The following is a 72,089-nucleotide window of genomic DNA, read 5'->3' as shown; positions in this document are numbered from 1 at the left end:
GCTGAGGGAGGAGGTGTACAGGCCGCTTGCCGGAATAAGTGCCTGGAGGGAAAGTAATGGGGAGGGACGAATGGACAAGGGAATCACGGAGCAAGTGGAGTAATCCCTGCAGAATGCGGGAGAGGATGGTGGAGGTATAAACATGTTTGGTGATGGTTGATGGGGTGGTAGGTAAGGACAAGAGGGATACTAACTATTGCAGTGGCGGGATGATATGATTGCGTAATGTACAGAAAAAGAAATAGATGCGGATTGAATTGAATTGAATTTCGGTTTATTGTCATTTAGAAACCACAACTACAATGCAGTTAAAAAATGAAACAACGTTCCTGCAGAATGATATCACAAAAGCACACGACAAAACAGACTACACCAGAAAATCCACATAATGTTTGGCAATCCCCAAATCCAGAGTCCGGAGAGGCTGCTGCGTATTAATATCGCGCTACCATCTCAGCGCGTTCCCCGGAAAGGAGCTCCAAATCCACCAGACAAAACAAGACTACCCAGACACACCAAGTCAGGAGACCAACTCTACCACCCAACAAACCAAAAACTAAAGCTATAAAACCTACACAAAACCACATAGTTACAACAGTGCAAACAATAGCATAATTGATTTTTAAAAAAAACAGACCATGGGCACAGTAAAAATAGTCCAAAGATGTTAAAGGACTATAAGTTCAAAAGAAATCACACAGTTTCCACAAGTCCCCAGGTCCCGACAGACTCGCCATCCCACGCCGGCGGTAGAAGGGAATACCCCCGCTATGGACTTCCACGGCGCCGCCCGACTCAGCCTCGCAGACGCAGCACACAGTGAAAACGCCCCGACTGGAGCGGACTCCGAGTCCGTCGAACCTCCGACCATCCCCTCCGGCACAGCCTCTCTGGGCACCATCCTCTGCCGAGCGCGCTGTGATGCCCCCGCCACCGGCAACGCGACCCCGAGGACTGGGGGCCTGTTCTTCCCAGCAGAGACCCGGACCTCACAGCAGCAGCAGCAACGAAGAAGGCTTGCTGGAGATTTCCAGATGTTCCTCGGTGCTCCCACGTCCGTTTTTCATCAGATTAGGATTGTGCGCGGCACCCCGCTTGACAAATAGCAGATATCAACTCCGGAGAGGCTGCTGCAAACTACGTCGCGCCGCCATCTTGAAGAGACAGGATGGGGCATCATCACTAGCCGAGGGAGGAAAGCTCCGTTCTTAAAAGAAGGAGGGCCTCTCCGATGTCCTGGAGTAGAAAGTCACATCCTGAGAACAGATGCGGTGGAAGAGACGAAACTGAGAAAATTTAATAGCATTTTTACAGGAGAAAGGGTGGGAAGAGGTGTCGTCAAGGTAACTATAGGATTTCGTAGGTTTTTGAAAGATGTCCGTTGACAGTTTGCCTCCAGAGATGGATAAAGGGGAGGGAGGTGTCAGAGAAGGATGAAATGAATTGGATTTAAGTGAAAGTTAAAGACAAAATTGACTAAATAGGCGAGCTCAGCATGTAGAAACATAGAAACATAGAAAATAGGTGCAGGAGTAGGCCATTCGGCCCTTCGAGCCTGCATCACCATTCAATATGATCATGGCTGATCATCCAACTCAGAACCCTGTACCTGCTTTATTTCCATATCCCCTGATCCCTTTAGCCACAAGGGCCATATCTAACTTCCTCTTAAATATAGCCAATGAACCGGCCTCAACTGTTTCCTGTGGCAGAGAATTCCACAGATTCACCACTCTCTGTGTGAAGACGTTTCTCCTCATCTCGGTCCTAAAAGGCTTCCCCTTTACCCTTAAACTGTGACCCCTCATTCTGGACTTCCCCAACATCGGAAACAATCTTACTGCATCTAGCCTGTCAAATCCCTTTAGAATTTTATACGTTTCAATAAGATCCCCCCTCAATCTTCTAAATTTCAGTGAGTATAAGCCTAGTCGATCCAGTCTTTCTTGATATGAAAGTCCTGCCATCCCAGGAATCAATCTGATGAACCTTCTCTGTACTCCTTCTATGGCAAGAATGTCTTTCCTCAGATTAGGGGACCAAAACTACACACAATACTCTAGGTGCGGTCTCACCAAGGACTTGTACAACTGCAGTAGAACCTCCCTGCTCCTGTACTCAAATCCTTTTGCAATGAATGCCAACATACCATTTGCCTTTTTCACCGCCTCCTGTACCTGCAAGCCCACCTTCAATGACTGGTGTATAATGACACCCAGGTCTCGTTGCACCTCCCCTTTTCCTAATTGGCCACCATTCAGATAATAATGTTTTCCTGTTCTTGCAACCAAAGTGGATAACCTCACATTTATCCACATTAGCTTGCATCTGCCGTGAATTTGCCCACTCACCTAACCTATCCAAGTCACCCTGCATCCTCTTAGCATCCTCCTCATAGCTAACACCGCCGCCCAGCTTCGCGTCATCCGCAAACTTGGAGATGCTGCATTTAATTCCCTCATCTAAATCATTAAAATATATTGTAAACAACTGGGGTCCCAGCACTGAGCCTTGTGGAACCCCACTAGTCACTGCCTGCCATTCTGAAAAGGTCCCGTTTACTCAAACTCTTTGCTTCCTGTCTGCCAACCAATTCTCTATCCACGTCAATACCATACCCCCAATACCGTGTGCTTTAAGTTTGCACACTAATCTCCTGTGTGTGGGAAGCTATACCAATGCGGTCATCAATGTCGTGCAAGAAGAGTTGGCGAGCGCTACGTGGGAAGGATTGGAACATAAACTGTTCTACATATCCGACAAAGAAGCAGAAGCAGACATAGCTTGCGCCCGTGCGAGTGCCCATGGCTACCTCTAGGATTTGGAAAAAGTGGGAAGGGACGAAGGAAATGTGTTCAGGGAGGACCAGTTTTGCCAAACGGAGGCGGTTAATGGAGAGGCTGGTTTCTGTCAAGGAAGAAACGGAGGGTTTTAAGGCCTTCCTGCTGGGGGATAGAAATGTATGGGGACTCAACACCCATTGTGAAGATGAGGCGGTCAGGGCCAGGGAATTGAAAGTTACTGAGACGATTGAGGGCATGAATAGGGTCGTGGATGTGAAGGAACTGAACCAAGGGAATGTAATGGGATAGATAGCCGGAGGTTCTAAGTAAGATTCTAGTAAGTTTTGTTTCCCACTCTTTGTCTAACAGTACATAGGGAGTGCAGTGAGGATGGGTCTAGGGTTCCTTGTGCGAGATGTGGTGATTCTGGGCCTCCTTCAATCTTCCTGATAACTACAAATGCACGAAGTGCACTGAGCTGCTGCTCCTTGGAGACCATGTTAAGGAAAAGGAGATGCTGCTCGAATACCTTTGCCTAATCCGGCAGAATGAGGAGGTCATAGATAAGAGCTACATAGAGGTAATCTTGCCTAAGCTGCAGGAGGTAAGCATCTGAATGACTTTGTTGGGGGGGGGGGGAGGAGGAATAAGCAGCCAGTTCAGAGTAACTTCTGGTCTCTCCCCTGAATAATAAGTATACCACTTTGGATACTGCTGGGGGGGGGGGCGACCCACCAGGGGAAACCGCAGCGACTGGGTTTCTGGCATTAAGTCTGGCTCTGTGGCTCAGAAGTGAAAGCGGAGCAGCAGAGTGAAGTAGTCATAGGGGATCCCATAGTTAGAGGAGCCCACCGAATGATCTGTGAACGTGGAAGAGACACTGGTATGGTATGTTATCGCAGGTGCCAGGGTCGGGGAAGTCTCAGATCGGATCCATGGCATTGTAAAGGGGGAGGGTGAGCGGCCGGAATTCGTGGTCCAAAGACGTGGATAGAAAAAGGAAGGAGGGCCTGAAGAAATTGTTAGGGAGAATGCTTAAAAGCAGGAAGTTCAGTGAACATACAGTATCTCTCGATTGTTGCCTGTGCCACATGCCAGAGAGGGTAAGAGGACCACGATCTGGCAGATGAATATGTTGCTGAGGAATTGGTGCAGTAATGATATTTCGAGAATCGCTAGGTTCTAGAATGGTTCCGGGAGACTTTTTTTTTGGAATATTACAATGTCATTCCCCTCGGAGAAGCGAGCCAGGCATAGGAAAAGAAAATATGAGCCAGTTAGCCTGAATTCAGTGGTTGGGATGATGCTGCAGTCAATTGCTAAGGATTAGACTTCAAGGTACTTGGAGGCACATCATAAAATAAGTCAAAGTCAGCATGGTCTCCTAAAGGGGAAATCTTACAGGACAAATCTTTTACAATTCTTTGAGGAAATAACAAGCAGGATAAAGAAGAGTCAGTGGATATTTTAGTTGGATTATCAGAATGTCTTTGACAAGATGCCGTACATGAGGCTACCGTACAAAGCAAGATCCCAAGGTAATGCAGGGGAGATAATAGCATGGATAGATGGAAGCAAAGAATGAGAATAAAGAGAAGCTTTTCTGCTTGGCTGTCGGCGATTGCTGGTGCTCTGTAGGGTTCTGTGATGGAATTGATGGCTTTGTGGCAGGGTGGGTAGTGTTGAGGAAGCAGCAAGTCTACAGATGGGCAGACGAATTGGGAGAATGAGCAAAATGGCATTTCCATATACAATGGTGGGGAAGGCCTTGCTGGTGATGGTCTGGGCTGTGGCGATCACCTTCTCTGGACTTTACATTCTAGGACAAAGGTGCGTCCATTGAAGGACATGATGCAACAGTTATAATATTCTCCTCTGTGCAGGTATGCATGTTTATCAATCTTTTTGGGGTGATGAGCCGAATCTGCACAATCTTCTGGGAAACTAGAGATGCCTTTGTACATTCTTTGAGATGACACTTATGCTCCGCTCCAGGACAGATTATCTGATGAGTTAACACCAAGGAATTTAAAGCTACTTGCCCTCTCTACCTCTGTTCCCCTAACGAGGACAGGCTTCTTCCTGTTATGAAAAGGCATATCGAAAAGAATATTAAATGGCAATAAATTAATTAAAAACCTGTCTGTTATTGAATATTACATATCTATTTTACCCATAACATGGGACGCTGAATATTGCCCTTCATACATCACATACGAGAGGGTCTACTTCGCACAGATCAGCAAATTTTAAGCCCAGAGATCACATAAACTTTTTGTCTTGTTTATCGTCTTCTTCTTAAAACTTTGTAAAGCTATTTGGTTAGGCCCAATCTGGAGTACTGTGTACAACTATAGGAAGGTCACCTCACTATAGAAAGAATGCTCAGGATTTAAAGAGGGTGCAGTGGACGTTCACTAGGATGCTGCCTGGTTTAGAGAGCACGTCTATCACGAGAGTCTGGATAAACTTGGGTTGTTTTCTCCGGAGCGTCGGGAGTTGAGGGAACATCTGATAGACGTTTACAAGATTATGAGAGGCATAGATAGAGTGGACAGTGTCTGCTTTCCATGGTTGAAATGTCTAATACCAGAGGGCGTGCATTGAAGGTGAAACGGGGTAGATTCAAGGGGGATGTGACGGTGAGTTTTTTACTCAGGGAATCGTGGGTGCCTGGAATGCACTGCCTGGTATGGTGGTAGAGGCAAATACGTTAGAAGGTTTAGGAAACGTTTAGATAAGCACATTGATGTAAGAAGACGGAGGGTTATAGACATAGTATAGGTAGGAGGGATAAGTATTTGGAAGTTTTTGATTTGCTTTTTAGCTGGTTCGGCACAACTGTGTGGGCTGAATGGCCTGTTCCTGAGGTTGTCTTCTTCCTTCTTCTTTCTCCTCCTCCTCCTCCTCCTTCTCCTTCTTCTCCTCCTCCTTCTCCTCCTCCTCCTCCTCCTCCTCCTCCTCCTCCTCCTCTTCCTCCTTCTTCTTCTTCTTGCTCCTCCTCCTCCTCATTTATATCCGCATCCAGGAACCTAAAAAGAATATTGTGGTACCGTGTCTCAGGGGCTTAAAATCTAATGTTTATTTCTAAAATGTCATTATATTGCAACATCACATTCCATAATTCTGCAACACTAAAATAGCATGTGAATCACGTTGTTTTCTTTCAATCTCCGTTATTATTCCTTGCGCTTCTATCATACACACACTCAAGATCTCAACTATACTTGGATTTCTGAAAAAAGTACGTTTATAAAGGTTAAGAAGTTTAGTAATCCACATAGGTTTGATCTGCTGTGATTTGCAGCTCACCGGAAAGTTGAAAGCCCAAGGTCTGCAAATCTGCATGTCCGCTGAAGCCTGAAGGACGAGGATGACCTCTCCTGGGATTAGAGGACTGTGCGTAAGGCAGGGAGGAATGGGACATATTTTGCTGTTGTTATTTTGTCCTTTGCCTTGTTCTGTTTTCGATGGGCATGCTATGTTAGCGCCTGAATCCGTAGCCACCAGCACGTCCTTGGGTGTGTTGGTTGTTGTCACAAACAACGTATTTCTCTGCACGTTTGGATGTACATGCAACCGGTAAATCTGATTCTGAGTCCTTTTTGTTATAAATTGGAATTGGAAGGGCTGAATTTGTTTCCTTTCGAGCTGTGGAAGATGAGGGATGCTGTAATAGAGATAAACAAATTATGAGTTGGTTTGGGCAGGGTATATAGTCAGAACCTTTTCCCTCTCGTTGATGTGTCTAAAACAAGAAGTGATAGATATAAGGAGAGAAGTTGGAGATTCAGGCGGATTTAAGGGGATTGTTTCTCAGATGAAATCTGAAGAATGCTGTCTGAGGTGATGGAGGAGGAAGGTGCACTGCAGCACTGAACACCCAGGCTAGAGAGTAGCCAATGTACCACCACGATGTAAAAATCGAGGGAGAAAGAAAGGTAACTATCGAACTTTGATCTGAATGTCAGAGATTGGCCTAACAGAATGTCCTGGGCTGCCTCTTGAATGTATGCCATGTAAATGGATGACTACGTGCTGAAGATGTTTTAACAATCCGTAAGACACTGTTCCATTACAATATGAACATTGAATCACACAGAAGTAGGCGAAGGCCTTTGACAAGTTTCCACATGGAAGGTTAGTTAGGAAGGTTCAATCGTTAGGTATTAATATTGAAGTAGTAAAATGGATTCAACAGTGGCTGGATGGGAGATGCCAGAGAGTAGTGGTGGATAACTGTTTGTCAGGTTGGAGGCTGGTGACTAGTGGTGTGCCTCAGGGATCGGTATTGGGTCCAAAGTTGTTTGTCATATACATTAAGGATCTGGATGATGGGGTGGTAAATTAGATTAGTAAGTATGCAGATGATACTAAGGTAGGTGGCGTTGTGGATAATGAAGTAGGTTTTCAAAGCTTCCAGAGAGATTTAGGCCAGTTAGAAGAGTGGGCTGAAAGATGGCAGATGGAGTTTAATGCTGATAAGTGTGAGGTGCTACATTTAGGTAGGAATAATCAAAATAGGACATACATGGTAAATGGTAGGGCATTGAGGAATGCAGTAGAACAGAGTGATCTGGGAATAATGGTGCATAGTTCCTGGAAGGTGGAATTTCATGTGGATAGGGTGGTGAAGAAAGCTTTTGGTATGCTGGCCTTTATAAATCAGAGCACTGAGTATAGGAATTGGGATGTAATGTTAAAATTGTGCAAGGCATTGGTAAGGGCAAATTTGGAGCATTGTGTACAGTTCTGGTCACCGAATTATAGGAAAGATATCAACAAAATAGAGAGAGTACAGAGAAGATTTACTAGGATGTTACCTGGGTTTCAGCACCTAAGTTACAGAGAAAGGTTGAACAAGTTAGGTCTTTATTCTTTGGAGCGTAGAAAGTTGAGGGGGGACTTGATAGAGATATTTAAAATTATGAGGGGGATAGATCAAGTTGACGTGGATAGGCATTTTCCATTGAGAGTAGGGGAGATTGAAACAAGAGGATATGAGTTGAGAGTTAAGGGGCAAAAGTTTAGGGGTAACACGAGGGGGATCTTCTGTACTCACGAGGTAGCTGTGTGGAACGAGCTTCCGGTAGAAATGGTAGAGGCAGGTTCGATGTTGTCATTTTAAAAGATTGGATAGGTATATGGACAGGAAAGGAATGGAGGGTTATGGGCTGAGTGCAGGTCGGTGGGACTAGGTGAGAGTAAGCGTTCGGCACGGACTAGAAGAGCCGAGATGGCCTGTTTCCGTGCTGTAATTGTTATATGGTTGTATGGTTATAAACATCTTTAAATGTTGCACGCATTGCAGCATTTGTTTAAGCCAGATCTTAAAGGACCGCAGATAGGTATAGACATGGAAACAAGTCAAATTGCATGGTTAGAATACTCAGGATATATTTAAGCAGAGATGTTAAGTGGGGTAAATGTAGTGGGTGGAAAGACCCAAGGATGAATTTTAGTGGGAAAGAAAGAATAAAGCTGTGTATAATCGGCGCCTGAGGAGGAGGACGCTGTGTAGGAGAGTTTAAAAGAAGGTGAGGCAGTACACCCATATAGGGGCTTATGAGGGGGGGGGGGTGTTGATGCGGGTAATATGTGTAGCCGAGATCGTTTACTTCTGTATGCATTTGTGCACCCGTGAAAATAGTCCTGATGAAAGGTCTTGGCCGGAAAGGTCGATTCTTTATTATTTTCCGGCGATGTTGCTTGGCCTGTTGAGTTGTTTCAGCATTTTGTATGTGTGTTTCTCTGGATTACCAGCACCTGCATTGTGATAACCGAACTGCATCAGAACACAGTCTGAAGGAGAGGTTACAGGCAAGCAATAGCGCTTCAAGAGGAAAATTGTTGCCGCCTAAACTATCGATGATTTGTGAGCGGGAAATGATAGTTGTCGATTTCAATTACATATTAGAATCAAATTACATATTCCGAGCTCACGGAGAAAACTGATTCGTACTCTTTGCCGGTTAATTTAATAACAGCATATGCAATGGGAAATGTGCAAATATGGATCTGAATGATGTTTGTTTAACGAGCGTAAATAACGTATGAACTCGTCTCCTTTTGAAGCAGCCTAATTGTCAGTCTGGGATTTCATACACTATAAAAAAGATCGCATGACTCTCAGAAGCGTTAGACATTTACGTGTGCCTGGAAAACACGCACTTGATTCTAACAGCAAAATGCACGGACATACAACGGGACCTTTCTTCTCCATTTACTATCCTGTACTAGCAGCGGTTGGAGTTCCAGGTAAAGTTCACAGATGTTTTGTGCATCTAAATTTCAACTGGGCCTCTGCTCTCCGCAATTGTCTGGCCATAGCGTTATCTCTGCACGTTTCACTTTCTGTGGAGCTATCTGCTCAAAGCCGTTGTCTCAGTTAGCAAAGTCTCCACAATTTATATTGCGGAAGGTCCATATGTGGAGCCAAGAGAGATGGGGGAGATCCTAATATTTATTTTTACACCATGATTTACTCAGGAGGGTATAGAAGTGAGGCAAATTGGCTTCAACTTCATGAACCCTATACAGATTACTGAAGAGGAGGTGTTTGCTGTCTTGAGGCAAATTAGGGTGGATAAGTCCCCAGAGCCTGACTAGGTGTTGCCTCAGACCCTGCAGGAGGCAAGTGCGAAATTGCCGGGCCCTAGCATACATATTTAAATCATGCTTAGCGACAGTTGAGGTGCCAGAGGATTGGTGAATAGCTAATGTTGTTCAACTGTTTAAGAAAGGCTCTATAAATAAACTAGGAAATTATAGGCCGATGAGCCTGACATCAGTAGTGGGAAAGTTGTTGTAAGATATTCTAAAGGGCCGGATACATGAGTATTTGGTAAGACATGTCCTGGTTAAGGATAGTCTGCATAGCGTCGAAGTGGTAAGTCATGTCTAACCAACCTTAAAGTGTTTTTCAAGGACGTTAACAGGAAAGTTGATGAAAGCAAGACATGGGATGTTGTGTACATGGATCTTAGACAAGGTCCTGCGTGGGAGTTTGGTCAGAAAGGGTCAGTCGCTCAACATTCAAGATGAGGTAGTAATGCGGATTAGAAATTGGGTTTGTGGAAGAAGCTGGAAAGTGATAGTAGATGGTTGCCTCTCTGACTGGAGGTCCGTGACTAGTGGAGTGCTGCAGGAATCGGTGCTGATAATGTGGTTAACTGGTTCAGCTGTTTTGCGAGTGACACCAAGATTGGAGTGCCGTGGACAGTGAGGAAGGCTATCACGGCTGGCAGTGGGATATGGACCAGCAGGAAAATGGGCTAAAATAGTAGATGGAATTAATGCGGACAAGTACGAAGTGTTGCCCTTCGGTAGGAACAATGAGTGTTGGTGTTACACAGTGAACGGTAGGGCACTGAGGAGTGTGGTAGAACATGGAGATCTGGGAATACAGGTCCATAGCTCTTTGAAAGTGGCATCACAGGTAGATAGGGTCGTAAAGAAACCTTTCGGCATATCGCATTTATAAATCAATGTATTGAATAGAAGAGGTGGGATTACTATGTTGAAATCATATAAGACATTGGTGAGGCCTAATTTGGATTATTGTGTGCAGTGTTGGTCACCTACTTACAGGAAAGATGTTAATAAGATTAAAAGAGTACACAGAAAATTTACAAGGATGTTGCCGGGTCTGCTGGACGTGAGTTATAAGGAAAGATTGAATAAGTTAGGACTCTTTTCCTTGGAAGGTAGAAGATTGAGAGATTTGATAGAGGTATACAAAATTATGAGGGGTATATGTACGGTAAATGCAAGCAGGCTTTTTTCCCACTGAGATTGGGTGGGACTACAGCTAGAGATCATGGGTTCAGGATGAAAGCCGAAAAGTTTTAGGTAAACATGGGGTCTTATGGAACGAGGTGCCAGCGCAAGTGGTGCATTCCAGCTGGATTTCAGCGTTGAAGTGAAGTTTGGATAGAAACATGGATGGTACGGGTATGGAAAGCTATGGTACCCGTGCAGCCGACGGGAGTGGGCAGTTTAAATGTTTGGGTAAGGACTTTATGGACCGAAAACTCTGTTTCTGTACTGTGCTTTTCTATGACTCTACGACTCTATATCTATTATGAAAAGTTTCCTCCGAAGAAAAACGATGGGATCGTTTTCATGAACCAGCAAATTAAAATTACATGGAACTTCAGACTCCCCATGTCTTCTAATTTGTGGCCAATTTTACCCGCAAGCACATTGTTTCACGTACTTTAGATTAAGCTACCCAGAGCATGGTTTCAGGATTACTGTCATGCGTGTTTAGTTTCCGCCTCTGCCATGAGAATTGGAATTTCTAACTAGGATAGTTCAATGAGATCGATGTTCTGAGATTACATTTCATTCAGTTAAAAGCGTTTTCCGATACTGGTGTGTTATTAACCATATAACCATATAACAATTACAGCACGGAAACAGGCCATCTCGGCCCTTCTAGTCCGTGCCGAACGCTTACTCTCAACTAGTCCCACCGACCTGCACTCAGCCCATAACCCTCCATTCCTTTCCTGTCCATATACATATCCAATCTTACTTTAAATGACAATACCGAACCTGCCTCTACCACGTCTACTGGAAGCTCGTTCCACACAGCTACCACTCTCCGAGTAAAGAAATTCCCCCTCGTGTTACCCCTAAACTTTTGCCCCCTAGTTCTCAAATCGTGTCCTCTTGTTTGAATCTCCCCTAATCTCAATGGAAAAAGCCTATCCACGTCAACTCTATCTATCCCCCTCAGTATTCTAAGTATTTAATTAGTATTCAACCGTCGAGTTCCCTAAACATCCAGAATAACTGAATCGTTTCGACCTCTTGATTAATATCTGATTAATATCTGATTGTTAATATTTGTTAATATAACTGATTGAATTGAATTGCTATACTATCAACACAAGTGTCGAGGTCCAATGGAAACCTTGATTCGTATGTCATTGCTACAGACCGTTGCATTGCAACAGTGGATTGAAGCAGTACAAGGGAAAGCAATAACTAGTAAGTTATTACAGGAACAGAGAGCGTCTAGTGCAGACAGACAATAAAGGTGCAAAGCTATTACGAAATGTATTGTGTGGTCAAGAGGCAATCTTTTCCTAATATAGGAATGTCCAGTAATCTTAAAACAGTGGAAGGGTAGCTGTCTTTGAGCACGGTGGTACCTTTTGGGATTTTGTAATTTCTGCCTGATGGGTGGTGGTGGTGGTAAAGGGACGGGTGGAGAATAGATAGTACGTCCAGGGAGGGTGGGGGATTTTTGATAATGCTATCTGCTTTACCAAGGCAGAGATAAGTGTAGATTCTAATGTCTCTGTGCTGGTTGCTCAGTAATTAAAATATTTATTTCCTGCTTTTTGTTGAAACTAGGTAATTTGGCGACGATTGTGATCCTGTTCCGAGGAAGATGCGGTCTTTCCCGATGCGTCACTTGGTACCTGCTCGGTATGGCGGTGGCGGACACCCTAGTTATCATCACGGCGGTGATTTTAAACCGGATCAGTGCTCTTTACTTTCCCGTCGCCTTCCTCTCTATTACTCCAGTCTGTTGCATCAAGATCGCCCTGAACTATGCAACAAGAGACAGCTCCGTCTGGTTAACGGTCGCCTTCACCTTCAACCGGTTTATAGTCATTAGTTGTCAAAAACTGAAAGCGAAGTACTGCACCGAGAGAGTGGCGGTTTTTGGAATAGCGTCGATCTCTGCAGTGAGCTGTGTGAAAAATATACCATTTTACTTCGTATACAAACCTTTATACATAATTGATGGTGTCCCTTGGTATTGCGCTCTGAGGCCAAACTATTACACCAATGTTTTATGGAGAGTCTATGACACACTAGACAAAGTCTTAAATCCCTGCATTCCTTTCCTCCTGTTGTTAATCCTCAATGTTCTGACTATCAGAAATATTCTAGCGGCTAATAAAGCGCGTAAGAGACTCCGGGTGCAGAGTAACGGGGAGAATCAGAGTGATCCCGAGATGGAGAGCAGGAAGAAGTCAATCATTTTACTCTTCAGTATTTCCGGAAGTTTCATTGTGCTGTGGACGGCACATGTCACTAATTTCTTGTACGTCCAGTTTACGAAAGGCAGCTATGCGTCGGGGTCTATTCTGCAAGAAAGCGCGAACGCGTTGCTGCTTCTAAGTTGTTGCACCAACACGTGTATTTATGCGGGAACTCAAAGTAAATTCAGAGGGGAGTTCAAAAATGGAATCACATACCCGCTGAAACTGATCATTAAAGTTATGTCGCAAAAATGAGATGATTTTCCGTCTCGATTTGCACAGCGCTCTGCTTCATGATGCGCTTTCTGTAATTGCTGATCTCCCGGCTCAGTTTGCACTTTTATCTCATGTTGTAGCGATCTTCCGTTCTCTCACTCTTTCAAAGGTGCCGGTGTTTCCCATTGTGTTTCCATAAATGGCGACTAGGAGTAAAATCAGAGTGGGATTCCAAAATAGATCACATATCCACTGAAACTGATTATTAAAATATTGAAATCGCGAAGCTTTGATTAATTTATCGAAATATATGAAAATATTTCGGTGGGTAGACTAACTAAGACCTTTATTTGCTCTCGACGGATCCTGTGTGAATCTTTGGAGATGTCTAAATTTACTAGTGATTTACATGGAGTTAACTAGGTTGACATATTTGCACAGGAAATACCTACTGTATTCCATTTAATTTATGCGATAGAAGGATTATAGAAAGTTGGGAGCTTTGTACTGAAGTAACGAGATGGAGGTAACTGGAAATCACTACTTGGTGATGGAAGTTATCAAACGAGCATACTTAAAACATTTTTGTCTGACATACTGTTGCTAACAACGTTTTGTGCCAGGACCTGGGAGTGCGATTAACCAGAAATTTGATATAACATAAATTAGTTTTTTAAAAGTTCTGACACTTAAGGGAAGAAAAGTGAACATTGTCTTTCAGGGGTAACTTTTGACGTCGAAAGTCGAGTTCAGTCGTCCTGCCTGGGTTTGAAACACATGTTTTTTTTCAATTGTGTAATTGATCTGTAGTCCCAGTTTCTCGGTCAATCAAATTTGTTGCATTCAATGTAGAAGAATTTTAAGGTCAAACTGTCACCATTTTCAAAATATTAAACTGCGTAATTTGAGGACATTGTCTCTCTAAAAAAAACCGAATTAAACTGTAGCACCAATAAGTTCATAGGAGGCCTATTGTAGAAAAATAATCGAATATAGGGTTAAATGAGCCGTGCGTTAAAAGATGCTTGGTGGCCTTGTGTACATCCTGTGTGTTCCCTATTAAATTGCAAGTCTACTAATAAAGATCATTGTGCTGGCTGGCCACAACTACTCCTTAGAGTGATAAGACAACTGCATACACAAGACAACGGTGGACGAACGAGCCACAAATCAATTCTTTGTCTTGCAAATGGTGGTGAGAGTTTTCGCTCACGTGTCTCCTGCTAAATATAAACCCAAGATGATTTCCCTATTGCACAGAGCTCCGCACATTTGGATTGTCCATGGCATCATGCTGAAATGAAAGATTCGCCACTTGAAGTCTGGTGTCGAAATTTATTTTAAAAATTCTCTGACAAATTAGCGTAGTGAAGTAAAATCCCTACAAAACAGAATCGAACGATTGAGTAACAGAGATTCACAAAAGCAACTTCGAGTTACCCCACCCCCACCCCGTTGTGAAATCCGCTTTGAATCCACCAGCACCTCCCCGGTGATCCTGGCCATAATCGAGTAGGAAAGATGGGACCGGCAAGACCAAGTAGGACAGTCCATCAGGAGGGACGGACGATCAGACTATAAATACCACCGGACCGGTCATGCCCAAATATCATCCCTGATAAAGATGGCAGAGCTTGTCATCTAAACGTCGGTTAAAATCGATACCCAAGAAGAGTTTATTTGTGACTGTCTATTCTTTGCTGGACCAGGTAAGTAGATTAAAGGAGGACGGGAAGTAGTAAGAGTAAAATTTATGAGGAATGTGTGGAAATTGTTCCCTATGAAGATGAAGAAGAAAACTGGAAAGAAGCGGAAAATGGTTGAACGAGTGAAGAAATCCCCAGTGTTGCCAATCTGCCCTGCTGATAAGGTATGTCTGGGAACTGGAGAGATCAGGTATATGATTCCTTGTATGGATGGAGACAAGGACTGTGGTCCTATAGGTATTTTATTCAAAGAAAATTGAGTATTTTAAACAAGAAACTGTTAGCAGAGACAGAAAACCTATGTGGAATTATGGTTATATGAGAAAATGTTTAAATTTATGCACTTTCCTTTGTCGAATTGTGCATAATTCATTTGTAGATTTTATTCTTATTTTCATATGTTATGTCCCTTAAGGGTACTACGAACATAACATAAGAAATGGGAGTAGGAGTAGGCCATATGGCCGTCTGATCTGATCATGGACTCATCTCCACCTACCTGCCTTTTCCCCATAACCATTAATTCCCCAAATATGCAAAAATCTATCCAACCCTGTCTTAAATATATTTATTGAGGTAGTCTCCACTGCTTCATTGGGCATAGAATTCCACAGATTCACCAGTCTCTGCGCTTTTGATTATGTATTCTTGACATTTATTTGTCTGAACCGCCTGGTCCAGGATATTATGGCAAAAAAATACATTTATATGGGTATAGTGAAAGTGTTTATTGCTTTTGATATGTTTTTACTGTTGAGCGCTGTTTGGCAGATTTTCTTAGGCCTTGAAGTAAATTCTGTCAAAAGTTTTTCTTTTATCACGTTATGATCTACTTTAATTGCTTGTTTATATCCCAGATACTTACATATCATATCCATCCATCGGTTGTACCGTATACTGCTACTCCGTTTTTGTATTCTATTAGCTCTACTGCACCTTTCTTTATACTTAATGTTTTGCATTTATCCAGTCCAAAGTTCATGTTCATATCTTTTGATGAAGGAGTATATACATGCTTCATCAGATGTTGAAGGAACTGGATGTAGCTTATACATACTATATTAAGAACTTCTATTAACCATGAATGTGAGACAGAGCCAAATGCCTTTTGGTAGGCGATATAGCAACACGAAAGATTTCTGTTTTTCTACTGGGCTTAGTTTAGAATTATAGAATCTATATCAGTTGGTCTTTACATCCTTTCAGCTCTTCTGTAACTATATTGCGGTTATCTAAGTAAGTGGTGGTTAGATATGAGATGCATGATATTATACTTTTATTTACAGTCTGTAAACAAGTAATAAGATGATAATTTGATAGATCATTTGTGACCCTTCAGGTAAGATGTGTTTTACCTTCTGTCAAAAATTCAGGCACGTTTCCAGGATTTTTACAAAAATTGCTGATATGCATTAATGCATTAAAGACACTATAGAATATTATCAGGTTTGGGTATTTTTATAACCTCTTCTAGCATATCCATTGTAACTTCAGGTATCTGCATTTCTTCAATCATGTGTGTATGTTGTTTTTCTTCCCTAATCCAGCTTGCTTCTTGGTTGTGCATTACCCTGTTTGACCAGATATTAGACCAAAAGTTCATTATCGCTGTGCTAGGGTTGGTGACATTGGGGCATCGAATTTAGTTTCAATGTCCTGTCTCAACCTTTTTCATCGTCTCTAAATAGATAATTCTGTTTTCTTTGTCTGGAGTATTTCATGTATCTATTTAGTCTGGCTTTGTAATGCACCAAGCTTTTGTTTGTATTTATAATTCAACAATACTTTTGTCAGGTTGATCATATCTTGTATAGACCTTGTATTTCCTTGGATTTTCTCTTAACTTTCTTGCTCAGGTTATTCATTTTATACTTCATTAGGCAGGCTATTTCTGTCCTTAAGGTTTCAATTTTGTTTATAATCCCTTCTGCCTTTCGCGTTCTCAGTCCATTGCTTAGTTTTGAGTGTCTATTAATGAGTGCCTCTATTTTGGAGCCATTGCACTGCATTGCTGTTAATACTCCACAGCTGTTATTGCGTGAAGTTCTTCAAATGTTTCAAGTTTTCCAAAAAGTTGTAGTACTATAATATTGTTCAGAGTAGTAAGAACTTCTGCAAATTTGATTACATATTTTCAAAGGTTCATTTATTATCAAATTGCGCAACTCTGGAATTCTTCTCCCGATAGCCATGAAAAGAAGAAAGATAAGAACGGCATGACGCTCATCAGTCCCCATATCCCTCCTCCCTGTACAAAAAAAAAATGAAACGTCCCATATCCCTCCTCCCTGTACAAAAAAAAATGAAACGTCCCATATCCCTCCTCCCTGTACAAAAAAAAATGAAACGTCCCATATCCCTCCTCCCTGTACAAAAAATAATGAAACGTCCCAAATCCCCCCTCCCGTACACACAAAAAAATGAAACGTCCCAAATCCCCCCTCCCGTACACACAAAAAAAGAGAAAACTTGAGCAAAAAACACAGAATGTAAAAAGCTATGAGACTGAACAATGTCTATATCCAAAACACAACAAAACCCAGGCAACATTCTCCGGCACAGCAGCAGACCTTTTCCTCTCCGTAGCAGAGCGATCTCACCAGCAGGCTCCCCTCTCCGTAGCAGAGCCATCTCACCAGCAGGCTCCCCTCTCCGTAGCAGAGCCATCTCACCAGCAGGCTCCCCTCTCCGTAGCAGAGCCATCTCACCAGCAGGCTCCCCTCTGCGTAGCAGAGCCATCTCACCAGCAGGCTCCCCTCTCCGTAGCAGAGCGATCTCACCAGCAGGCTCCCCTCTCCGTAGCAGAGCGATCTCACCAGCAGGCTCCCCTCTCCGTAGCAGAGCCATCTCACCAGCAGGCTCCCCTCTCCGTAGCAGAGCGATCTCACCAGCAGGCTCCCCTCTCCGTAGCAGAGCGATCTCACCAGCAGGCTCCCCTCTCCGTAGCAGAGCGATCTCACCAGCAGGCTCCCCTCTCCGTAGCAGAGCGATCTCACCAGCAGGCTCCCCTCTCCGTAGCAGAGCGATCTCACCAGCAGGCTCCCCTCTCCGTAGCAGAGCGATCTCACCAGCAGGCTCCCCTCTCCATAGCAGAGCCATCTCACCTGGAGGCTCCCCTCTCCGTAGCAGAGCGATCTCACCAGCAGGCTCCCCTCTCCGTAGCAGAGCGATCTCACCAGCAGGCTCCCCTCTCCATAGCAGAGCCATCTCACCAGCAGGCTCCCCTCTCCGTAGCAGAGCGATCTCACCAGCAGGCTCCCCTCTCCATAGCAGAGCGATCTCACCTGGAGGCTCCCCTCTCCGTAGCAGAGCGATCTCACCAGCAGGCTCCCCTCTGCGTAGCAGAGCCATCTCACCAGCAGGCTCCCCTCTCCGTAGCAGAGCCATCTCACCAGCAGGCTCCCCTCTCCGTAGCAGAGCGATCTCACCAGCAGGCTCCCCTCTCCGTAGCAGAGCCATCTCACCAGCAGGCTCCCCTCTCCGTAGCAGAGCCATCTCACCAGCAGGCTCCCCTCTCCGTAGCAGAGCCATCTCACCAACAGGCTCCCCTCTCCGTAGCAGAGCGATCTCACCAGCTTTAAAAGGCACCTTCCGCATTCGCCTTGATGTTTCAGCCTCCCTCGTCGCTTTAATCAGCGAACTGGCACCTTCTCGCCATGAGGTTCCCGCATGCTGCCTCTGTTTCTCGGAATCCTCTTGGAAACTGCAGAGTCCCAAACAATCTCCGAACTGCAAATCCAATAGTTCCAGAATCATATTCAATATGAAAAACAAACGTAGAAGACATGAGGTTTCAAGAAGGGGTAGACCAAAAGAGCATTGTAGGCAGACACCATCTTGAACTAAAGTTTTGTTTTGATATGTACTTTTTTTTTTGTTAGGTCAATGCTCATATATTCTGCTAATGTGGTGTTAAATATTAGGATAATTTTGCCCGTGAGCTTAGCTTCGTCATCAGCATTCTGTGAACGCTCTTCATCTGTGTTGTTGCTGTTACCGTCCGATTGTGAAGCAGTTGAAATAACAGTATTTTCGTGAGTGCTTCAGTGCGTTGTATCTTCATTATTTTCTTGCATAGTATTGTCGTAGTCTTTCAGTTGGTTTCTTTCTGGTTCTTGTGTATTTGGTTTAAAATGTCTATAGGGATTAAGTTACCATTACTCTATGTCTGTCTGCTATTCATCTTGCATGAAGGGATGTTACGCTATGAACTGTTTGTCCCTGTATGTTGTCATGTCAGTTTCTTCCATTACTCGATACACATAATCAATGTGGTTACTTCTAATGGCTATTTCATCGCGTCGTTCTTCTCTTAACTGTTTGAGTGGTCTCAGTTGTAAGTGGACTGCTCCCCTGCAGCCGTCGCAGCCTGTGCGGTCGTCTCGTCCTATCAGCGCTGGTGCCGCTGCTGCATAGTTCAGACAGATGAACATAGAGCTTGGACCAGTGCGTGAAATTGCAAACCATTCTAGAGACTTCGTTGTGAAAGGGATACACATTCCTGCATTTCAGTTCTTGATATGTACAAGATACAGAGAATTTTAAAAGAGGCGGAAGAATTGCATTGCAGGGGGAGCGTCACAGGTGCAGACTGAGCAGAAAAACTGAACGGTTTATCGAGGTAGAGTTCAAAAATAAGAATGGTGTCATCATACAGATAGGGTTATGCCATCTACCTGCGAGATTGGAAAAGCTATATAGACACATTATGGAAAGATGTAACAGAAACAGATTGACATAATCAGTGACATAAACTCTTCCAATATTGACTGGAATTTCCTTAATGCAAGAGGCTCAGATGGGATAGAAGTTCTTCACTGCATTCAACTGGTTGATTGAAACAGTCAATGGATAGTCCAACTACTACCAACTGAATCCTCTATCAATATCCTGGGGGTTACCATTGATAGGATACTGAACTGGTCTAGCCATATAAAGACGTGGCTACCAGAGCAGGTCAAAGGCTAGGAATGCTGTGGCATGTAACTCACATCCTGACTCCCCAAAGCCTGTCCACCAACTATAAGGCTCAGGTCAGGAGTTTAATGGAGTACTCGCCACTCGCCTGGATGAGTGCAGCACCATCAACACTCAACAAGCTCGACACCATCCAGTACAAGGCAGCCCACTTGATGGTACCCTTTCCACGGCATCAATCCCTCCACCATCAATAAACAGTTGCAGCAGTGTGTACTATTTACAAGGTGCACTGCAACAACACACCAAAGTTCCTCAGGCAGCTCCTTCCTGATCCACGACACTGCCGTGTCCTTGCCACGACAAGGACAAGAACAGCAGATACCTGGGAACACCACCAGTTGGAAATCCCCCTCCAAATCACTCACCATCCTGACTTGGAAACATATCGTCATTCCTTCATTGTCGCTGGGTCAAAAACACTGAATTCTCCCCCTAACAGCACTGTGGGTTTACCTACATCTCAGGACTGCACCGTTTCAAGAAGGCAGCTCATCACCACCTTCTCAAGGGCAACTAGGGATGGGTAATAAATGCTGGCTTAGCTGGTGATGCCCAGATCCCATAAATGAATAATTTAAAAAAAACTCGGGGAGGAACCACACTGGATTTTGTTTTACCAAATGAGCCTGGCAAGTGCTAGGCCTTTCAGTGGGAGAGCAGTTTTGTAATAATGATCACAACCTCTGCAGGTAAGTCTGGACCTTTCAGGAAGTACAATACTGGGAAAGGGCAAATTACAGCATTATTAGACACAGTATAAGTGGGGTGGGGGGCTAGCTGGGAGCAACAGTTGTTGGGCAAATTTTTATCTGACACACGGGAGTTCCTTCAAGACCTAGTGATTAGGGTTCATGGCCAGCATGTACCAGTAAGGAGGATGCTCAAGAATGGAAATGTAATGTGAATTTGGACAACAGGAGAAGTTCATTAACTTCTTTTTTACTTAAAAAAACTTTTTTTGCAAACAAGAAAACATGTGTAAGTTTAAGAAATCTCTAAGATAAGACAAGTCCCCTGAAGAATATAGAGTTTGCAGGAAGGAGGCACCATCAGAGGATTAACAATGCCAAAGGGAGTCATAAAATACTTGGAAAATAGGTTTAAAGAGAATCCCAAAGCATCTTATACTTGTATTACAAACAAGAGAATAACTAAGGAGAACTACTTAAGGATAAAGGGGAGGAAGTAAGCTTAGTGAATGTGGGTGAGGTAATAATTGAGTATTTTGCACCAGTATTTACCTTGGAGAAAGACATGGAGATTAGTGAGGGCAGCACGGGGCAAGCTAATGTCCAGGGAAATCTGATGTAGGAGTTGCTGGGTCTTTAATAAAGCATCAAATTAGATGTCCAATGGCCTCATGGATATATTCAAGGACACAACACACAAGGGAGCAAATTACAGAAATCATAATGAAGATTCTACCCTCACTAGCAACAGTGAAGGTCTGGAGTGTAGCTGATGCTTTTCCTTTTTTCAAGAATGGAAATATGGATAATCCAGGAATTTAAAGGCTGCTGTGTCTCACCTTTGTAGTAGGAAGGCTACTGGAGAGGAATCTGATGGATACAATTCAGTTGGATTCAATGCAGTTGAGATGTACCATGATCCTGCCAGGATTAGGGCATATAAACTATAAGAAAAGGTTGGACAAACTTTTGTTGTTTTCTTTGGTGCTTCAGAGGATGTGCAATGACCTAATTGAAGCTAATGAAAGTCATAGATTGGGTAGAGTTAGAATCTTCTCCACAGGCTACTCGAAGACATCCAGTTAAAATGAGAGAGAACAAGTATAAAGGTGATTTGTGTGGTAAGTTTTTAGCATTGAGCATGGGAGGTGTCTGGTGTCCAGTTCTATGTTATAAGACTCCGTGATGTATGACTGATTCTATAGGTAACGTTTGACTCTTCAGACTACTTGCTTGTAAATATAACTGCTGCACCATTGTCATATTTTATGACTTAGTCAGAAAATGCTGATTTGTAAATTGAATCAACGTTAAAGTGTGGGTCTAGAAAGGGTAAAATTAAGCATGATGTACTTAAATGTATTCATATCTAGTCACGTGAGTTAGTGAGACAAAATAGAATTACATGGGTGAGATCTATTTGCTGTTACTTAAGTGTTGTTGTCGAGTAACCTAAATTTGAACCTGAATGTTCAAGCACATTAGATATTTGGGAAGGACAAATGTGAAGAAAAAGGAAGAAAGAAAGCACTATTAATAAGAGATGAGATTGTTTAGTAGTGAGAAAGTACTTGGCTTAGCAGATTGTATTGTAGAATTAGAATGATGTATAAAGATAAAAAATAACAAATCAAAAACTTAACGTGAGTTATTGCTGTACACAGAATAACAGTTGCAATGTTGAGCATAAAATCATAAAATTAGTTGTGTGTGTAAAGGATTGTATAATTTCCCGGGACTCATTTATGGTCAAGTTAAATTAGCAAGGGAGAAAAGCCTCCTTTATGGAATGTATATAAGATGGGGTTCAAAATGAAATAAAATGAGGAATTCATGATGGAAAAGCCCAATTTAAGTTCAGTATTCTAAAATGACATAAGGTTAATTAATAATCTTGTCATAAAAACTTAAGGGAAGAATGACTTAATCGGATTTAATGTTGATTATTAAAGTAATGTAGTTAAATCCTTATATCTAAAGAATGGGAGGCATGAAGATATGATAGGCAAGATAGTTCTAGGACTGTAGGGAAACTACAGTTAAAAGTGTAAAGATTAATGGGCGGTGGCTTGCAATTAAAAAGTAATACAATATTGGCAAAGAATATCATATTCTTTAAAGGCACTAAAGAAGCGACAAGAAAATGGTTCTCTTCATATCATTACTTCACATCATTGCATCAACTTTTCTTCAGGGTAAATTAAACCCAACAGAAAATTTAATGGAAGGTTTACACAGATGCTTCCGAATTGTTTTGCCCACTCTGTTTTCAAGTACTCAGGCTTGAAGATGCGAGAAACAGCCGGCAGTGAAAATGAAACAATTTTACTACTTCAACAAGTAAGAAACTACAAAAATTTTGATGGTATCGACAATCATCTTTATTATTTCAAAAAAAATAAAGTTTTGGAGGATATACAAACAAGAGAAAATCTGCAGATGCTGGAAATCTAAGCAACACACAAGAAATGCTGGAGGAACTCAGCAGGCCAGGCAGCATCTATGGGAAAAAAAGTACAATCGACGATTCGGGCCTAAACCCTTCAGCAGGACTGGGGATAAAAAGCTGAGGAGTAGATTAGAAAGGTGGGGGGAGGGAGAGAGAGAAACACCAGGCAATAGGTGAAACTTGGAGGGGGAGGGATGAAGCAAAAAAGCTAGGAGGTTGATTGGTGAAAGACAGAAGGCAGAAGGCCATGGGAAGAAAGAAAATAGGCAGGGGGGGTGGAGGAACACCAAAGGGAGGCAATACATGGGCAAGGAGATAACATGAGAGAGGGACAAGGGGATGGGAAATGGCGAAGGTGGAGCAGGCATTACCAGAAGTCTGAGAAATTGATGTTCATGTCATCAGGTTGGAGGCTACCCAAACGGAATATAAGGTGTTGGTCCTCCAACTTTAGTGTGACCTTATCCCGACAGTGGAGGGAGCCATGGATGGACATACCAGAATGGGAATGGTAAGTCGAATTTAAATGGGTGGCCACTGGGAGATCCCACTTGTTCTGGCGGATGGAATGTAGATACTCGGTGAAGAGGTCTCCCAATCTACGTCGGGTCTCACCAATATACAGGAGCCACACCGTGAGCACCGAACACAGTATATCACCCCAACAGAATCACAGGTGAAGTGTCACCTCACCTGGAAGGACTGTTTGGAGCCCTGAATGGTAGTGAGGGCGGAGATGTAGGAGCAAGTATAGAACTTGTGTCAGGAGGGAGATCAGTGGGGAGGAATGAATGGACAAGGGAGTTATGTAGGGAAAGCAGAAAGTGGGGGGTGGGTGGTGAGGGAAAGATGTGTTTGGTGGTGGGATCCAGTTGGAGGTGGCAGAAGATTTGGAGAATTATGTGCTGGACGTGGAGGCTGGTGAGGTGGTAGGTGAGAACAAGAGGAATCCTATCCTTGGTAGAGTGGCAGGAGGATGGGGTAAGAGCAAACATGCATGAAATGGAAGAGATGCGGTTGACGGCAGTGTTGATGGTGGAAGAAGGGAAGCCCCTTTCTTTGAAAAAGGAAGACATCTCCTTCGTTCCAGAATGAAAAGCCTCATCCTGAGAGCAGATGCAGTGGAGACGGAGGAATTGAGAGAAGGGGATGGCGTTTTTACAAGTGGCAGGGTGAGACAAGGTATAGTCCAGGTAGCTGTGAGAGTCCATTAGTTTATCATAGTGTATTATATACATTATATTATATAATGTATGCTATACATCAGTGAATAAACTGTCTCCAGAGATAGAGTTACAAGTAGCAGGGTGGGAAAATCTGCAGATGCTGGAAATCCAGAGCAATACACACAAAGTGCTGGAGAAACTCAGCAGGTCAGGCAGCATCTGTGGAAAAGAATAAACAATCAATGTTTCAGCCTGACACCACTCATCATTTGGAGGATGCAAACATTGAAAGCATTGTATGAAGGCAGCCCATTATCTGCACTAATTTTGTTCATTTTGCAGTCAATCAAAGGAACACAGTAGCACGTTGAATGCCTTTTGACAGTGAAACTTGTGTGGTAGAGTTTTGAGTGCGGGAAAGACTTTACACTAGGACATTTCCACTCTGAGGACCACAGAATTTTGAATCCAGTGGAACAAGTAATCATCACAGACTGTGGACTTCATTGTTTGCAATGGATGATGATGACTACTCAGTGCCATGCCATGACAGGAAGTGTTGTAGAACCACCTTGCTGCCTGTTGGGTCACACTGTTGATCTCATCCGCCCAGTTCGCCAGAGTTGATTTCACATATGGGATAGGCATGTCCCTATTCCACTGGCCTTGGTTTAACCCACTTGTTGAATCTGTGTACCAGGTGGGTGTGGTTGCTATAACATGCATACAGCTACTTGGAGCTGAGTGTCCAGTGAGGACCAAAGTTGAGGAGCTGCACTAGAGTAGACGTGAAAGACACTTCCTCAGAGGTGCTACCACTCCCTGGACACCCCATACAAGGCAGCGAAAACTGGATGAATTCCTCTGTCAATAACTATTAGGAACTAACAGGAGAAATTGCCAGGTCCTGATGAGGGGTCTTGGTCCAAAACGTCGACTGTTTACTCTTTTCCATGGATGCTGCCTGGCCTGCTGAGTTCCTCCAGCATTTTGTGTGTGTTGATTAGGTACTAATACACTGTTGCAGCGTTGGTAGTGTTCTAATTTGTTCTATGTTTCATTTAAGAAAACAATTTGTTAGTTAAATGGTAGTTTGTCTTTTTTATACCATTTTAACGATTTCCATTAAACTTTGGCTAATTGGGCTGTCAATGCTCCGAGTACCTGGTCATACAACCCCACAGCTGCTTATACCATAAATGTATCTCCAAATGGTAATGTGTCTGCTATGAAGGACGGTTTTGTATTTGTTTCATTCTGAATGTAAACTAGACAGGTGTGGGTAATTCTGATGCTGTTGCAAATACACAGATATCTCCATGTGTTAATACACAACGATTGTGGGACCCAAATGGAAAGCTGCAGATTTTGTTCAGATTTATTTATCACATGCACATCGGAACATACAATGAAAAATTAATATTATACAGTAAAATATAGTATAGAAAGTATTATGCCTTCAACACATTTTGTGCTCTGAAGTCCAAGTTCAAAGCAATGACACCAGGTACTGTAGTTGGGAAAAAGCTGAATGATTGGGCCAGTTGTGATCTGGAATACCAGGCACGAGAGCATGGGAGATGCAGATTCTTTCATTACCTTCAGGAGGGAAATGCCACTCTGTTTAACAGAAAGGAATTTTGCAGAACAACTGGGACTGGCATTGGAATTAGATTTCAAAAATGAGCATATTTATATGAGGCACGGGAGGAAATCTAATGTCCAACTCCCTGAGTAAAGCAAGGTCACAAATCTCTCTGAGGGAGTATTGGTAAAAGAATCAAATGGTTGGCAATTCCCTGCTTGTCTGAAATTCTATCTCCATGCACTGTGTGTGCTGATGGTATTACGGGATCAGACAGGAAACCCTGTTACTCTGACTTCGATTTTCTATGGAACAGATTCTAAGGTCCATTGAGCTTTCCCAAGTATGCTATAGGAGTAGGAGAGGAAAAGGGTTATCCAACCCCTCCAGTCTGCTGGACCATTGTATTTGGGATGGGGAAGTGTTTCAGATTTCTGCCTCCCTTCTTGTGATCTGATCAACATTCAGTTATCTTTATTGGCATAAGAATTTGATCAGGTCCTATTAACGCTGAGCCTTTATGTAAAATTACCTTTCTGTTCCGGGATTGTATATGATCTTCCTGCACTTATTCACCACGAGAGCTGCCGATTTCCCCAACCACTTTCCATCAGCATGGATGTGACTCGCCAACTTCAGTGCTCAGTGCATGAAATTGGATGAACTGCTGCAGTGATGAACCAAGGTGGGAATTAAGTTAACCCAAAGGAGACACAGACCATAGAGGGTAAGGTGCCCATCCTAGATTTTAACTCACATTCTGGCTCTGTCCATGTAGCTTAATTGCCAAATGCTTCCTTATTCTGCTTTCTCAAATAAATTTGAGTATGTTATTTTGAGGCAACCATCTAGACCTCATTTTAGTGACTCCAGCATGAAAGACTGTTACGGTTCAAGTCAAGTTCAATTTCAAAGTTATTTTCATCTGAATGTACATACAGTATATACAACCAAATGGAACAACATTCCTCTGGACCCACACAACATATAATGCACACAACACATAAACCAAAGTAAATAAGTTAACAAAATAAAATTCAAAATGCATCTAGTAAAGCACAGTAAACTGTATTGTTTACTGTTTACCTGTGCTGTGTGTGTTACTGCAAGGTGTGCAGTAGGTGAGCAATGGTCATTGTAAAAGAGTAAAGGGGTATTGTCAAAGAAGTAAACAGTGTTGGTAATTGTTACCTGATGCAAGTTCCGATGTGGCAGAAGGGTTTGGAGTGAGCTGAAGTTCACAAAGGGAGAAGACGCGAGCCCAGGCCTGAGAACAACAGCAATGGAACAAAGACATAGATGAAGTATTCAGCAACTGTTGGGCTGAGGTTGGAGCAGCGAAAACAACTGAGATTTCAGTGGTGGGGGGGATGTTAAGTGACGGGGAGGTGCTGACAATAGCGTTCAGCTCACTGTTAGACTGAAGATACAAATAAAGTAGTGAAGCCTTGCAGTGACAAAGAAAAAGAGAGAGAGTGAGGATTGGGGCAAGAGCCTCATGTTCTCGGAAAGGTGAAGAAAACCCAAGAAAACTCAAGGGGTACAAACTTCTACTGGAGGCAATTAACAAACAAACAAACAAATTGATGGAATGAAGGATAATGAGTATGGGAGATCATGTGTTAAAGTTTCAGCATGATATTTTGATAGGCACAAAGAGATTAGATGGCTTTCCAAAAAGAAGAATCAGCGCTGTTGTGTTTTGATGAGTGAGTTGATTGAGAGAGTTATACAACTGAGAGCATCCTGACTGGCTGCATCACCGCCTGGTCCAGGAACTGTACTTCTCTCAAACGCAGGACTCTGCGGAGAGTGGTGCGGGCAGCCCAGCACATGTGCGGGTGTGAACTTCCCACTATTCAGGACCTTTACAAAGACTGTCGTGGTTTCTCGTGCCCAACAAACGACAAGGAGACACAGAAGATTCTTCAAGAAGTGTTAAGCTTTAATTTGCAAATCAAAGCTGAGACAGTCATTGAGCTAGTGCCCACCGATCCTTGTACATAGCATTTTTTATAGCAATCTCCTGGTTTAGTTGCATTAGCATATCCAATCGGTCTACAGTTGTGTATCATTAGTACATCCGCCACTGTTGTTTCTACCCATTGACTTAATCATGTTCTAATCTACATCTCTTAGCTACCTCTCATTAACACACCATTATCTTCTTATTTGGCTACATTCTTAAGTCACTGATGTGTTCAATAGTACAGAGTCAATACAGAGATTTCATTCTCCTACTAAATTGGATACATGCATAGCAAATAGCAAACTCAAAGCTGACTACATAGTTTTGGTTACACAGCAAACAATGCAACTTTTATACTCCAATAAGACACATATGTAAAAAGGGCCTGAAGGATCACTGGGGACTTGAGACACCCCAACCACAAACTGTTCCAGCTGCTACTATCCAGGAAACGGTACAACAGCATAAAAGCCAAGATCAACAGGTTCCGGGACAGCTTCTTCCACCAGGCCATCAGACTGATTCATTTAAGCTGATATCGTTGTATTTCTAGGTTATATTGACTGTCCTGTTGTACATACTATTTATTACAAATTACTATAAACTGCATATTGCACATTTAGACGGAGACGTAACGTAAAAATTTTTACTCTTCATGTATATGAAGGATGTAAGTAATAAAGTCAATTCAACTCGATGGGTCAAGCAGCTAATTAACCACAAACATCAGGAGTTCCTGGACTGGAAACTGCACCTTTATTCAACGAAAGGGAGCAGGACCACAGGCATTGAAGGCAGAAGTCTAACAGAAAACCCATTACCTAAAAAATATATGGTCCTAACCAGTCATACAGTCAGAAACAGGCTATTCATCCCAGCATGTCCAAATGGACCATAAGGGATCACCTATCCAATGAGGGCCACCACTGAGGGCATGGCACATAGGTGCAATCACAAGATAAGTGCCCCAGCTCATTTACTTTCTTAGAAAGCTAAGTTGGCTTGCTTGTTACCAAACACTCCAACAAACACCTGCAGATCTACTGTGGAAAGTATGGCACTGGTTGCGTACAACAATTCAAATCTGCAAGAATGTAAGAAGCAGCAGAGAGTAAGCGGGTTCTGAGGATAATTCATAGGCACATCCTTCCCCACTATGATAATATCTATAGGAAGTGCTACATCATAAAAGCAACCTCCATCACCAAAATGCCCACCATCTGGCCATGCCATTTTCTCTCAGCTACCATTGGACAGGTGGACAGAAGTCTGACATCCACACTACCAGGTTCAAGACCAATTACCTCCCTTGAACTAACTGGCAAGTCCCTAATCTCTATAGTTTAGCAACACTGTGACCACTTTTATTATTTTGTACTAACATTGACTTTCTGAGTGTAATTCTGTTCTTTTGTGTAAAAACTGTACATATTTTATATTTTTCTTGTGAATGCTGCCTACATGATGCGATGTGATCGTGATGCTGCTGCAAGTTTTTCACTTCTCCTCTGCATACATGCGCTAAAGCATAGGACAATAAACTCGACTTGGACTTTGACTATGCTAATCTCATTACCCAGCATTTGGTCTGTAGCCTTCTAAGTCTTGGTGATTCACGTGCTTGTCTGGATACTTCTTAAATGTGGAAGTACCCACTTCCATAGCCACGAAGGTAGTGTTTTCCAGATCCCATTCACTCCCTGGGTGAAAAAGTTTTTCCTCAGAACTCCCTTGAACTTTTTAGACCTTATTCTAAATCTTAGACCCAAGGTTGAGTTTTACACAGAGTGATTAGTGCGTTGGATGTCCTGCCGGGGTGGTGATATTGGCAGGTACATTAGGGGAAAAGTAAGAAACTCTTAGATAGGCACATGGGTGATAGAAAAATGAAGGGAAGGATTAGATTGATCTTAGTGTAAGTTAAAAGGCTAGCACAATATTATGGGCTGAAGGGTCTGTACCATACTGTAATAGAAACATAGAAAACCTACAGCACAATACAGGCCCTTTGACCCGCAAAGCTGTGCCGAACATGTCCTTACCTTAGAAATTACCTAGGGTTAATATAGCTGATACTGAGCTCCATGTACCTGTCCAGGAGTCTCTTAAAAGCCCCTATCAAATCTGCATTTTTTATATGTAAAACTGTATTGAGACATCCTGAATTCATGAAAGAGAATATACAAACACAAATATTACTTGCTATTTACATACTTAAATAAAGCAATCCAAATTCCAATTGCTACAAAACAAACCTGGTTTTGTTGCACTTAAGCATTAATTCGTAAAACTTAATCCTATCCTAATTCCGGAAGGCCATAAGTTCTAGGAGCAGGATTAGGCCATTTAGCACATTGAGTCTGCTCCACCATTTCATCTTGGCTGATTCACGTCCCTCTCAGCCCCCAATCTCCTGCCTTCTCTCCATATCCTTTCACGCCCTGACTGATCAAGAATATTTTTACCTCTGCCTTAAATATACCCAGATTAATGTTCCATGTTCTCTGTTCTACTTGCTACAACCAATAACTAGACATTTGCAAACCATGCACTGGTATATCCAAATACCCCAGAATTCAGGTAACATGCTGCCGTGTTATTTTTCCTGCAGAAACAGACAATTTCACATTTTCACTTTATAGTTTACCTGCTAGGTCTTCATTCACTTAAGCTATTTATACACCTTTGTAGCCTGTCCAGGACGTATATTCCCACCAACCTCAATCATCGGCAAACTTAGCAACTATCCCTTTGGTGCCTTCGTCCAAGTCATTTCTAGGGGTAGATAGAAGTTGGTGGGGGAGTGGAGGGAGTGAAACACTGGGTAGAGAGGCTAGGGGGCTGGAGGACATAAGTGGATCTGGGGGAAGCGGCGATCAGTGGGGAATACAGAGATAAGGGTTACCTGAAACTGGAATATTCAATGCTCTTCTCACTGGACATCAGCCGACTGGTGTGGCGTTGGACTTCGGAGCGAGAGGTCCCGAGTTCGAATCCAGCTGGCTCCCATGCATGTTTTCCATCCGTGCTGGCAACTCGACCTCACAAAAAAAAAACTGCCACAGAAACGCCACATGATGAGCAATCACCAAAAAGATCGGCACAAAATGCTTGTCATGACGGCACCCCGATGACTCCACCAGGAGTTAAGGGCCATTCTCATTCTCTCACTGGACATAATATGAGGTCCTTCTCCTTAACAGAGACATAGTACCTCTGGTCCTCTCCTATTACCACATGAGCGTCTGCATCCAACACATCATTCTCCACAACTTCCACCATCTTCAACGGGATCCTGTGTAAACTCATCTTCACCTCTACACCACACACACACACACACACACACACACACACACACACACACACACACACACACACACACACACACACACACACACACACACACACACACACACACACACACACACACACACACACACACACACCCCCCCCCCCCCCCCCCTTTCTGCTCCCTCCACGATTCCCTTGTCGATTTGACCCTCTCCACTAATCTCTCCCCTGGCACCTATCCCTATGATGCACCATCAATAACTCACTCTGAGACGTAAGAAGCGAGATATCGGCTTTTATTGACTGGAAGAATGAACAACACTACATCCTGGAGAATGAGGCCGGGCTCAGGCCTCAATCGCCTTTATACAGGGGTCTGTGGGAGGAGCCACAGGAGCAGTCAGCAGGGGTCTGTGGGAGGAGCCACAGGAGCTGTCAGCAGGGGTCTGTGGGAGGAGCCACAGGAGCAGTCCAGACAGGTATATGTAGTTCACCACACCCTACAAGCGAGAAAAATGCTACTCCTACCCATTCACGCCCTCCCTCACCTCCATTCAAGGCCTCAAACAGTCCTTGATGAAATGACAAGCAACTGCGATCTCAAGTTCAAGATATTGTCTGTCACGGAAAGATATGACTCGGACCGGAGGGGGGTTGCTTCAGAAAGCCTTTATTGTAGCATGATATCATGGAGAGCTCAGACACCTAAAAAGCGCAGTTCTGAGACTCTGTCCAACAAAAGATTACACTCATATTTTACAGTCAAAATCTACATGACAAGACGCACTTAATCACACATAAAGAATAGAGAAATTTCACGGTATGTTCTAGGTGATAACCCACAGCAAAAATCAGCTTAAAAGTTACTCTGCCTGCAGTGTCAGGGCAGATTACAGAAAAATGATTCCAAAGAAAAATAGGATACCCCATCCTCCTTAATGTACAAGCAAGCATGCAAGTCAGTTACTTATAGCTAGGTACGGTTAGTTAGTTGGCTGTTTACCAAGAACAGACAGTACTGCTGTCGTGGCAGAAATGGCTTAACCCTGTGGTCCCTAATCCGTAATAACGCTTTAAATTTTCTTCCACAGTTCTCTCCTTGTTGATCTTTTAGGTCAAAATTCCTCATATGGTATTTCCTCCTCTTCCTCGTAAGGGGGTTCATATCCATAGGGGAAGGGCCTTTCTTTCTTTGGGCACGCCTCTTCACCCCACTAGTGTTCCTTGCTAGATTTATCTCTTACCTTTTGGGATACCATAGGGACTTCAGGGCCAGACAAAACTTTCTTCATTAACTGACTACAGCATAACCTCAATGCTCCACATGCGCAACACCCTAAAACACGTATCATGACCACTATTATAATTCCATGTGTGATCCAGCTTCCCCATCCGGAAAACCATCCCCATATTCCTTCCCACCAAGATCCTCCACTGTTAAAGTTTTCCAGCTGTTCTCCCACCTTCCTCATCTCCTTAACCTTCTCCATAATGCACTGGCCTAAGTCAGTTATATTCTCTGAGGCATCAGGAATACAGGTACAACATTCCTTCCCTATCGTAGCACAGGTTCCCCCTTTTCCAGCTGATATAAAATCAAGGGCCATCCGATTTTGCAAAACTGTCTGCCGTATGGCAATCATTTCAGTAGTTATGCTGTATACTTGAGACTGAGTTTCTTCAAGAACTTCAGCAGTGCTATTGACTAATTCTTCAAATGCCGCGGCCAATCTAGTTCTTTCTGTGGCAGCTCGACCCACTCCATATATAGGAAACATTATCATCCCAAATCGTCCCGCCTCTGATATGCCCCTTCTTGTCCTAGTCTAATGGGGGTGTTCCTTGGGATGATCCATAACCCTGAAGTGGGGCACTAATTATGTTAATTAACAGCACCCACTCCATCCCTTATCCCCTTGGATTACCTGTCCCATCAGGATCTGGCCGCTCTCCCGGTAACCACGGGTAGGCTCAATTTCTACATACCCAGTAGGCCCCACTCACGGGCCTGAGTCCTCCACTGGGGAAATTCAGTGTCTGCCTGCCGGCTACAGGTACTATTCCCCAGCTGATGAGGGGCTCTAGAGTAGTGATTACAATAACAAGTGGCATCCACAGGTTCGGGGGAAGGATCTACTTCAATTCCAAGTATCAATTTTGAGGGATCCGTCCGGGTGGCTGGAGATACCATCCCTGAAAGCAACAGGGGTATAGTATTGGTCTCTACCCTGGCTCCTGGTACAATTATCATCTTTCCTAGTTCCATTCCTCCCACTCGAGTACCACCTAATAGACCTGGTTTCATTCTGAGTAAGGGGAACCATAGACATTGGTATCATGGTTTTACCAGGCTGTGGGACTTCAGCACATAATCCAACAGGCTCCCTGCCTTATCCACTTAGCATAAGTATGGCATAAGGATAAAAAGGTATTAGAGTGGCTACCACCCACAACCTGAATTAACCCTCCTATGAACACCAACACCCCCACCCCCCAACCAATGCATCTTCGGTCCCTTCCGACTCTGTCTGTGGTTAGCTGCTCATCGACTCAATTGCCCCTTCATATTCTACTTTCGAGGGGTAATGTATAACAGCATGAGGCACTCGCACTTCACAGGGGTGGTCGAGGACCGGCGGCAAAGACTTCTCGACCACGGCGGAGACATGCAGGCACCCCCAGGACCACTGCGGGGAGGGCCGTAGGGTAGTAGGCAACTGGCCTCTTCCCGCCCCCGTGATTCTGGGGGAGAACTCAGGTGGCGAACCCTCCTTCTTCGCGGATGGAAAGAGCTTTCATAGCTGGGGAGCCCCGAAGCTGGGGATGTAGTTACAGCCGCTTTCAAAACTTGGAATGCGTTTTCTCTCTCAGGGGTCCGTTCGAAATGCGCAGGAGCATCTTTAGCAGTTGCGGCGGCACGGAGGATTGCATTGTGCAGGCAGTAGTTGTGTACCCTTCGCCGACAACAATAGCACCAGATGGAAGGGATGGAAGAATCAGAATTAACGTCAGGTTCCATCCCCAGGAAGGAAAGGACCTCTTTCTTCGTTTCAGGTGGCGGTATCCTTAGGGTGGCCTGTACTCGGTCCGGTACTATTTCTCGAGCTCCAGCTTTTAGGGCAGATTCAAGATACTGTACGAAACTGAGGCTTAGTTCTAGCCGCTCTATGACCCCAGGTGGCTAGGGACTGGAGTAGGGGTCACTGAGTCTCTCACACAGTCTGCTAGGGTAGATGACGCCACCAAAAGGTGATCGGCGTGTTGTACCAATATGGAATTTCCTCCCGGGTGGCACTCGTCTAAGTTTAACAGCAACGACAGACACGCCCAGACTTTCAGTATACCCCTGGGAGGTAGACCCCAGTCGAGTCCAGGTATACTGTTGCCCCTTGTACGTGAAGGCAAACAGATACTGGCTATCCGAGTGGAGGGGAATAGAAAAGAAGGCAGAACACAAGTTGACAACGGTGTAGACAATAGCATCAGATGGAAGGGATGAAAGAACCATATTAACGTCAGGTTCCACCGGGGCTATAGGAATTACAATGTTGTTTACAGCTCTTAGATCTTGCACAAAGCACCACTCATTAGGCCATCCAGCTTCGGGTATAGGCAGTATTGGTGTGTTACAGGGGCTGACAGTAGGTTTGAGAACCCCTTGTTGGAGCAGAGAGTCTATGACCGGGGCTATGCCTTCTTCTGCCTCGGGGGCCAGTCCATACGGTCTGACACACGGTAATACAGCTTTCTTTTTTAGCTTGACACAGTGGTCTGCTGCAGTGAGCACTTAGCCTACGCGAGTCTTGTGGTGGGCCCACAAGTCTGCATTTACTATTTCCAATGCTGAAGGGTCCGCAAGGCCTGGCAGCCCAGGCGGTCCTGTCGTCGGAACTTGGTTAGGGGGTCCTCCAGCTGGCGGGAGATTCCCGGAAGACCTACGCTTCCTTCTTCAGGCCCGTACCACTCGAAATCCCTAATGTGGTTGATAATGGGGGCAGATTGTAAACTCTTAATCATAGGGCGCATCTGTTTCACCTGAAGGGGGGGCCACATGGCAAGGGTCAAGTGAGGTATTGACTCAGGCGGGACAGGGGTTGCTGCTCCGTGGTCAGACGTACCAGGGTACCCAGTCCTTCCTTCCCAAAGTAGAGATAAGGTTCCGGGTGTGTCCTAGTTTTCTGCCCTTCATGAGTGCACGCCTCCTCTCGGTACTCGGGGCCACCTCCCGTTGTACACCAGGCGGTGCAGTGTAAACGGGAGTGGTGTTGACCCACTTGCAGAAAGCCCCAGCGGGAGCCGACGGCGTCAGCTTCTCAAGTTCTTGCCCTAATCAGCAAATCTTAACTGTATGGGGGTTGCTCCCGAGTTGGCAGCAGTAAAATATTGGTTCGAGTTTAGCTTCGGGGGTAAGGAGCAGGGACGTTAACTGATACGTCCGGGGTGAGGGTACTACATGCCCTGAGGGGTGCAGTAAATAGTGGCTCCTAGTTTGTACGGAGCCTGGCGTCCCAACAGGGGCTAGGGAGCAGTTTCGGATATGATCAAAATTTCTTCTATACGACTTGTCTTCCAGAGACAAAGTGATCTTCTTTGATAGGGGTCAGACAGGGGGATGCCAGCTACTCCCACGGTTACTACCCTGTTGTGGCTTAGAGGTAATCCCAGGGAGGGGGGTACAGAGGACAGGGTAGCGCCAGTGTCCACCAAGGCTCGCAAATGAGGGTCTCCTACTGTAATGGTTACCATGGGTTGCATTTTGGAGTCTTGGGAAAGTGATACAACTATTCCTGGCACCACCACCTCCCCTGCCCCCCCCCCCCATTCTTGCGGAAAAGGGTTGCTATAAGTGAAGGAGGTTACTCCTCTCTCATTTTGTTTAGTAGGTTTTGCGGGCTCTCTGCAGGGGGCACTTCGACACTCCCTGGCCCAATGCCCCTTCTGCCCGCACCTCCGGCATATATCCTGGGATTTGTCCCTTCTTTGTCCCCGAGTCTGTCCCCCTTTTCCATTCCCCCTTCCTTGCTCTAGCCAGTAAAATTGTAGGACCATCCTGAGGGCCGACAGAGAGTCCCTCCCGGTCCACGTTTACCGGGGTAGTCACTGTCTTGAGCCCAAGGCATAGCCTGCCAAATTAGGTTTCTCATCTTAAAAGTCTGTGCTTGTTGGGGCAGCAGGCAATTGAGCAGTGTCTGAATGGCCAGTGGCCCATTTCCTTCCAATGCATATTCCTCCCATGTATCTCTAAACCGAGCTCGGCATCTAGTCACTTCTCCACGTCGTTGTGCTGCCCTCTTAATGGCCTCCTTCCCTCTAAAGGCTAGCCAATGACCCAGGGATTCGTTATCTTGCTGAAGTCTGTGCGCCAGGTCCCATTCTCCCCGGGCAGAGGCTGCATTGTGTCCTTCAGTACTGCCCGGGAACTTCCATAGGCACACTTCAGCAGGGTTCGCAACTCACCCGGGAGACGTCCATAGATTTCGCACATTTGAAATATATCCAGTACATACACAATCCTGAATTGTCTTTCTTTTGTTTGTGCAACCCATCATTTGGAATTCATAAGAGGGAATGGAATCCCAGCAATATTTTGCATTAATATTTTATACAAGTTTATTCCTGATTATCAGTATAGTGTTTGACCAGTCTTGGTAATTTAAAGAATGCTGACATGAAATTAATCTTCTCCCATACTTTAAAACTTTGTTTACTCGTGTTCTGTATAATGTTTGGATATTTTACATACAAGTCTAGTTTTATGCATTCTTAATTTCTTGGGAATGTGTCTGTGACTCAATCATTATAAGTTTGCTGCATTAATGATACTTTTCTAGTTCTCTCGGTTTTGCTCAGTTCAATTGTATGAGTAAGTGCTGCCCAATAAAGCACCTGGAGCTGATGCCATCTCGACTCCCGTGTTGAACTGAAGTGGAGTTTGGCTTTCTGCTGAGTTGTGTACTTCCTATTCCCACACAATACACCTACACTTTTCCCATTATGCCTCCTATACCCCCCCCCCAATGTGGTTCCAGCTGCCCATCAGCCCTCTCTTATATGTTTCACTTATGACTTACCTTAATTATCAAAGCCCAGCACATGCATATCTTCTGTCTCCACATATCATCTTCCAGCCTCACCTCATCTGGTCCCATCTGCCTATCTCCCATTTGGTACTCCTATGCCCTTGCTAATGCCCTTCCCCTGGACAACATCGGTGGCATGGAGAGGGGAGACCTGCAGCTTGGGCAACTGCCGGTCTTCCATAAAAAAATAACCTTGCCCAGGCTTGCGCCCTGGAAACTTTCCAAGGCCCAAATCCATGGTGTATTGCGACTAACAGGGGCCTACACTACACACCTATCAATCTCACATGTTTTTTCCCCATCTACAATTCCAATCCTGATGTTTTGATCCAAAATGTTGATGATTCCTGTCTTTCCACACATACAGCCTGACCTGCTCTTGGCCCAGCATTGTAGATTTTAGCTCCAGATTCCAGCTTTCAAGTTTATTATCATGGGCATACATGCCCAAGGTACAGATAGCTTGAAGACCGGTTTTTGCAATAGTTACTAGCCTGATGAATATTAATTATGTACATGTCCACACACTGTATAGATGCTTATACATGTATACCTACACACTGCTGACCAGAAATCTGATCAAGGACAGGGGAAGCAGACAAGCCAGTTGTCTTTGTTTCCCCCATTTTGTGGACTCTGAACAGTTTCTTGCTTTTGGATAATCTAATCAGAGCAACTGAATGTGGACATGGGAAGCTTCAGGTAATGATCTGCTAAACCTCAAACAAATAGCCATTTGTTGTGTAAAGGGTGTGGACTCTGAACTGATCCTTGCTCTGTGACAATCTAGTCACAGCAATATACCTGAAACCATTCTCAGAGGAGTAGCTACTTGTTTTGTAAAATGCCAGACCTGCAATCGGTAAACTCGTTAGACAATGTCTGGGTTGCCTTATTTAACTGGTTTGGACCAGTCAGAGTGTAAAGACACAAATACACAAGGCTGGGGTGGGCAGAGTCATGAAATGATGTTGGCTGTAGCCCAGTACAATGACCAGTAAGAAGGTGACCCAGGTGGATCAAGTGACCTTGAGTCATTGGGGCGGAGATCCAATGGTTCAATTGATGAGGAAGAGTATAAGACTCAGGAGCTTCAAATACGCAGGGGCGATAACTCTCCAGCAGCCAGAGACCAACCATTGCGGATAAGGAGAACCCCATTGACATGTGGAGATCGGGACCATGAGGAACGGCTGGCCAGAGTAGATTCCTTTCCCGGGTAATATCCTTTTCTCTTTATTGACTGTTCATGGACTGTCAGGGAATTCTAGTAGGGTGCACAGGAGACCGTTCGTCAACCCACGGGCTTTTAGTTGGAACAATAAAAGTTACTTGTCGGTAACTACAGTTTCTCTGTGCCTCACTGATCATTATTACAAGGGGTAATTCTTGTAACAACACATACACAAATACATCATGGACGTTCAAGAATTCAAATGCTGGAATTAGTCACTCATCACTAGTCACTAGCAGTGACTAGTGGGGTACCGTAAAGCTCAGTGCTGGGACCCCAGTTGTTTACAATATATATTAATGATTTAGACGAGGGAATTAAATGCAGCATCTCCAAGTTTGCGGATGACACGAAGCTGGGCAGCGGTGTTAGCTGTGAGGAGGATACTAAGAGGATACAGGGTGACTTAGATAGGTTAGGTGAGTGGGCAAATTCATGGCAGATGCAATTTAATGTGGATAAATGTGAGGTTATCCATTTTGGTTGCAAGAACAGGAAAACAGATTATTATCTGAACGGTGGCCGATTAGGAAAAGGGGAGATGCAACGAGACCTGGGTGTCATTGTACACCAGTCATTGAAGGTGGGCATGCAGGTACAGCAGGCGATGAAAAAGGCAAATGGTATGTTGGCATTCATAGCAAAAGGATTTGCGTACAGGAGCAGGGAGGTTCTACTGCAGTTGTACAAGACCTTGGTGAGACCGCACCTAGAATATTATGTGCAGTTTTGGTCCCCTAATCTGAGGAAAGACATTCTTGCCATAGAGGGAGTACAAACAAGGTTCACCAGATTGATTCCTGGGATGGCAGGACTTTGATATGAAGAAAGACTGGATGGACTAGGCTTATACTCACTGGAATTTAGAAGATTGAGGGGGGATCTTATTGAAACGTATAAAATTCTAAAGGGATTGGACAGGCTAGATGCAGGAAGATTGTTTCCGATGTTGGGGAAGTCCAGAATGAGGGGTCACAGTTTAAGAATAAAGGGGAAGCCTTTTAGGACCGAAATGAGGAAAAACTTCTTCACACAGAGAGTGATGAATCTGTGGAATACTCTGCCACAGGAAACAGTTGAGGCCAGTTCATTGGCTATATTTAAAAGGAAGTTAGATATGGCCCTTGTGGCTAAAGAGATCAGGGGGTATGAAGAGAAAGCAGGTGCAGGGTTCTGAGTTGGATGATCAGTCATGATCATACTGAATGGCGGTGCAGGCTCGAAGGGCCGAATGGCCTGCTCCTGCACCTATTTTCTATGTTTCTATGAATCTGCGGCATAAAAGAGCACTGTAGAAACAGAGCGTTACAGAATTATACATTACATAATTGGTTTATTTTACTAAACCTATTCCGTTTTCTTATGGAATTTATTAATCTAATTTATTATCTTCCCATCCGAAACTGAATTGCACAGTTCACAACGCAATGGCCCCGGAAATGCCCAGAGGTCTCTGCGGCTGGAAATATGCCCGATTAGCCAAAGCGCTGAAAAGCGGCCAGAGCGCTTGAAAGCCGTGTCTGAGCATGCGCGGTAAAAGAGACTGAGGCGGCCTGCGGGTGATGCAGCGATTCTGGAACTGGTAGGAAAATCCGCCGGTGTCGTAGATTAAAGTAATACACACAAAATGCCGGAGGAACTCAGAGAGCCAGGCAACATTTGTGGGGAAAAAAGTAAACAGTGGATGTTTTCCCTTTCCCAGAGATGCTGCCTAACCCGGTAGTAGGGGAATGTTGGGGGCGGGAAGGAGTGCAGCTTGTGAATGGAGTGGGGTGGGTGTTATTGAAACATCTGAATTAAACGTAAGGACTGGGATTAGAGTTGAAAGACCTGCTGTTCACGGGGTGCGTTTAGCTACAGCTCCGCGGTGAACGGGGGTGGGGGAGGTGTGAACCGGCTCACAGTACTGCGTATGTACGGCTATCTTGGCGGTGACGCAGAGAGCAGAGTAGAAGCCAATTGGTTCGTTTATTTGATTGACAGGCAATTGCAGAATGGTCTGAGAGCATTATAAAAGGTCGGCACAACATCATGGGCCAAAGGGCTATAATATTCTATACTCTGCTGCTTGTGCACAATTCTTTGATGCTATTTGCTTACGTGGACTGAGATTTTTGGCCAGCTTTCTCTTTAACAATCTTGCCCTTCTGCCAGTACCTCAACCACTACTAAACCCCAGTGTTTCCTAGTAGAACTGCAACAGTTCTGGAAGGTTGCTTCTCACTGGTGGTTTCTGTGAGGACAGACCACGTCCAGATCCTAAAAGATTAATAAATAACGAAATAATGATCCCATCCAGTTTGTAAGAAGTCTGTAAGTCAGGTTATTAAAGCAACAAAATATCAAGAAGTGGTCAAGACTGGCCCTTATGATAACAGAGCAACACACACAAAATACTGGAGGAACTCAGCAAGTTAGGCAGCATCTGTGGAGAGGAATTAACAGTCAACATCTGGGCCGAGGTCTTGCATCAGGACTGGATAAGAAGGAAGAAGAAGCCAGAACAAGAAGCAAGCTGGCAGGTTATAATAGCAGTGTACACTTTCACTTGGGGGGAAATGTAGCATCCACGTTGAACTTAAAAATCGTGGCGGACAAATTCTCATGTATATGGCAAGCTGTTTTTTATGGTCTCAGCTGGCATATTTTTAGTTACTAGTCATGTTAAAATTGTTTTCACAGGTGTTGGAAGAGGAGAATTAACAAATGGTGAGACTTCAAATCACTTCCAAAATCACACCTCTGAGTTTCATTGGGATCTGAGTATCATCGTGTTAAACGTGGAAGGAAAAAATGTATGTCTATGTTGCCACTGAGAAAACATATTAAATATCAACGTGACTGGAAAAGTGTCAGGACCACAGAAGAGTGTTCCAATGCAGGCGCGGGGGAAGGAGTTTTAACACTTACACACCTGAGGAAACACTACCCCCTTTCATAGTGGAGAAAAGCCACTGTGTGTGAAAAGTTGTGTGTCGCTGGGATGTGAACTGATCATTCATCATGGACAAGCACACCGATACTTGCAGCAGGAAGAAGCCCTGGAAATGTGGGGACTGTGGAAAGGGTTACAATTCGCCTTCTCAGCTGGAAATTCATCGACGCAGTCACACTGGGGAGAGGCCCTTCATCTGCCCAGAGTGTGGGAAGGGGTTCGCTCAGTCCGACAGCCTCGTGGTGCACCGGCGACTTCACACCGACGAGAAACCATTCAGTTGCTCTCACTGTGGAAAGAAGTTCCGGTCTTCATCCAACCTCATCGAGCACCAACGAGTTCATACTGGGGAGAAACCATTCACCTGCTCTGAGTGTGGGAAGGGATTCACTTGCTCTTCACATCTCACTGATCACAAGCGTCGTCACACAGGAGAGAAGCCATTTGTCTGTTCTCTGTGTGGGAAAGGGTTCACTAAATCATCCCACCATCTCAGCCACCAGCGCCTTCACACAACCGAGAGACCGTTCATCTGCTCCGTTTGTGAAAAGGGATTCACTAGTTCATCTCAGCTTCTGATTCACCAGCGAATTCACAGCAAAGAGAAGCCTTTCAGTTGCTCTGTGTGTGGGAAATGCTTCACATGCTCAACAAACCTCACTGCACACAGTCGTGTTCACAATGAAAACAGGCCTTATAAATGTTCTGACTGTGAGAAGAGCTTTAAAACCGGAAGAGATCTGATGTACCACCAACGTATTCACACTGGGGAAAAGCCTTTCACCTGCACTGAATGTGGAAAGGGCTTCGCTCGTACATCCGCCTTGCGAAAACACCAGAAAATTCACCAATGACTTGTGATAGTGAACCGTTTGCTTTGTTAGGATGTCAGATAGTAATATGTAGCTCATTCAGGATTAAGTTTAAGAAAGAGAAAGAATATAATCGGTGTTTCTAATTACATTCTAATGAGATAAATGAATAAAAAAGGTAAAAAACACAAAATGCTAGCAGAACTCAGCAGGCCAGACAGCATCTGTGGGAGGAGGTAGTGACGACGTTTCGGGCCGAAACCCTTCATCAGGAGTGAAGTAACATGGGATGGTCGAGGGGGGAATAAGAAGTGGGAGGGGGGATAAAGTAGAGAGCTGGGTAGTGATAGGCTGGAGGGAAATGGGCTAGGGGGAAGGTGGAGAATTATGGGAAATAAAAGAGAAAGAAAGGTAGGGCTGGGGGGAGATTATAGTGAGAGGGGAAAAAGAGAAAGAGAACCAGACTAGAATAATAGATAGGAATGGGGGTAAGGGGGGCAGGGGTATCAACGGAGGTCTGTGAATTGAATGTTCATGCCGGCAGGAAGGAGGTTACCTAGGCAGGAGATGAGGTATTGCTCCATCGACCTGCGTGTGGCCTCATCTTGACGGTAGAGGAGGCCATGGACAGACATGTCGGAGTGGGAGGGGTCTGTGGAATTGAAGTGTGTGGCCACGGGGAGATCCCGCCACTGCTGGAGGACTGAGCGCCGGTGTTCGGTGAAACGGTCTCCCAGTCTGCGGCGGGTCTCCCCAATGTATAAATGGCCACATCGGGAGCACCGGATACAGTATATCACCCCAGATGACTCGCAGCTGAAGTGGTGCCTCACCTGAAAGGACTGTCTGGGGCCTGGGATGGTGGTGAGGGAAGAAGTGTGGGGGCAGGTATAGCACTTCTTCCGTTTGCAGGGATGAGTGCCCGGAGGGAGGTCCGTGGGGAGGGATGGGGGGATGAATGGACAAGGGAGTCGCGTAGGGAGCGATCCCTGCGGAGAGCCGAGAGTGGGGGGAGGGGAAGATGTGTCTGGTGGTGGGATCACGTAGGAGGTGGCGGAAGTTACAGAGGATTATATGTTGGATCTGTAGGCTGGTAGGGTGATAGGTGAGGACCGAGGGACTCTATCCCTGGTGGGCTGGCGGGGGGATGGGGTGAGGGCAGAGGTGCGTGAAATACGGGAGACGCGATGGAGGGCAGAGTTGATAGTGGACGAAGGGAAGCCCCTTTCTTTAAAAAAGGAAGACATCTCCTTTGTACTAGAATGAAAGGCCTCATCCTGAGAGCAGATGCTATGGAGGTGGAGGAATTGAGAGAAAGGGATAGCATTTTTGCAGGAGACAGGGTGGGAGGAGGAATAGTCTAGGTAGCTGTGGGAGTTAGTAGGTTTGTAGTAGACGTCGGTGGATAGGCTATCTCCAGAGATAGAAACAGAAAGATCTAGAAAGGGGAGGGAGGTGTCGGAAACAGACCAGGTGAATTTGAGGGCGGGGTGAAAGTTGGAGGCGAAGTAAATGAAGTCGACGAGCTCAGCATGCGTGCAGGAAGCAGCGCCGATGCAGTCGTCGATATATCGCAAGAACAGAGGAGGACAGATACCGGTGTAGGCTTGGAACATAGATTGCTCCTCGTGGATTGCTCCAATAAAAAAGGTAATTGTTTTGCTCAGGTAACATGGACTTGTTAGTAAAAGAATCCAGCTCACGAATTATTGTTAAAGGGAAAGATGGATGATTACTGGATTAAAGCTGAATATAACCACCTCCGAGTGTCAACGCTTTTAATTCATTAACAAAGTAAAGATCTTTAAATGACCCAGTTCTGTTGTTAACAAGGTTATAAACAGAACAAATGTGCATTTTTCAACAATGCTGTCATTATAAATTCAGTGTGAGTGCGGAGGGCAGTCCGAGTGTCCTGGTATGGACCTAGGGCTTTAGTGCTGACGGTCAAACATCCGTTCATACTAATCGCAGTGTTACCCTGCTGCAACCCCATCTAAAGGGGGAGGGTAAGCAGCCAGAGGTCTTGGTGCCTATTGGCACCAAAGACAGAGATAGAAAAGGTGGGGAAATCCAGAAGAGAGATCTTAGGTAGAAAGCTGGAAAACAGGACCTCCGGGATAGTAATCTCTGGATTGCTTCCCATGCCATGCATCATTCAGGGTAAGAATAGGTGATATGGCAGGTGAATGCATGGCTGAGGAACTGGCACAGGGGGCAGGGGTTCAGATTTATGGATCATTGGGATATCTTCTGGGGAAGGTAAGACCTGTACAAGTGGGACCTATATCCTTCCATGAGTTGTTCAGAACAGTTTCAGGACAGGAGGAGGAGTATAGGAAACTGATACAGGACTTTGTGATATGGTGCAACTCAAACTACCTGCGTCTCAATATCACCAAGACCAAGGAGATGGTGGTGGACTTTAGGAGATCTAGGCCTCATATGGAGCCAGTGATCATTAATGGAGAATGTGTGGAGCAGGTTAAGACCTACAAGTATCTGGGAGTACAGTTAGACGAGAAGCTTGACTGGACTGCCAACACAGATGCCTTGTGCAGGAAGGCACAGAGTCGAATCTACTTCCTAAGAAGGTTGGCGTCATTCAATGTCTGTAGTGAGATGCTGAAGATGTTCTATAGGTCAGTTGTGGAGAGCGCCCTCTTCTTTGTGGTGGCGTGTTGGGGAGGAAGCATTAAGAAGAGGGACGCCTCACGTCTTAATAAGCTGGTAAGGAAGGCGGGCTCTGTCGTGGGCAAAGTACTGGAGAGTTTAACATCGGTAGCTGAGCGAAGGGCGCTGAGTAGGCTACGGTCAATTATGGATAACTCTGAACATCCTCTACATAGCACCATCCAGAGACAGAGAAGCAGTTTCAGTGACAGGTTACTATCGATGCAATGCTCCTCAGACAGGATGAAGAGGTCAATACTCCCCAATGCCATTAGGCTTTACAATTCTACCGCCAGGACTTAAGAACTTTTTAAAAGCTATTATTAATGCTTTTTGAGATAGTGATTTAGATGCATATCATATTTTTTTACTGAGTTAAGTATTGTATGTAATTAGTTTTGCTACAACAAGTGTATGGGACATTGGAAAAAAAGTTGAATTTCCCCATGGGGATGAATAAAGTATCTATCTATCTATCTATCTAAGCTAATTTGGCAGGGGGATGGGAACCGGATTGATAGTCTTGAGGATGAGGTAGTTTGTTTACAAACAGAGGCAGTGTGCAGTGAGACTGCTAGCAAGGAGAGGCTGATATAAGGGCAAATTTGCAGTGAACAGGATGAGTTGCATTGTAAAAGGTGGACAAAATCGAAAAGGGTGAGTACAAGACTGAAGCTGTTATATTTGAATGCATGCAGTATACAGAATAAAAGAGGTGAACGTAGCACAGTTTACAGATGGGCATGTTTGATGTTGTGGGCATCACTGAATCATGGCTGAAAGAAGATTATAGCTGGGAGCCTATCATCTGTCCCTGGTACCCCTCCCCTCTCCTATGGGATATCTTCATTAGGAGTTTGAGGAGATTTGGTTTGTCATCAAACACACTCAAACTTCTCTAGATGTACCATGTCAATCATTCTGACAGGCTGGATCACTATCTGGTATCGTGGAGGGTGGGGCTACTGCACAGGACAGAACGAAGCTACAGAAAGTTGTAAAGTTAGTCTGCTCCATCTTGGGTTCTAGCCTGTTTAGTATCCAAGACATCTTCAAGGAGCAGTGACTCAGAAAGGCAAGAGTCCATTACCGAGGACCCTCATCAACCAGGACTTGCCCCCTTCACATTGTTACCTTCAGGAAGGAGCTACAGAAGCCTGATGGCACAGGCAGAGTTTGAAAAACAACTTCTTCCCCTCTGCCATACGATTCCTAATGGACACTGAACCCATGAACACTACCTCACTTTTTTAATATATATTATTTCTGTTTTGCACTAATTTTAATCTAAGTAGTTAATATACATACTTATTGTAATTGATTTACTTTTTTCTTCTTTCCATATTATTATGCACTGTATTGTACTGCTGCTGCTGTTAACAGATTTCTCAACACATTCAAGTGATAGCAACACGATTATTAAAATAAGTAAATGAGGTCTTAAAGTCACACACAAAATGCTGGAGGAACTCAGTGGGTCAGACAGCATCTATGGAAAAGGGAATGTTTCAGGCTGAAACACTGACTGTTTACTTTTTTCCATAAATGCTTCCTGACCGACTGAGTTCTTCTAGAGCTTTGTGTGTGGTGCTTTGGAGTTCCAAAATCTGCAGACTTTCTCATGTTTGTAAATGAGGTTTTACCTGCCTAAACATCTGGAGATGATTGATTCCTGATTTAAATCAGTTTGGATCAATTTGTGTGGTAGAATAGAAATGCACATCACTATGTATCTCTATCATATCCCTTATTTCATGTTGGTTTTCACGGTGGAGGACATGTCTAACATGCTGAAGAGAGATGATACGGATGTGATGGGAGGTGAGGACCTCAGTACAATAGCTATCACTAAAGATGTAGTGCTGAGCAAACTTGTGGGCCTGCGGATAGACGACCCCCTGGTCCTGATGGAATGCATCCCAGGGTACCAAGAGAAATGGCAGAGGTTATAGTAGAGACTTTGGTGATGATTTACCAAAATTCTCTGGACTCTGGGCAGGTCCCAGCAGATTGGAAGAGGGTGATTGTCATGCCACTGCTCAAAAAAGGATGCAGGCAAAAGGCAGGTAACTATAAGCCAGTTAGTTTAACCTCTGTAGTTGGGAAATAGCTTGAAGCTAACATTAAAGGAGAAACAGCGAGGCATCTGGAAAGAAGTGGATCCATCAGGCAGACGCAGCATGAACTCAGCAGAGGCAGTTCCTGCATGACAAAAACTTACTGGAGTTCTTTGAGGATATAACAAGCACAGAGGATGGAGGGGAACAGATGGACATTATTTACTTGGATTTCCAGAAAGCGTTCGATAAGGTGCCACAATAAAGACTTATCCATAAGATAAGGATGCATAAAGTTGGGGGTGATGTATTAGCATGGCTAGAAGATTGCTTAGCCAATAGAAAGCAGAGAGTTGGGATACATGGGTGTTTCTCTGGTTGGCAATCAGTGGTGATCGGTGTGCCACAGGGGTCGGTGCTGGGCCCGCAACTGTTCACGATATACATTAAGCATCTGGAAGAGGGCACCAAGTGTAGTGTATCTAAGTTTGCTGATGACACTAAATTGAGTGGAAAATCAAATTGTGCAGAACATACAGGGAGTCTGCAGAGAGACATAGATAGGTTAAGTGAGTGGGAAAGGGTCTGGCAGATGAAGAACTATGTTAGTGTGGCAGAAAAGGTACTACTCAGACACGAAGGGAGATCGCCTTAGAAAGTCTTTATTGTAACATGATATCATGGAGAGCTCACCATCCTAAAAGCGGAGTTCCGAGACTCTGTCGGACAATGGGTCACGCTCTTATTTATATCCCAAGCATACGAGAGAAAAACACAGAAATCAGAAGGAGGAACTTCAATGGCTGAGTAGCAAAGTTGCAGGATATGTCCTTGAGCAGTTACACGTTTACTTCAGTGTTAATTCCTCAAGAGTATATCAGACGTGATGATTCTTAGAACAACAAATATAAACAGTTATTTTAATCAGACTGACTGAAAGGCAGCACAGAGTACATTAGTCACAGTAGACTTTGATTTTACATTTGAAGATCATTAACCCTTCTTTGCTCAATACAATGTCAGCTCTGGATATTTTCTTCCACAGTTCAAGTACAGAGCACTGCTGTGAAGAAAAAACTCTATAACCCCTTAGTATCTAGCTAGTAACTAAATTTCTTCCACAGTTAGTAAATGTGAGGTCACCCACTTCGGAAGGAAACAGTTAAGGCCAGATTATTATTTAAATGGTGCAGAGGGACTTGGGAGTGCTTGTGCGTGAATCGCAAAAGGTTGATTTGCAGGTGCAGCAGGCTATCAAGAAGGCAAATGGAATGTTGGCCTTCATTGTTAGGATTGAATTTAAGAGCAAGGCGGTTATGCTGCAAATGTATAGGGTACGTGAAGCTGCATCTGAAGTATTGCATGCAGTTTTGGTCTGCTTCGTTGAGGAAGAATATACTGGCTTTGGAGGTGGAACAGAGGAGGTCCACCAGGTTGATTCCAGAGATGAGGGGGTGAGACTATGAGGAGAGATTGACTTGCATGGTACTGTACTTGCTGGAATTCAGAAGGACGAAGTCTTTTAGAATCATATAAAATTATGAAAGGGTTACCCAAGATAGCTGGAAGGTGAGACTAGAACTAGGGGACATAGCCTTAAGGTTTGAGGGAGTAGATTTAGGATGGAGATGAGGAGGAATTGCTTTTCCCAGAGGGTGGTGAATCTGTAGAATTCTCTGCCCAATGAAGCAGTGAATGCTACCTCAGTAAATATACTTAAGACAAGGTTGGATAGATTTTGCACAGTAGGGGAATTAAGGGTTTTGGGGAAAAGGCAGGTAGGTGGAGATGAGTCCGTGGTCAGATCAGCCACGATCTTATTGAATGACAGAGCAGGCTCAATGGGCCAGAAGGCCTACTCCTGCTCCTAATTCTTATGTTCATATACTGTTTGCATTCAAATATAACACCTTCAGTCCTGTATTCACCTCCAATTTTTCAATTTAGCTTGAAGCTAAATTCTTATCCCTTTCTATACGTTTTCTCTTCCTCTTTATTCAGGAGTTTTCAGCAATGCCTCCTGCACTCTCCCTCCCTTTTAGTTTGCACGTAATTTTCCAGGTTGTTGAACTAAGGCCCTCCCCTTACTATTTGAGGTCAATTAAGGATGAGAAATGAAAGCTGGCCTTGAAAGTGATATCAGTATCCTAAAAAAGAAAAATTAATAATTTACTTGGCAAGGGGCTGATGGTTAATTAATGTAATGTCTTTGCTTCAGAATCGCAATAGTGTAATAACCAGTCAGTGAGAAATGGCCCTTCAAATGCCTCGCTATTCCTATTTTACATTATTTTCACTGTAACTGAAAGTAACTTGTTGTACCTGCACTGTACTGTTGCCACGAAACAACAAATTTCAGGACTAGTGTCAGTGACAATAAATGTCAGTGTCAGTGATGTCCTGATTATACAGACCTTGAAGTCCACAGTCCCCATCGATATGTCTGAAGAAATATTTTCCTTGACCCAATTTTATTGAATTGTATGCACTCTTCAGAGGGATAATGAGAATGTGGTAGATTATGAAATATTTAAAATTTCAAAAGGCCATTTGATAATGTTCCCATTTACGGCCAGATGATCAAGGCCAGGGAACAGGCTCAGGGACAGGGAGCTGGTCTCAGAATGGGGAGTGGTGTGATGGCGCTCCCCAAGGATAACTACTGTGGAAGATTAAGGTTTAGACGCCGAATTATAATTTCTAAATTTGTGCTTGACATTAAAATAGGCAGATGGTGTATATTGATTACAGAGGCTACAAATTATGGAGATCATTATTACATTTCACACTGACTATATCACTGGAAAATGAGTTCAGCAGAGACAAATGTAAGGTGAGAATAGGGAGGTCACTTATTTCTGGGAGTGGATGGGTTAATGTGGAATGCTATTAACAACCACCAGGAAATGCATCGAGTCGCGAGAATTCCTTCATAAGTGGCAGTAGAGGTGCAGGGCTGGTATGGGGAAGAGTACAAACCACCCACTATTTCTGTCACCACCCCTTGTCCAATCTGTGCAAGATCTCAAAGCAGTTTCACCCATTGATTGGAATAAAAACAATTCAGCTTTGACCCTGGGAAACTGCCCAAGAAGAAGGGAGAAAGATGTTTATGATCAACCCAGAAAGAGAGTTAGATAAAAAGTTGACACAAAATAAAATGGTCACTGAAGCTGATGTTGCAAGTTTGGTGCTGCGAAAGAAGAGCTGAGTAAGGGAAATGTAGAGCTTTAATTTCTGTTTGTGGAAGAGTCCCTGAATGTTTGAGTATAAACATTTTAGGGGTCCATACATTCCCTTTCTCAGAAGTCCCTCTTGTGAAAAATCGTGTGCCACAAGGGGGCATTTTCTACCAGCGCCATTCTGGTAGAACCAGCGTCTTTGATTTCAAAGGAGTTGTGAACGGCAATTTTAAATGAGCTGTGAGGGGCAAGTTTTTGACACAGAATGGTGGATGCCTGTAATGTGGTGTCCCGGTTGGTCAGAGGCATTTAGAGAGCTGCAAGAGACATTTAGATGGGCACATGAATGTGAGGCCAATGGAAGGATATGCACATTGTTTATGCTGAAGAGATTAGTTTGGCAATTTGATTACTAATTTAATTGCTTCAGCACAACTTTGTGAACCAAAGCTCCTGTTCCCCTCTGTACTTTCTATGTTCTATTTTACAATTGTTAAGCACCTCAGTGACAGTCTTTCCAACAGGCATATGGTGCTTTCATTTAGTTCAGTGTTTTTTGTCTATATATCTGTATTGTTTTGGAGATAACAGAGTTGAGATTTTGGTTTCGATTTAACTTACAACTGTGTGAAGTTTTTCCAGAGTTTGTGATCTGGGGTTGTCAAATAAAATTCGGATTTCTACTTATAATGCAAAACAGGGGCAATGAATTTTTGACAGCAAGTCCCAGCTGCTCAGTCTTTGCAGGTCTGGGCTCACATACACACCTAGGATCAATGAACTGGCACACCAGTCTGGAAATCTTTGTCATTACCAGACCATCAACAGTCTTCAAACAAACACTGGGTTGAGCTAAATACAGCAACATCATTCATACACGTGCAGATTTTCAACTGCGTATCTCTGATCTCCAGGATCATAACCTCGCTCACGCTCTTAACTGAATCTCTTAAGAACACCAGATTCAGGTTTATTTGTCATATGTGCAGTACATCAAAACACAAAGTGAAATGTGTCACTTGCATTAACCACTGACACAAGCTAGGGATGTGTTGTAGGCACCAAACTCGCAATGCTCAGCAGAATAACATATAACATAATAAACAGAACACAAGCAACAAAATAATCCGCACTCCTCCCTCACACACACAAACTCTCTCACTCTCTCTCTCTCACACACACTCACACTCTCACTCACTCACTCTTCTCCATCTCAGGACAGGGCTCCAGGCTTCGGCTGTCGGTCTTTGACTTCCAGACCTGATAGACCTTCAGGCTCCAGTCTTCAGCACCAACCCCCGGACTAGCCGATGATGTGACCCCGAACTGGCCCTAGTGCCTCCTGCTTGCACGGCATTCAAGCACAGAGCAGAGGCCTGGACTGCAGCTGGCTTCACGTCCAGGGGCAGGTGCAACCTCAGCACCAAAGCACCACTTGCTACGCAGTCTGCACGCACCACAGGAAGCAGCACCCAGGAAGGGTGACCATGAGGACCTTGACAACTGAAGAGTACGACGACACAGAGAACAAAAACCAGTTGGTGTAGTTTTAATGTGAGATTTAGGAGATTTAAAGGGGATCTGACGGACCATTTTTCTGTATACGGAGACTTGCTGATATCTGAAACACGCCAGGAGGTGGGATCAGATACAATCAGATCCGTTTAACAGGCATTTAGGCAGACAGTACATAGGGAAAGCATGGAAGAAAACATTCCTAATGCAGCTAAGTAGGATTCGTGTGGATGGAAAAATGCTGGCATGAGCAGGATGGGCTGAAGGGCCTGTTCTAGTGCAGTATAACTGTGGTTGTATGACCTTCAACCTAATAACCAGGTTCTTTCCTGCTCTCTAGAAGGAGAATCAATTCCACACTGCAGGTTAAAGCAAAGTGCTGCAGATGTTAATAATTCTCATTCTGATCTTTCAGATTCATTCTCTGACCCTGCATGACGGCACAAGAGAACCCCTTCTCTCCGGTGCTGGGCCTGAGCTCTTGTGCTTCTTTCCAGCTGTTTTTTTCTTCTTTTTTCCAGGACAGCGGGCCTCACTCAGTAGTTTCAATGAATATTATTATGGCCTCGGGTTCACAGCACATTGGAATACGTTCCAGTCCTGCTTGGATTCAGCCGGGAGCCCAGCACCCAGCATCAAACCAGCCAGAGCTGGCATGCGAGCATGGTGAGAGCAGGTCAGAAGACCCCAGCGGGCACCAAATGTGAAGTGTAAATTAGAGTTCCTGTGTATACATCCAGTGATAAGCCCACATAATAAGTTTGAAGTTGTTTTAAATTCACCTGATTCATGTGAGAGCTTGGATCAGCTTTTCTCCGGCCATGATCACCTTTAGAAACCTGTCAATCAGTGAATGTAGCCCCTTCAATAGTCCAATAGCTGAATGGGAGAGAGAGTCCTAAATGCACGAATGAACTTGCTTACAACAAAGGAGGAGGCTATTCAGCATTCGCATGAGTCTTACACACCCACAAGTCATTTCTAGACAAACATAGAAAACTGCATTACAATTAAGGGGCAACGTGAAGAGATACAGAGAAGACATAGAATTTGCTCCTCACCCTCTGTCCAAGAAGGACTTCCTCCTTGAACCATCTTTCTGTGACAGACAGCTTGTGCACCTGCAACTCTGTGTTAAGTTTTCTAGTTTATAGGTATTGCATTCGTAATTTGGGAATCTTTTGTACAATTCTAATCACTGTTGGAAATTTACTCAATATAAAACGTGCTTCATTTAAATCAGAATAACTGTGGTAAATCTGCTTTCTTAGCTGCGGGCATCTCCTTGGACCTGAAATAGTGTCAGCTAAAACCCCTTTGAAAAATTTTCTAACGTAGCTAAGTAAATTAAACTTTGAAAGTTAGGTTGATACAGTATAACCTCCCCAAAGTGAGCGTACTAGTGGACATTTATAACAGATAAGACTTCAGTTTAGGTGTCTAAAACACGTACACATAATACCATCAGGTAGTGTGGTGACACTTGTGTGTTGCTCCAACACACCATAGGGTGTTGTATTTGAATTTATGTTTCAATGTACATGTGATAAATAAACTTGAATCTCGAATCTTGAGGAGAGAGAACCTTTATATTGAATCCCAGAGACACAGCTGTAGATTAAGTGAACATGTCTGCCCCATATCTTTGGTACTTTCATCTAATTTCTCCTTTCAGAAACATTGCCAACTTGTTAAACCCACAAGCATCTATTCCAGTTTTATTCTCAGAATAATAGATATGAACTAGAGTTTGTAAAACAAAAATAGATTGTAAACATTCAGTAACCAAGGCTACAAGTTAGTACTTGAAAAGCGAAACCCAGTGCATTTTTGGGCAGAAGTAACTAAAGACCACATGAGAAGAGCAAAGATCAATCTTAAAGCCCTCAAACCTGCTCCACCATTCAACAAAGTCATACAAACAGCATCGGGAGTAAAGCAGTCAGCTCCTCAAACCTGACCTACTGTGTTACTCAAATCAAGGCTGCTCTGACTGCAACCCTGTCTATCAACAGAAACATTTTACTCCCTTGCTTATTAAGAATCTGGTTTGCTTTGCCGGAAAAATGTCCAAATCCTCTACTTCCCCTGTCCTTGAAGGAAGATTTCTAAAGACTCATAAATCTCAGGAAACAAAATTGTCTCATCTTTATCTTAAGTGAACAAGCTCATATTTTGAAACAATGACTTTCTAGTTCTAGATTTGCCCATAAGAGGAAATACCCTCTGCATGTCAATGTTACCAGGAGTCACCCAGATATAATGTGTATAAATCATCACTTCTCACCATTCTAAACCAGCAAGTACAAACCCAGATAGCCAAGCATTCCTTATTGCACAACTTGTCCATTCCGGGCATTATGATGAAAAAGCAAGTCAAACTGCTTCCAACATTATCATCCTTCGCAAATGAGGAGACCAATAACCATATACCGGTAACAATTACAACACAGAAACAGGCCCTTCTAGTCCGTGCCGAACGCTTACTCTCACCTAGTCCCACCTACCTGCCTGCACTCAGCCCATAACCCTCCATTCCTTTCCTGTCCATATCCAATTTTACTTTAAATGACAAAATCGAACCTGCCTCTACCACTTCTACTGGAAGCTCGTTCCACACAGTTACCACTTTCTGAGTAAAGAAGTTCCCCCTCGTGTTACCCCTAAACTTTTGCCCCTTAAATCTGAACTCATGTCCTCTTGTTTGAATCTCTCCTACTCTCAATGGAAAAAGCCTATCCACGTCAACTCTACCTATCCCCCTCATAATTTTAAATACCTCTATCAAGTCCCCCCTCAACCTTCTACGCTCCGAAGAATAAAGACCAAACTTGTTCAACCTTTCTAACTTGTTCAATGCAGGTTTTGTCAACGCTACGTACACTTGAACACAACAAAAGGCAGAAGGGCCTATTCCACATCGCAGCTCAGTAAATAAATAAATAAAATCCTCTATATTGAATTCAATTCCCTGAGCAATATACCATCATATTATGTTAGATTTCCTAATTACTTGATAGTGGTGTACAAGATGATAAGAGGCTTAGATCGAGTGGATAGCCAGAGACATTTTTTCCTTGTGCAGAGTTGGCTAATACAAGGGGGCATAATTTTAAGGTGATTGGAGGAACATAAAGAGGGTATGTCAGAGGTTTAGTTTTACACAGAGCGGTTAGTGGGTTGGATGTCCTGCCAGGGGTGGTGATATTGGCAGATATATGAGGGGAAACTAAGAAACTCTTAGATAGGCACATGGGTGATAGAAAAATGAAGGGAAGGATTAGATTGATCTTAGTGTGAGTTAAAAGGCTAGCACAATATTATGGGCTGAAGGGTCTGTACCGTACTGTAATAGAAACATAGAAAACCTACAGCACAATACAGGCCCTTTGACCCACAAAGCTGTGCCGAACATGTCCTTACCTTAGAAATTACCTAGGGTTAACATAGCTGATACTGAGCTCCATGTACCTGTCCGGGAGTCTCTTAAAAGGCCCTATTGTATCTGCATTTTTTTATATGTAAAACTGTATTGAGACATCCTGAATTCATGAAAGGGAATATACAAACACAAATATTACTTGCTCCTTACATGCTTAAATAAAGCAATCCAAATTCCAGTTGTTACAATATACTGTAAATCTGATTTTGTTGCACTTAAACATTAATTCTTAAAACTTAATCCTATCCTAATTCCAGAAGGCCATAAGTTCTAGGAGCAGGATTAGGCCATTTAGCACGTTGAGTCTGCTCCACCATTTCATCTTGGCTGATTCACGTCCCTCTCAGCCCCCAATCTCCTGCCTTCTCCCCATATCCTTTCACGCCCTGACTAATCAAGAATAGTTTAACCTCTGCCTTAAATATACCCAGAGTAACGTTCCATGTTCTACTTGCTACAACCAATAACCAGACATTTTCAAACGATGCACTGGTATATCCACACCTCTACAGCGCTCCCCCTCCATACACTCTGCTTTCTGCAGGAAGCACTCCCTCCACGATTCCCTTGTCCATTTGACCCTCTCCGTTAATCTCTCTCCTGGCACATATTCCAACAAATGAATTTCTACTCCTGCCCATTCGCATCCTCCCTCACCTCCATTCAAGGCCCCAAGCGGTCCTTCCAGGTGTGGCAATACTTCACCTACAAATCTGTTGGGGTTGTCTATTGAATCTGCTGCTCCTGATGTAGCCTTCTCTATATTTCTGAGACCCAATGTTATTTGGGGGACTGCATTGTCGAGCACCTCCATTCCATTTGCAAAATGTGGTATTTCCTGCTGGCCAACCATTTAAATTCCTTTCCCCCATTCCTGTTCCAACATGTTGGTCTATAGACTCCTCTTTCGCTACAGTGAGGCCACTCAAAGGGTGAAGGAGCAACACCTCACATTCCGTCTAGGTAGCCTCCAACCTGATGGGGTGAACATTGATTTCTCCTTCTGGTATTTTTCCCCTTCTGCTTCCCTCTTCTTCTATTCCCCACTCTGCCCTCTCACCTCTTCTGCTCACCTGCATCTCACCACCCCCGGTGCCACTCCATTCTCCCTTTCTCCTGCGATCCACTCTCCTTTCCTATCAGATTCTTTCTTCTCCTGCCCTTTACCTTCCACCGAACTTTACATATCGCTATATCTAGCTAGTCCTCCCTCCCTTCCCCCACTTTGTTATTCTGGCACCTTCTCCCTTCCTTTCCACTCGGCCCATGCCTGACCAGCTGAGTTCCTCCAGCATTTTGTCTGTGTGTTCAGAACATGAGGTGTTGTTCTTCAGCCCTGGCAGTGGAGGAAGCCAAGGATGGACAGTTCAGCGTGGGAAGGAACAGGAAAGGAGATGAAATGACAAGCAACTGCGATCTCAAGTTCAAGATAAAGTTGATTGTCATAGGTATATACCTACACAGGGTGTTAGTGTCCGGAAAATTAGCCTTTTCAGCAGCAGTGAGGTATATTAGCTGAGGATGGCCACTGCAAACAGACAGGTGCTCCATTAATTTCTCACTTTGTCTACACTTGAGGCCACCGACGTGAAAGTCACAGAGAGCACCAAATCCCACCACCAGTCACAGCTTCTGCTGCACACCCTTTACTGCTTTCTGCAGAAACCATTCTCGTCTTGATTCCCTGGTCTGCTCATCCCTCCCAACCCAAACCTCCCAGCCACATGGAATGTTTCTCTGCGAGCACAGGGGGCACAAAACTTGTTCCCCACACCTCCTTCCTCATCACCAACCAGGACCTAAATAGCCCTTCCAGATGAGGCAGTGATTCACGTGCATTGCCTACAACCTCCCCTAGTGCATTTGGCGCTCTTGAAATGGTTTCTTCGACATTGGTGAGAACAAGCAGAAACTGGTGATGGCATCCGTTAGTCTGCGCCTGGAAAGTCCCCTCTCCAGGACGCAGGCCTGGGCAAGACCGGCAGTCACCCATGCAGTGAGCCTCCCCTCTCCACGACACCGATGTTGTCCAAGGGAAGGGCAAAGGCCGATACAGCTTGGCACCCGTGTCGTCGCAGGAATTGCTAGAACGAGGTTGAAGGCAATGTTGGACTGCCTTAGGGAGCACAGACTAGGTCACTGATTTGTAGACCATTTCATATTCTGCCTAGTGCGCCGAGTGGAATCAATATTGAAACTTCCAACATCAAATTTCAGACTGAGACCGTTCTTAAGGACTGGAAAAGAAGCGGTAAGAATAAAAAGGTTGGGGACTAGCTAGAAGGTGGTAGGTAAAGTCAGGTGGGTAGGAAAGTCTGCAGATGCTGTAAATTCAAAGCACCACACAAAACATTGGAGGAACTCAGCAAGCCAGCTATCCTCAGGGTGGAGGTACAACAGCTGATAATCTTTCTGGGTAGCCTGCAACCTGATGGCATGAATACTGATTTCTCCTTCTAGTAAAGAAATTCACCTTCCCCTACACCGACCCCCCCCCCCCCCACTACTCTGTTCCTCGATTTCCCACTCTCACCTGCCTACCGGTTCCCATCGGATCCTTCCCTTTCACCTGTGGCCCATTCTCCCCTCACATTCCTTCATCTCCATCTCCCACCCACCTGGCCTCTCCCATCATCTTCTCGCTAGCTTCCTTACCCTCAACCCACCTGTTTATTCTGGTGTCTTGCTCCTTGCTTCTCAGTCCTGAAGAAGGGTCCCAGCCAGAAATGTTTGCTTTTTATTAATTTTCATAGAGGCTGACTGACCCACTGAGTTCCTCCAGCACTTTGTGTGTGTTGCTTAGGAACGATTAAAGGCTGGAGATGAAGGAATCTGATAGGAGAGGAGAGTGGACCATAGGAGCAAGGGAAGGAGGAGGGGACCCAGGGAGAGGTGATAGGTAGGCGAGAAGAGCTAAGAGGCCAGAGTGTGAAATAGAAGGGGGGAGGGGGAGGGAAACATTTTTTTACCAGAAAGAGAAATCGATAATCATGCCATCCTCCACATCCACAAGAATATTCTTAATTTTCTCCCACAACAGTACATACACAATCCTGTATTGTCTTTCTTTTGTTTGTGCAACCCATCATTTGGAATTCATAAGAGAGAATGGAACCTCAACAATATTTTGCATTAATATTATATACAAGTTTATTCCTCATTATCAGTATAGTGTTTGACCAGTCTTGGTAATTTTAAGAATGCTGACATGAAATTAATCTTCTCGCATACTTTAAAACTTTGTTTACTCATGTTGTGTATAATGTTTGGATATTTTACATGTAAGTCTAGTTTTATGCATTCTTAATTTCTTTGGAATGTATCTGTGACTCAATCATTATAAGTTTGCTGCATTAAATACTTATGATATTTTTCTAGTTCTCACAGTTTTGCTCAGTTCAATTGTATGAGTAAGTGCTGCCCAATAAAGCACCTGGAGCTGATGCCATCTCGACTCCCGTGTTGAACTGAAGTGGAGTTTGGCTTTCTGCTGAGTTGTGTACTTCCTATTCCCACACAATACACCTACACTTTTCCCATGATGCCTCCTATACCCCCCCCCCCAACGTGGTTCCAGCTGCCCATCAGCCCTCTCTTATATTTTCACTTATGACTTACCCTAGTTATCAAAGCCCAGCACATGCACATCTTCTCCCCCACTTATCATCTTCCAGCCTTCATCTGTACCTTCACCCTCCTTCCTCTCTCCGAGCAGGTTCTATCCTTTTGTTGCCTTGTCTGTTTCCAACTAACTGCTCCCACCCTCTTTCTCCTCAGCCTCACCTCATCAGGTTCCATCTGCCTATCATCCTCTCTCCCATTTGGCACACCTATCAACCTCACATGCTTTATGCTCCATCTACAATTTCAATCTTGAAGTCTCAATCCCAAATGTTGATGATTCCTTTCTTTCCACACATACAGCCTGACCTGCTCTTGGCCCAGGATTGTAGATTTTAGCTCCAGATTCCAGCTTTCAAGTTTATTATCATGGCCTATTATCATGGTTATCATTATTATCATGGTTAATTACCTGGGCCTACGTGCCCAGGGTACAGATACCATGAAGACCAGTTTTTGCAATAGTACATTACAAGCCTGATGAATATTAATTATGTAAATGTCCACACACATATGCACACGCACACAGTATATATACATGTATACCTACACGCACATACACAAATACATCATGGAGGTTCAAGGGTTCAAATGCTGGAATCTGCAATACAAAAAGCACTGTAGAAAAAGAGGTTTACAGAACTATACATTACATAAAATGTAATCATTCGTTCTCTATTTTACTAAAGCGATTCCGTTTTCTTGTGGAATTTATTAATCTAATGCATCCCAAACAAAATTGCACAGTTCACAACGCAATGGCTTCAAACCTACCCAGAGGTCTCTGCGGGTGGAAATATGCCCGGTCTGCCTCAGGAATTGCTGCTGCAGTTCTACACTGCAGTCATTGAGTCTGTACTGTGCACCTCCATCATTGTGTGGTTTGGAGCCGCCACCAAGCAGGATAGAACCAGACTACAGCGCACAGTGAGGACTGCCGAGCGCATCATTGGAGCCTCGCTGCCCTCTATTGTGGACCTGTACTCTTCCAGGTTGAAGAGGAGGGCGGGGAACATCATAAAGGACTCCTCCCATCCTGCGCACGGACTGTTTGATCTGCTTCCGTCTGGTAGGCGCTTCAGATCCCTCCAGACTAAGACTAATAGGCACTGGAGAAGTTTTTTCCCTACTGCGGTCACTTTGCTGAACAGTTAACTGTCGGCTAACTATTACTTGGATTGCACTACCTGTATGTATAATCTATATTTTCATTTATATTTATCATTATTATTGTTATGAGCAGAGAGACAACATCTGCCGGAAGTAAATTCCTTGTATGTGCATAGGTACTTGGCGATTAAAGTCTGATTCTGATTCTGATTAGCCAAAGCGCCGAAAAGTGGCCGTAGTGCAGTTGAAAACCGTGTCTGAGCATGCGCAGTAAGAGACCGAGGCGGCCTGCGGATGTTGTAGCGATTCCGGAACTGGTAGGAGAATCACAGTAAGGGAAAATCCGCTGGTGCTGGAAATTAAAGTAATACACACAAAATGCCGGAGTAACTCAACAAGCCAGGCAGCATCTGTGCAGAAAGAAAGTAAACAGTGGATGTTTTCCCTTTCCCATAGATGCTGCCTAACCCGGTAGTAGGGGAATGTTGGGGGCGGGAAGGAGTGCAGCTTGTGAATGGAGTGGGGTGGGTGTTATTGAAACATCTGAATTAAACGTAAGGACTGGGATTAGAGTTGAAAGACCTGCTGTTCACGGGGTGCATTTAGCTACAGCTCCGCGGTGAACGGGGGTGGGGGAGGTGTGAACCGGCTCACAGTACTGCGTATGTACGGCTATCTTGGCGGTGACGCAGAGAGCAGAGCAGAAGCCAATTGGTTCGTTTATTTGATTGACAGTCAATTGCCGGACGGTCTCCAGACTTCCGTCCACTGTTGAGCGAGTGCTTTCCAAGGAGCCCGCACGACGCGGGATCTCGGACTCCACAAGCAGCAGACTAATGCAGGTCGCGATTCACTGAACTGAGCAGCCCTGCAGTCCGATAATCCACTCTGTTTTGTGAACCCTGGGGATGTAGGGATAGCACAGCAAGTGGCATAGACCAAACATTCCTGGTCCAGTATTCAAAGGGATCCTGTGCAAAATCAGCCATTTCCCCCGTTTCAGCTGGAATGCTTCTGCCCAGCTTGTAAACGGGCCAAAATAAGACTGGCAAAGGCAAAACTAGTACTAAAAAGCCATCAGGGATTTGAACTACGTATATATGTATATTTTTTGTGACTATGTTTTTCTTCTGTCATAACCATATGTGCTATAGAACATTACAGCACAGAAACAGGCCTTTCGGCCCTTCTTGGCTGTGCCGAACCATTTTTCTGCCTAGTCCCACTGATCTGCACCTGGCCCATATCCCTCCATACACCTCTCATCCATGTACCTGTCCAAGTTTTTCTTAAATGTTGAAATTGAGTGTGTTGTGTACTGTTGATAATGAGTTCTCCGGCACCTTGGTCCTGGAGAAACAGTGTTGAGTGATAATTTAACTCCAACACACACCACGTAAGTGTCAGGAAGTGACCATCTCCTACAAACTAGCTTAACCATCTGTCTATCAGGCATACACACAATAGGATTACTGGTCCTTCCAAGTTAATCAGCTGGAGTAGCCTAGGAAAATGAAAATTACAAAATGGCAAATAGTGGAAATCTGAAATGAACACAAAATGCTGGGAGCATTCAGAGATTTATGTGATGTGCTTGGAAAGTGAAATAGGATTAATGTTTCAGTTGAACATCCTTTGTCAGATCTGACAAAGGGTTTTTACCTTAAACATTAGTTGTTGCTCTCATCAGAACTGCTTCCTGATCTACTGAGTGTTTCCATCATTTTCTGTGTTTCGTTCAGCCACATAAGTGCTGCTACAACATCGGGTCACTGACTGGTTATCCTGAAAGGAACCTTTCCACTGCAGGCCATAAGTCATAAGAAGCATCTTCCCCCAACAGTATCCAAACTAGTCTATCAGTTTGGGCAACACACACAAAATGCTGGTGGAACACAGCAGGCCAGGCAGCATCTATAAGGAGAAGCACTGTCGACGTTTCGGGCCGAGACCCTTCATCAGGACTAACTGAAAGGAAAGATACCAAAAGATTTGAAAGTAGTGGGGGGAAGGGGAAATGTGAAATGATAGGAGAAGACCGGAGGGGGTGGGGTGAAGCTAAGAGCTGGAAAGGTGATTGGCGAAAGTGATACAGAGCTGGAGAAGGGAAAGGATCATGGGACGGGAGGCCTCGGGAGAAAGAAAGGGGGAGGAGAACCAGAGGGAGATGGAGAATGGGCAGAGAGAGAGAAAAAAAACAAACAACTAAATATTGTCAGGGATGGGGTAAGAAGGGGAGGAGGGGCATTAACGGAAGTTAGAGAAGTCAACGTTCATGCCATCAGGTTGGAGGCTACCCAGCCAGTATATAAGGTGTTGTTCCTCCAACCTGAGTGTGGCTTCATCTTGACAGTAGAGGAGGCCATGGATAGACATATCAGAATGGGAATGGGACGTGGAATTAAAATGTGTGGCCACTGGGAGATCCTGCTTTCTCTGGAGGACCGAACGTAGGTGTTCAGCGAAACGGTCTCCCAGTCTGCGTCGGGTCTCACCAATATATAAAAGGTCACACCGGGAGCACCGGACGCAGTATACCACACCAGCCGACTCACAGGTGAAGTGTCGCCTCACCTGGAAGGACTGTCTGGGGCCCTGAATGGTGGTTCCCCACTACTTTCAAATCTCTTAGTTTCTTTCCTTTCATTTAGTCCTGACGAAGGGTTTCAGCCCGAAACGTCGACAGTGCTTCTTCCTATAGATGCTGCCTAGCCTGCAGTGTTCCACCAGCATTTTGTGTGTGTGTGTGTTGTTTGAATTTCCAGCATCTGGCGATTTCCTCGTGTTTGCTATCAGCTTGGGAGGGGTTCTGCACGACCTTCCTGCTGCTGCTCTGTCTGTTAATCACCCATTCCTGATCTTTCCCTTGGGCCTTAAACTATGGTGTAACCAACTCACTAAATGTGTTATCCACGACATTCCCGGCATTGCCGATGCTCCAAAGTGAATCCGTGCCGAGCTCCAGGGTCATCATGCAGTGCACCAGGAGCTGTAGCAGGACACACTTCCATGACATGTCATCATCAGAGATATTTGCACAGGTACAATGAAAAACTTACTTGCAGTAACATCACAGACACGTAGTATGATATACACAACATTTGCAAGGAAAACAAATTAATCTTAAATTATACTCCATTTTTAAAAGAAAATACAATAAGTACAAAAGTTAAGCAGTCTATTTTTGTTGAATGTGGTCAATGTGGCCATAGTCTTGACAAATACTATAACCACTTTCATTGTGGTGATTAGGGCTTTGCCGGTTAGTTCAAGAACTGGATGGCTGAAGTTCAAGGCTTCTGATGTTAGCTGCAAGAAGAAGGCATGGTCTGGAATGTGGGAATCTTTGATGATGGATGTTGTCTTCTTGAGGTGACATCCCCTGTAGATTGTATCAATGCTGATGAGGGATGTGTCTGCTAGCCTCTCCCAAATTTGTATCTCATACCACCAAGAAAGAAGAAGGCAGCAGGCACATGGGAAAACCACTAGATAGAAGTTCTCCTGCAAGTTGCAGACCACCCTGACTTGAAAATAGATATAACTTGTCCCTCATTGTCACTGAATTCCCTGCAACAGGTTCAAGGTAGCAGTTCACCACCACCATCTCAAAACAATGAACAAAGGCAACCCTAAACAGTGACTAAATAACTCCCTTTAAGACCTGATTTTAATGTTAATGTGAAAGTATTGAGCATTTTATTTGATGATAAACACATAAAATACAGACACTCCCTGGGTTATGTATGGGTTCTTCTCCTGAGAACTGTTCATATGCTGATGTCTACATCAGTCCATTTTCTATAGTTGTCCACTTCAAATCCTTTCCATGCACTTGTATTGAATAGTCACAGTAACACTACCCAAACTTAATCAAATGGAATATATTACTGCATCAAGTCACTGTGAAATATTATTATTAGCTTGAAAATGCATGGGAGCATTTGCATAAAGTTGGAGCTCCCTAAGTTGGTCATTTGTAACCTGGAAGCTCCTATAATCAGTAAAATGAAAAAGCTGATAAATGGAGACTGTTTTTCTTTTCATCAGTAAGTTGTCAGAACCTACATCAGTTAATGATAAAACTACATTAAATACTGGTTTAGAAGTGCACAAATCAAACCAAATTACCGAGCAGCAAAGTGTTACTAAATTGGAAAGTGCTTTTAAAGAGTATCACATGTACAATCCAATGATTGGCCTCCTATTCAGCTGCATTATTCCCTGAATTTGACGTATTCCCTGACTGGAAGGAAGTGTAGGGAGCATGTGACAATTAAGTTATTTGCACAGAGTGTGGTGCATACGTGGAATGCCCTGCTCGGGGATGGCGGATTAAGGTGGGGATTGTAGAGGCAGATACATTAGGGACGTATAAGAAACAGTAAGATACACAGATGATAGAAAGATGGAGGACTATGTAGGAGGGAAGGGTTAGATTGACCTGAGAGTATGATAAAAGGTCAGCACAACATCGTGCGCCAAAGGGCTATAATGTTCTGTGCTCTGCTGCTTGTGTACAATTCCTTGATGCTATTTGCTTACGTGGACTGAGATTTTTGGTCAGCTTTCTCTTTAATAATCCTGCCCTTCTGCCAGCACCCCAACCACTACTAAACCCCGGTGTTTCCTAGTAGAACTGCAACAGTTCTGGAAGGTTGCTTCCCACTGGTGGTTTCTGTGAGGACAGACCACGTCCAGATCCTAAAAGATTAATAAATAACGAAATAATGATCCCATCTAGTTTGTAAGAAGTCAAGTTATTTTAGCAACAAAATATCACTAAGTGGTCAAGACTGGCCGTTATGATAACAGAGCAACACACACAAAATACCGGAGGAACTCAGCAAGTTAGGCAGCATCTGTGGAGAGGAATTAACAGTCAACATCTGGGCCGAGGTCTTGCATCAGGACTGGATAAGAAGGAAGAAGGAAGCTGGCAGGTTATAATAGCAGTGCATACAGTCGGCCCTCCTCATCCGCGAATCGCGGAAACTCGGAAGTGCTGTTCCAGCACTTGTTGTTCGAGCATGTACAGACTTTCTTTTCTTTTCATTATTCCCTAAACAATTCAGTTTAACAAATATTTTACATAGCATTTACATTGTATTAGGTATTATAAGTAATCTAGTGATGATTTAAAGTATACGGGAGGAGGTGCGTGGGTTATCATGGATCGGGATTGAAAAAAATCAGAAGCTCTCTTACTAAGTAAGTCATGACAGGTACATCCAGTATTATTTAGCGTCAGTCAAACGTTTGTCTTAGTATATAGATTATAGTTTACCTTTCTATGCAAAAAAACACTTAAGAACGTATATTTCAGCGCTGGGCTCGGGAAGTTCCCCAGTTCGATCCAGTGACAGACCGCTCCCGAGTGCGCTCTCCACCGGGCTGGGTTGATGTGGAGGATCAAACCCCCAAAACCCAATAATTAAACCACTGCACACAAAATGCTGGTGGAACACAGCAGGCCAGACAGCATCTATAGGGAGAAGTGCTGTCAACGTTTCGGGCCGAGACCCTTCGTCAGGACTAACTGAAAGGAAAGATACTAAGAGATTTGAAAGTAGGAGGGGGAGGGGGAAAAGCGAAATGATAAGAGAAGACCGGAGGGGGTAGGATGAAGCTGAGAGCTGGAAAGGTGATTGGCAAAAGTGATACAGAGCTGGAGAAGGGAAAGGATCATGGGACGGGAGGCCTAGGGAGAATTGCTTAGTAATAATTGTAGTTTTCATTGAGGCAGAGTCTTTCTCACTATTTCCTTTAAAATTGTTCTGATCATTGACCGATGCAGCCTAACGCTTTTCCAGTGACCAATGGCGTTTCACCTTTTTCTGATCGCTTTATTATTTCCACTTTATTTTCAGTCATGATCGTGATTATTTTTGTGAACAGAAACACTGCAGATTCAGATCTCTGCCGCTGGGTCCTAATGTCCACCACACTGAGCCAGGTTAAATAAGGTGTGGGGTTCCACTGGGTCCTAAGGTCCACTGCATTGAAACAGGTTGAATAAGGGACTTGAGCATCCGCGAATTTTGGTATGCACGAGGGATCCCGGAAGCAATCCCCCGCAGATAAGGAGGTTCCGACTGTACTTCCACTTGGGGGGAAATGTAGCATTCACGTTGAACTTAAAAATTGTGGCGGACAAATTCTCGTGTATATGGCAGGCTATTTTTTATGGTCTCAGCCGGCATATTTTTAGTTACTAGTCATGTTAAAATTGTTTTCACAGGTGTTGGAAGAGGAGAATTAACAAATGGTGAAACTTCACATCACTTCCAAAATCACACCTCTGAATTTCATTGGGATCTGAGTATCATCGTGTTAAACGTGGAAGGAAAAAATGTATGTCTATGTTGCCACTGAGAAAACATATTAAATATCAACATGACTGGAAAAGTGTCAGGACCACAGAAGAGTGTTCCAATGCAGGCGCGGGGGAAGGAGTTTTAACACTTACACACCTGAGGAAACACTACCCCCTTTCATAGTGGAGAAAAGCCACTGTATGTGAAAAGTTGTGTGTCGCTGGGATGTGAACTGATCATTCATCATGGACAAGCACACCGATACTTGCAGCAGGAAGAAGCCCTGGAAATGTGGGGACTGTGGAAAGGGTTACATTTGGCCTTCTCAGCTGGAAATTCATCGACGCAGTCACACTGGGGAGAGGCCCTTCATCTGCCCAGAGTGTGGGAAGGGGTTCGCTCAGTCCGACAGCCTCGTGGTGCACCGGCGACTTCACACCAAGGAGAAACCATTCAGTTGCTCTCACTGTGGAAAGAAGTTCCGGTCTTCATCCAACCTCATCGAGCACCAACGAGTTCATACTGGGGAGAAACCGTTCACCTGCTCTGAGTGTGGGAAGGGATTCACTTGCTCTTCACACCTCACTGATCACAAGCGTCGTCACACAGGAGAGAAGCCATTTGTCTGTTCTCTGTGTGGGAAAGGGTTCACTAAATCATCCCACCATCTCAGCCACCAGCGACTTCACACAACCGAGAGACCGTTCATCTGCTCCGTTTGTGAAAAGGGATTCACTAGTTCATCTCAGCTTCTGATTCACCAGCGAATTCACAGCAAAGAGAAGCCTTTCAGTTGCTCTGTGTGTGGGAAATGCTTCACGTGTTCAACAAACCTCACTGCACACAGTCGTGTTCACAATGAAAACAGGCCTTATAAATGTTCTGACTGTGAGAAGAGCTTTAAAACCGGAAGAGATCTGATGTACCACCAACGTATTCACACTGGGGAAAAGCCTTTCACCTGCACTGAATGTGGAAAGGGCTTCGCTCGTACATCCGCCTTGCGAAAACACCAGAAAATTCACCAATGACTTGTGATAGTGAACCGTTTGCTTTGTTAGGATGTCAGATAGTAATATGTAGCTCATTCAGGATTAAGTTTAAGAAAGAGAAAGAATATAATCGGTGTTTCTAATTACATTCTAATGAGATAAATGAATAAAAAAGGTAATTGTTTTGCTCAGGTAACATGCACTCGTAAGTAAATGAATCCAGCTCACGAATTATTGTTAAAGGGAAAGATGGATGATTAGTGGATTAAAGCTGAATATAACCACCTCCGAGTGTCAACGCTTTTAATTCATTAACAAGGTAAAGATCTTTAAATGACCCAGTTCTGTTGTTAACAAGGTTATAAACAGAACAAATGTGCATTTTTCAACAATGCTGCCATTATATATATATAAAATCAAACCCCTACCAAGAAAGCCAATGGGTAAGAACAAGGAAAAAAATATTTTAAAAAGTGTCGCTAAGTTGTTAACAAAGAATAACATAATAAATAACATCTACGTAGAAAAAAAACTTCACAAGTTGGAGTAGTAGTTCATAAAAGGACCCCATGTCGTGTAAAAGTACTGTACTGAATTAGAAATAGAACACCGAATCTTCTCCAAACTAAGATGAGTCGTAATGTCTTCTAACCACTGCATATGAGTAGGGGAGGCTGCTTCTTTCCATTTAAGCAAAATCCGTCTTCTCGCCATAAGTGAGATAAAAGCTAGAACACACAAGTCTGAGGGAGTTAAAGTTATATCTTGACTTCTGAGAATACCAAAGAGAGCAGTAAGAGGATTAGGTTCAAAGTTAGTGTTAAAAAGTTGAGAAAAAGTAAAAAATACTTTCCAAAATTTTTCTAAGCTGGGACATAACCAAAACATATGAATTAACAAAGCATTGGCTGAATTACATTTGTCACAAGTTGGAGAAATATCAGAATGAAAATGGGATAATTTTTCTTTAGACAAATAGGCTTTATGTACCACTTTAAATTGTACCAAAGAATGGCGAGCGCAAAAAGATGACTTATTCACTAATGCTGTCATTATAAATTCAGTGTGAGTGCGGAGGGCAGTCCGAGTGTCCTGGTATGGACCTAGGGCTTCGGTGCTGACGGTTAAACATCCGTTCATACTAATCGCAGTGTTACCCTGCTGCTACCCCATCTAAAGGGGGAGGGTAAGCAGCCAGAGGTCTTCGTGGATATTGGCACCAAAGACAGAGATAGAAAAGGTGAGGAGATCCAGAAGAGTTATCTTAGGAAGAAAGCTGAAAGGGCGATTGCAAGTCAAGTCGAGAAACATCGGGAAATTCCAGGAAGACCTTCTTTGCTGCTGCTGCTGTGAGGTCCGGGACTCTGCTGGGAAGAACAGGCCCCCAGTCCTCGGGGTCGCATTGCCGATGGCCGTTGGCGGGGCCGTCTTAATATGCTCGGCAGAGGATGGTGCTCGGAGAAGCTGTGCCGGAGGGGATGGTTGTCAGCTCGGAGGTTCGACGGACTCAGGTGGCTTTTGGTGTGTACTGCGTCTGCGAGGCTGTTTTTGACGGAGTTTCCATTGTGTGCTGCGTCTGCGAGGCTGAGTCCATAGCGGGGGTATTCCCTTCTGCCGCCGGCGTGGGATGGCGAGTCTGTCGAGACCCTGGGGACTTGTGGAAACTGTGGTGATTTCTTTTGAACTTAGTCCTTTAACATCTTGGACTATTTTTACTGTGCCCATGGTCTGTTTTTTTTTTATCAATTATGCTATTGTTTGCACTGTTGTAACTATATGTTGTAATTACATGGTTTTGTGCAGGTCTTGTAGCTTTAGTTTTTGTCTGGTGGATTTGGAGCTCCTTTCTGGGGAACGTGCGAGACAGTAGCGCGATATTAATACGCAGCAGCCTCTCCAGACTCTGGATTGGGGATTGCCAAACGTTATCTGGATTTTCTGGTGTAGTCTGTTTTGTCATATGCTTTTGTGATATCATTCTGGAGGAACGTTGTCTCATTTTTTAACTGCATTGCATTTGTGGTTTCTAAATGACAATAAACTGAATCTGAATCTGAAGTCGTCAAGTCAAGTCACTTTTATTGTCATTTCGACCATAACTGCTGGTCGTGAGCATAGTAAAAACGAGACAACGTTTTTCAGGACCATGGTGTTTCATGACACAGTATAAAAAGCTAGACTGAACTACGTAATAAAAAACAGCACAGAGAAAGGTAGATCTAGGTAGAAAGCTGAAAAAAAGGACCTCCAGGATAGTAATCTCTGGATTGCTTCCCATGCCATGCATCATTGAGGGTAAGAATAGGTGATTTGGCAGGTGAATGCGTGGCTGAGGAACTGGCACAGGGGGCAGGGGTTCAGATTTATGGATCATTGGGATATCTTCTGGGGAAGGTAAGACCTGTACAAGTGGGACCTATATCCTTCCATGAGTTGTTCAGAACAGTTTAATCTAATCTGGCAGGGGGATGGGAACCGGATTGATAGTCTTGAGGATGAGGTAGTTTGTTTACAAACAGAGGCAGTGTGCAGTGAGACTGCTAGCAAGGAGAGGCTCATAAAAGGGCAAATTTGCAGTGAACAGGGTGAGCTGCATTGTAAAAGGTGGACAAAATAGAAAAGGGTGAATTAACAGAATATAAAAGGTGAACTTGTACCACAGTTTACAGATTGGCGTGTATGATGTTGTGGGCATCACTGATTTATGGCTGAAAGAAGATCATAGCTGGGAGCTTAACATCCAAGTTAAACAATTTAAAGGCAATGATACCAAATACTAACAAAGTGTGCATTAACAAATGTGCATTTTTCAAGAATGCACAAAGTGTATGTAAACTTCTGACCCACTGGGAAAGTGACGAAAGAAATAAAAGCTGAAATAAATCATTCTCTCTAATATTATTCTGACATTTCACATTCTTAAAATAAAGTAGTGATCCTAACTGACCTAAGACAGAGAATGTTTTCTAGGATTAAATGTCAGGAATTGTGGAAAAACTGAGTTTAAATGTATTTGGCTAAGGTGTATGTATAAATTTCTGACTTCAACTGTAGGTAGTTTTGAGGAAGTAGAGAGACCAGTGAAGAACTTAGATTAGGAGAATAGGCAAAGAAGTGGCAGATGGAATACAGCCATGCACTTTGGTAGAAGAAATAAAAGGGTAGACTATTATCTAAAAGGGGAGAAAATTCAAAAATCTGATGTGCAAAAAGAATTGCGAGTCCTGGTGCAGGATTCCCTAAAGGTTAATTCGCAGGTTGAGTCTGTGGTGAGGAAGGCAAGTGCGATGTTAGCATTCATTTCAAGAGGACTAGAATATAGAAACAAGGATGTAATGTTGAGGCTTTATAAAGCACTGGTGAGGCCTCACTTGGAGTATTGTGCGCAGTTTTATACCCTTATCTCAGTAAGGATGTACTGAGAGGGTTGAAAGGAGGTTTATGAAAATGATTCTGGGGTTGAAAGGCTTGTCATATGAAGAGCATTTAATGCCTCTGGGCCTGTACTCACTGGAACTCAGAATAATGAGAGGTGACCTCATTGGAACCTATCGAAAGTTTAAAGGCTTTGATAGAGTGGCTGCTTCCTATGGTGGGAGAGTCTAAGACCAGAGGACACAGCCTCAGAATAGAGGGACGTCCTTTTAGAATGGAGATGAGGAGGAATTTCTTTAGCCAGAGAGTGGTGAATCTGTGGAATTTGTCACCACAGGCATCTGTGGAGGCCAAGTCTTTACAGATATTTAAGGCAAAGGTTAATAGAGTCTTAATTAGTCAGGGCATGACAGGATGAGGGGAGAAGGCAGGAAAGGAAAATGGATCAGCCATCATGAAATACTGGAGCAAATTTGATGGGCCAAATGGCCTAATTCTGCTCTTATATATCTTATGGTCTAATCTACTCACCGAGGCACTGGGGGCAATTTACAATAACAAATTAACCTACCAGCCCACTCACCTTTGGGACATTGGAGGAACCTTCAGCACCTGGAGGAAACCCACATAATCACAAGGAAATGTGCAAACTCCACACAGTCAGCACCGGAAATCAGTTTTGAATCCAGGTTGCTGGAAGGCAGCAGTTCCACCTGCTGGACCGTTGAGCTATGGGAAATATAAGAGGTCATTGTGGCAAAATAAGCGGGATTGAGGCATGCTATGTAGGCAATAAGAGATGGACAAAAAAAAGAACTATTAAATAGTACAGGGTACAGTTGGTAGGATTCTAAGTGGACACAGAGCTAACTTTGCCTAAACTCTGTGGTTAGACTTAAGAAGTGTCAAAAGGAAAATCAAGGGGTCAAACAGACCACTGATTTAGTGACATTATCTGGGTCTTGGTTACCGTAACATTTTAGGGGTAGTGCCCTCCCGAAATGTCCTCAGCGATATCTTCCGCTGATGAATGTTTGTGATGCCCCCAGTTAGGGGACCACGGTATTGTAACAGTTAGTGTGACGCTACTACAGCTCGGGGCTTTGGGAGTTCAGAATTCAATTCCAGTGCCCCCTGTAACAAAGTTTGTACGTCCTTCCATGTGCGTGTGGGTTTCCTCCTACAGTCCAAAAGAGGTACCAGTTAGTATGTTAATTGGTCATTGTTAATTGTCCTGTAATTAGGCTAGGGTTAAATTAGTTGGTTGCTGGGTGGTGTGACTTGGGAGAGGGCAGGGTCTGTTCCACCCTGTGTCTCTAAACAAATAAATAAAATTAAACCCGGGTTACTTCCTTTAATCTTCCCACAGCCTGCAAGGATTGGATCCTGTTCAATCTTTCCTGGTCAACTCTCTTATAAAAGTTATTCTTGTACCTGCTTCAACCACTTCTTCTGGCAGCTTATTCTACATAGATACCACCCTTTGTGTAAAATAATTGGTCCTGCGAGTTCCCATTAAACCCTTCCCCTCTCATCTTAAACCTTTGCCCTCTAGTTCATAGAGTAAGCATGCTTCAATATTCTCATCCCAAGCTTCTCAATTTATCCCTCCCTCATATGGAAGTGAGAACAAGATAGAAAAATGCAAGTAATCCTCAGAAGAGCTTTCTCAATTTCTTGGCTTTGAGCTGCTGTTTGAGAAGGAAGCAATGGGTACAAAGCAACGACTGTCTTTAAACAGTGCTTCTCTTAAAGGCAGAGATTTTACCACATAACAAAGGTGTCTAAAACTAGAAGACATCAGTTTAACGTTAAGGGCAGGAGGTTTGGATTATATTACTTGTGAACAGGAGGCTCCTCTATTCTTGAGTTTTTATTTGAGTAAATTTTTCACAAACCTGGTGGC

General features: G+C 44.0%; 2 protein-coding genes across 7 annotated transcripts; both read left to right on the top strand.

Annotated features, from left to right (window-relative positions):
- Positions 1–39,680: 39,680 nt before the first annotated feature.
- LOC140716423 (uncharacterized) lies at positions 39,681–42,178 on the top strand. The gene is made up of 2 exons (XM_073029141.1): positions 39,681–39,734; positions 40,835–42,178. The coding sequence occupies exon 2, from the start codon at positions 41,156–41,158 to the stop codon at positions 41,939–41,941; it is 786 nt and encodes a 261-aa protein (XP_072885242.1). The 5' UTR covers positions 39,681–39,734; positions 40,835–41,155; the 3' UTR covers positions 41,942–42,178.
- Positions 42,179–59,203: 17,025 nt separating this feature from the next.
- LOC140716422 (uncharacterized) lies at positions 59,204–67,093 on the top strand. Of its 6 annotated transcripts, none has more exons than XM_073029139.1 (2): positions 59,204–59,458; positions 65,741–67,093. In XM_073029139.1, the coding sequence occupies exon 2, from the start codon at positions 66,062–66,064 to the stop codon at positions 66,845–66,847; it is 786 nt and encodes a 261-aa protein (XP_072885240.1). In that variant the 5' UTR covers positions 59,204–59,458; positions 65,741–66,061; the 3' UTR covers positions 66,848–67,093. The 6 variants fall into 6 exon arrangements, with proteins under 6 accessions (XP_072885240.1, XP_072885237.1, XP_072885236.1 ...); XM_073029136.1 differs by having other exon boundaries at positions 59,204–59,578; XM_073029135.1 differs by having other exon boundaries at positions 59,204–59,830.
- The last annotated feature ends 4,996 nt before the right edge of the window (positions 67,094–72,089 follow it).

This window comes from Hemitrygon akajei, chromosome 25 (genome assembly GCF_048418815.1).
Source record: "Hemitrygon akajei chromosome 25, sHemAka1.3, whole genome shotgun sequence".
In the NCBI taxonomy this organism is placed as follows: Eukaryota; Metazoa; Chordata; class Chondrichthyes; order Myliobatiformes; family Dasyatidae; genus Hemitrygon; species Hemitrygon akajei.
The sequence above is the reverse complement of the archived record's forward strand: the minus strand, read 5'-3'. Positions and strand labels throughout refer to the sequence as shown.

Coding starts and splice junctions, on each gene's coding strand:
- LOC140716423 (XM_073029141.1), top strand. CDS start 41,156: ATGGACAAGCACACCGATACTTGCAGCAGGAAGAAGCCCTGGAAATGT.
- LOC140716422 (XM_073029139.1), top strand. CDS start 66,062: ATGGACAAGCACACCGATACTTGCAGCAGGAAGAAGCCCTGGAAATGT.